This window comes from Pezoporus occidentalis, unplaced genomic scaffold (assembly GCF_034315485.1).
Source record: "Pezoporus occidentalis ecotype Australia unplaced genomic scaffold, CSIRO_AGI_Poc_V1 ctg1, whole genome shotgun sequence".
Taxonomy (NCBI): domain Eukaryota; kingdom Metazoa; phylum Chordata; class Aves; order Psittaciformes; family Psittacidae; genus Pezoporus; species Pezoporus occidentalis.
In genome coordinates, this window is record NW_026912778.1 from 16,498,303 (window position 1) to 16,570,391 (window position 72,089).

At 40.0% G+C, this 72,089-nt stretch overlaps 1 protein-coding gene across 1 annotated transcript; it reads left to right on the forward strand.

The window, feature by feature from the left end:
* The first annotated feature begins 6,455 nt into the window (after positions 1-6,455).
* Positions 6,456-33,049, forward strand: CHIC2 (cysteine rich hydrophobic domain 2). Its single transcript, XM_062604340.1, has 6 exons — positions 6,456-6,779; positions 14,029-14,083; positions 14,231-14,386; positions 29,276-29,332; positions 29,499-29,558; positions 32,325-33,049. The coding sequence occupies exons 1-6, from the start codon at positions 6,661-6,663 to the stop codon at positions 32,373-32,375; spliced, it is 498 nt and encodes a 165-aa protein (XP_062460324.1). The 5' UTR covers positions 6,456-6,660; the 3' UTR covers positions 32,376-33,049.
* The last annotated feature ends 39,040 nt before the right edge of the window (positions 33,050-72,089 follow it).

The window sequence follows — 72,089 nt, forward strand, 5'->3', positions numbered from 1 at the left end:
AAGCATGAAAACGGATCTCTAAGACCTGTGACTGGAAGCAGCCCTTTTACAATTTAATCCTTTTATATGTATTTGTATCCTCAATTTAAAATAAAGCCAAAAGTTTCTGGAAGCAGAGTCTCAGCGAAGTACAGGCTAGAGGTACCCTACCTTTCACTTTGCTGGGAAGAAAATCACATATTTAAGAAGCACACAATATGAGCAATGCAATCAAAGTGAAGATTTTTATTAAAGCAATAAAGTTTTGCATAGCCTGCTGCTTATTATTTTTAATTAATACATTGTTCAAGCTTGTATTCGAAGCTTTCTCGTTGAAAAAAATCATAGAAATTAAATAATTTCATGTTTTACAATCTTCCGTAAGTATATTAGTTCAAAGATGATTTAGTCTGCTATAGCATTAAGGCTTGTCAAAAACTATGAAAAAGAATGACAGGAGTCCTGAAAATTAGTTTTTAAGGTTCAGAGCACTATTCTAGTGAAATGTAAAGACACTAAAATGGAAAAAAAAACCACTACAGTATGAAGCTTCTGAAGAAGGAAGTATTAGAACCTAAACAGCTAGAAGATGTAACCGGGAAGGTATAACTCACAATTTTAAAGTGCAGACAAAACATAATTACTATCATACACTGACCAGATGGAAAATCATCAGCCAGGAAGGAGTAAGAGCAGTTCAGACTCAAGTATCTCCACTTTAGCAGCCTGGGTTCTCTCTGTTACACTGCAGCTGAGCCAAAGACCAATATTCCTATTAAATCACCTATACCTATAGAATACAGTTAACATTACAGTGTATAAAAGGCATGACTGTCTGTACGACACAGTTGTTAGAAGTCAGAAATTGGAAAGGTTTGGGTAAAATTCTACTCTCATCCAGAGCTATAAGAGAGAGTTACTCCACAGCTATTCTGAATGGTGCAGTGGGAATAGAATTTGGCCTGGTGTTTTCAAAGGTTAGTTAAACAAAATATGACCCCTTTCAGTCTAGGGGAATAAAAGAGGTCAGCTCATTCTCCTGTGCTACAAAAGGTCTTTCAAGGGTATCAAAGAAATAAAAATAAAAGCCAAGATCACACTTCCTAGATGCACACATAGAAACAACACTTGTATGTTAAGGTATCACCCAATGGGAAAAACCCTGGGAGCGTCCCAGTGAGAGTCTGGCCAGAAACTGACCCACTATGGGAAAGGTGTATAGGTCCAAACAATCAATTTCGTCCAAGGTTCTAGAACAAGATAGTTGTGGAAATGGGATTTGACCCGAAGTCTTCTGTCTTTCAGCATCAGTAAATAACAGTGCTTCATAAGAGATCTTGCAGAATTGCAAAGAACCTGCTTAATCTGAATCTACTTTAATAACTCCTTGGGCAAAGGAAGCTTAATGCAGCTTCCCTGTCCCTTTGTGGGTAAGAGTTTATACAGGTTATTCTCCTGCTTGCAAGGACATTCTGGTACAAGCAGTCCATTGTGTACAAACAGATCAGTTACTGAAACATCACTGATTTCATTTATTGTTACTCTAGTCCCTTGGAGGAGAGAAAACAACTCTACACCAATGTCTTAACCAAGCTGCAATAAGATTTACAAATGTGATCACAAAGCGCCTTTGAATCATGCGTGCAATACTTTTCCTCTCCTGCTTCCTCACACAGGCACCAACTGTAGCATTCATATGGTGATAGGATAAAGCACAGATTTTCACTCTGTTACATCACAAGACAAGGTAGGACAAGGCTACCATAAATGAACTCAAAAGGGGGAACTGGATCCTGAAGAGAGGCCGCTCCTTTCCAGCATCTTGCTTTGGAAGGGAATCAAGTTTCTTTTCAGGTTGCAGATTATTACCATCTCTCATGCTTTACCACAGAGGCTGGAACTGTTACTTGTTCTTTACTTTCCTTGAGGACCTCATGCTCTAGGAGTGTAGTATGTTCCACTATAAGTTCTTTTGTCAAATTGAAACAACTTCTAGAACAAAAGCATCTATATTTTTTTCATGCTTTGTGGACCATGTCTCATGCTATCAGAGAGAAAAAATATCTCTTTGAAAGCAGAAAAGATGCTATTTTAAAGATGTTCAAAAGCAAATAAAATTGTCATATCTGAAAAAGACAGGTGCTAGAAGTCTCTCTCTGCTTATATGCAATAGGAATGAACATGTTAGCATGTCCAAATATCAATGACTGTTCAAGTGTTCAGAGGAAATCTCAGTTGTTCATGTTTTGATGATTTTAAATGAAAGACATCCTTCCCTGTTCTCTTTAGATCAACATTTGTCACAGTAATTAGTGAGGAAGTAATTATAATGTAATTTGTCAGAATAATCTGACAGGCAAAGAATTATGTTCTCAAACCTAAAGGAATACATAGTTCTAGTTTTCCAACAGATTGGGTACATGTGGGTGGCACAGCAGAGGGTATTTGCTTTTAAGCAGGATAAAAACTTTGGCACTTTCTATTCTCAAGAAAAAATGGACAGAGACATTGTCTAATTCTCTAGAATATGTTAGATGAAGGCGTTTTATCTTAAGAACAGAGTAGTAAATCTGATTTTAGCACTTTCTTAATTAAAAACTACATCTTTAATAGTGACTTAGAGATTTGTAGTTCAGTTGCAGTAGTTAAGTAGCTACTGTTTTTTAAAGACAGTGAGTAAACAACTTGGTCATTCGGTCATATTTACCAAGAGAAAAATAACTGTCTTCAAAATAAATATAAACTATGAGATGGGGCATTAAAAGATGGAGAAACAAAGAAACAAGAAAAAATAAAGACATTAAATTAAAATCCTTGCTGAGGTGGTATGACTGCTCTCTCCAACAGCAGCTACAAGAGCCTCATCTCCTTTATCATCAGCTTTTTTGTTTGGTTTGGGTTCTTTTGTTTGTTTGCTTGTTTTTTTTTTAGGGAAGAAATTGACTACAGCTTTACCCAACAAACAGTATCTTCTATCAGATCTCTATCAGATACAGCACAGGCTTCAGCCTACAGTATTCCTTGAGACTCCTTTTCAGCACTTCCAACAGATACTGTGATCTTCTGAAGAAAGGCTCAATATTGGCCATTTGCCATTTTCAGAATGCCTTAAACCCCTAGAATTGGCTGTTCCATTTGTCTGTTTATATGACTTTGTTTATGTTTCATTTTAGTGGACTTCATGCTTTTGTACTTGTGGCATTGAAAACCCTCATTGATTTCATTGCTACATCTGTCTCAAATAAAATGAAAACCAGAGATGTTTTGTGTGTTTCTGTTTAATTGATGTGATTATGGAACAAATAAACAACAAACCAGCAATGATTCTGCTGCATTAGATTTTCATATTGATGAGAAAGGAACAAACTAGTGACTATACATATTTCCTATGTCAATGAGTCCTATGAGAAAAAAAATCTCAAGGTCATGCCTAAAAACAGCCAAGAGTTTATTTTGCCTGTAGGTTATGTGGGACACAAGTATGTCTATAAGTTGAGTATATCACAAATTCTTTTTGGATTAGGAGATTCTGCCTTCCGTAACTTGTTGTCATGTGGTCTTTGAAAGAGCAGGAGTATCCAAGTGCATCCATCCACAGTTTCAGCAGACTTGAAACTGTAAGGACTCTATTCTTCTCTATATTCTTCTTTTGCAGGTGCAAAATAGAAAGAGAGGGAACTGGAATAAAGAGCTACAGAAAAAGAAATGTGACAATGATTTAATGTCCCCTTTAGATTACAGCATACAGTCCTTACAAAGCAACTCAGAGGACAGTGAATACATCAGTCAAACCTGTGCACGGCACCAGTTCTCCACAGAACCGCTTGCTACAGCAAGCAAATTCACTGGGAAGGGCACTCCCACGTGTAATAACAGCACAGTGCTCCTCAAGCTGGACTTCAGGCCTATCCTCTTTTATTTAAAGAGAGTAAGGGGTTTAAAAACAGCCAGCATGAGTCTGGCATTACTCTCACTGTTCCCAGAGAAAGGACAACGCACTATAGAGAGGTGTGCCACCATTTCGGGTCAGAACACGCACCAAAACAGTCACAAGCTGCAATGTGAAGGCATGGATTCAGGAGTGCATGGCTGATGGGGAGTCTGGCACACAACTGAGGTGACAGCAGTGGAGAAGGAACAGCTAGTCATGTGGTACTCCTTGAAACACAAGAGAGGCCCATGCCAAGACCTTCTTCACTGTGAGGTAGGATGCCAGCTGCATGAAACTTAGTGCCTTTGAGGGTGACCTTCAGTACCGCTGGCACCAGTACTGAAGATGTTAGTGCCAACGACACAGACACAGCATACTCGAGATTAAGGCAGTTAATTTCTGACTGCAAAACAAGATTCTAACAGTGCCATGTGAGATGATGGAAAAGTTACTTAAATTGAATTTTTCATGGGCGGCTGCTGGCTGCATGTACTTCAGTTTTGGTGCCTGTCCCAAAAGCCCAATATGCTGAAGTACCTGCTGAAGTACCTTGCACTCCCCACTGCACAGGTGCTACAGAACATGTACTAAAACATCATGGGCATCTCAGCCTAGAAGCTGAGCACTTTGCTTCCTGTCTGTCACAGCTGTTTGTTAAAGACTACCACACACTGAACAGCAGACCATGGAGCAGGCATTTGTTAGGCAAGTGACATACACCTAATGCAATGAACTAGCTGAGGGACTCTCTTTCTCCTTGTCTTATCTCAAAGCCATAAAGTGAGCTACCCAAGCTTGTCATGCTGTGCAGCGCAGGGACCTCAGATCTCAAATAGGATAGCTGGCCCTGCAGCACTGCTACAAGGGCTGAGTGTGATGTAGGTAAGCTCACCCTTTCAATGCTACTGTGAAACAGCCAGCTGAAAACAGGTTACCAAATTCACCCTATAAGGTGAGCTAGCATAAGGAGGCATAGCTTCACTGAAATGGGTGTGCTTCCTCTTGCTTTTTTCCAGTATTAAATGTGATCCATTTTCTCAATTTCAGGATGGTAGACAGAAGCAATGAGTTATCAGTCCTGCTAAATCAAATTTCTACGTGTGAGACACATGCAAAACCAGTAACTAGGTAAAAAAGCCCCATGCGTAAGTATACTAGTATGAGAGCAAACTATTACTCAAAGGAATTCTGTGTTATTCTGTAGAATTGTTATTTGAGAAATGAAACCTGTTGCAAGTAGCTCATGGCAGAAATACTGTCACACTTTTCCAGTGTGACAGTAAAAGATACTGCTTTTTTCCTTTACGGCAAAGACAGTGTCATGGACAGTCTCACAACAACACTGCTTCTACCCTGGTTTTGCATAGAGCAGTAAGCACCATCACATCTTTGTGTACATTTTATTCCTGAGAAATACACCACAAGCCTCTTTATGAGTAACAGAGATTAAGCAGCAACATAGTCTTTCAGAAAATAAGCTGATCAGTATATATACTGTCATAAGACAAGAAAAAAAAACCCTGCAGGTTTCAGAGGAAAAATGATCTAATATGAAAAAGGGGCTGTTGTAATTAAGATACACATATTAAAGTACTGGGAAAGAAAAAGGGAATGTAGAGTTCTCTTCACACTCATGAAAAGAAGTTTCAGCACCAAAGTTTCTTGACTGTTTGGGGCTGAACTTCGTAACTGACATTATCTATGTATTAAACACTGCTGCAACTACAGGATCCACTAGCCCACCATGTCAAACAAAAAAGATCTGTTCTTCCTTTTTAAAATGACAGCCTGCTGCTTCTAAATCTTATGGTGGTGCTGCCTTCCACTGTTGTCACAACAGGAGACAGCCTATCTGTAGCTAAGGCCATTATGCTCATCGTTATTTTCCAGCCTCTGCTTTAGGTTTTGGTTATTACAAATACCAAAACTTCAGAGAGAGAACAAGACTCCCGTTCATTTTCAGGGTTTTCTAGTTAGGTTTCATATATATATATATATGCATATACATATATATCCCTAAATGGGGCTGCTCTTCTGCAATTTTTCTGCTCTGCACTCCATGAAAACCAGAGCCTTGGTGTAGCGCTTTCCATAGAGGGCTCAAAAGCTACCAGAAAGATGGCAAACCCAGACCCTAAGAGCACCACGGGTCATGCCAACACTTGGCACCAGCCTTCATCAGAACAGGCTGCCCTTGTATGAGGGCTGCTTCCCTCACATCCTGCTGAGCTAAGCCAGAGGGCCCAACGTACGCCCCCTCAACTAACGGAAACCTCCAAACCCCTCGGCTGTTTCCACAGGAGCCCAAAACGCGGCTAAAACTAGGGATAAGCGCACACCCTGCCCACACAAACCAGCACCCACCCGCCCCTACCAGCGCATCACTGAGGGGCACAGCCGCTCCGGACCCTCAGGGTGTCACCGCGGGGCCCACCGCCCACCCCCCCTTCCCGCCTCTCGCTGAGGCGGCCCCGCCCAACTCCGCCTCCCGCCACGAGGGCAGGGCCCGCGGCCGGATGTTGTTGTTGTTGTTCCTGCCCCGCCCCTCGCCCCCTCCCCCCGCGGAGGGTGACGGGCGCTTCCTCGCCCGGAGCCGGTGCTGCTGCCGCTGTTGCTGCCTTGCTGGGGTTCCGCTGCCGCCCGCCCCGGCATCGGGGTGTCCCTGCCGGCCGCCTCCTGCCGGCCTCCGCGGCTGGCCCTGTCGCGGCGCCCCGGCTCCTCTCTCTTTCAGCGGACTCCTGGGCCTGGCTATGGCGGACTTTGACGAGATCTACGAGGAGGAGGAGGACGAGGAACGGGCGCTAGAGGAGCAGCTCCTCAAGTACTCTCCTGACCCGGTGGTGGTGCGCGGCTCCGGCCATGTCACCGTGTAAGGGCCGCGCCGGGGCCTGCGCGGCCGGGGCGGGCGGTGGAGGCCTGGGCGGCGGGACAGGGGCCCCTGGGTGCCGGGCCTGGGGGTGGTGGCGACGGCGGTTCCAGGTCGGGGAGGCGGGTGAGGGGGATGCTGGGCCTTTACTGCTTCTATGGGACTGCGGAAGGGCGTCTCGGTCCCGCCGGGCAGCTGTGGGCTGCCTGGGTCTCGCAAGCGGGTGCAAAACTCAAACGAGGCGCTGAGGAAGCAAGGCTGACTTGAGCTATGACTAGCAGAGGAATGTGAAGTATTTGTCCAAAACGATGAGCTGTCAGGAAGTAAGGTTCCTGTGTATAACAGGTATATGCAGGCACCTGACCGTCTGGGCTATTGCTTAGGGTTGTTTATGTATCTGTTACCCACTCCCATCTGACATGTGGTCGCTAATACAGTTCTTGAGAACTTTTAAGAAAGAAAATGTATCCGTGAGTCAGATAGGTATGTGTAAAATCATGTTAAGTTGTGATTGATGTGTTGTTTCTTTGTGTTTAATCTGGGAGTGACTGAGTTCTGTTTTGTCAGTGTTTAGTATCTCTGATGATCTAGCAGCAAGTGTCCGTGAGTTAGTGTAGAGCTTATCAATAATGCAACAGATGAGAGTGTCTTTCCTTCAGTCAGTTCTGTTAGGCACACTCTACCGAAATGCAGTGGTTGTCAGTTACGATGTACAGCTGCAGAAACTGAAACACCGACCTGGAGGCAAAACACGGCAGTGTGAACTTTTTTTTGTTTTCCATTGTTCACTGTTCAGCAAGACTAGACTTACAATAGAAGCATAAAGGTTGAAGGTATTGTGATCTATGTCAGAGTTCCATGAACTCTACTGATTTGCAGATATTGACCTTTCCAGAAGACCAGGCTTAAATTTGGAGTGGTTTTGTGGCGCATTAGTACATTATTGCTATGTTTGGTTGGCATTAAGTAATACTAACAGCTGGGCAGTGCAGTTTACTGTCTGGTTAACAACAGGAAGTAAGACACGATAGACTGAGAGAAGTTGGGAGGATGAAATGGGCAGGAGGCTGAGGAGGCCCCATAAAGGGACAGAAGCATGTAGCCAAACTGTTCAGTGTGTGACTGTTTATTGTGAAAAAAAAAATTAAAAAATGCTACCCATCCAATGACTTCTCTGAAAATAAGCTGGTAGCCTCAGCCTGTTTCTGGTAAACATCAAAACCACGGTTTTCATATTAGCAAATGCAAAAGTATAAAGAACTGAAATAGAGGCAAACACTGGTTTCTTCTCCAATACTGGAAAGTAAGTTGTGTGAGACAAGGTCATGGCCTGTTAGTGGAGTCGTAGGAAGCTTGTGTAGCATGTCTGTGACTAGTTAAGGGTATTGTGGTTGAAGAAGGATGGTTACCTCATTAATTGTTTATTAATGGTCACTAGCTCATTATTACATTAAGGTCTTTCTTAAAATATTTGCACTTTAGGCTTTGGATGAGCAATGAAATGCAAACACATACCTCAAAAATTAGGCGATTCATCTTCGCCTGCTTTCTTAATTGCACCAGGTGTGAACAGTTCAGCAAATAGCATCAGGCACTTTTACCTTTGTACAGCCTATAACTTCTTTTGTCATTGACAGAGATGCTTATTATTAGTTAGATCACTGTCAGAACATTCACTTGGTGGGTTTCAGGAGTAGGTCAAGCCTTATGTATGTAATGAATTAGTCTGGCCTGGTATAAAAACATGTATGAGTTTGGAATGTCTGACAAAAACTATCTGCAATTAAGCAAATACTGGATTGATCTGTCCCCGGCTCTGCTGTTTAAAGAGTGACTGACACTCTTCTGCAGGGTGTGAATTTAAACAGAAGTTTTCTTTTCACAGTCTGTCCTCTCTAATTTTACATAACGTTGAGTTTGAAATATGGCATTTCCATGCCTACAGATTAATGTCAGAAAGACATTTACTACCACTCGGTTTCATCCAGCAGACAACGGAAGTGTGTGAGAGATCTTTCTAAGCTGAGCAGTTAAAAGCAAATTAAGGACAGCGGGTAAATACTATCCAAATCAAACATACAAAGGCCTTGCCTTTCCAGAGTGTGGGTTTTTTTGTTAGCTCTAAGTTTTCTTCTGAAATTCAGTGTTGGGACCATGTGGCACACAATTACAAAACTTTTTTTCTTTGACATTGTTTTTTTAATATTCATTTAAACTGTTTTCACACCAGCAAAGTTTAGATAATTCAGTAGTCTGGAGTAATACTTGACTTGTTTTTTGATAACTTGAGGTGATCTCTTTTAATGGCAAGAAACCTGAAAGCTGAGAAAATAACAGGATTTAGAACTGGATTGAAAGTCCAAGGTATTTCATACTTGCTTTCAGGGTGGAAAGAGGGGTACGTGATGAGTTTGAAATTGCAAGAGAATATTTGTATTTGGTGTCTGATTGTGTTTTTCAGTGGCTGTTTTCCTGTGCTTTCCTCTTCCTTTACTAGCTGAGACATATGTGCCTTTTTTATACCAGACTGTATTAGCTAGTCTGTAGCAAACTGTATTTTGTAGTGGTAATACTGGATTCATTAGCCTTTTGCAGTGCTGGAATGCTGGAAAGCCATTGTGATGTGCTAATGAATGCCTTTCTGTGCTATTTGTCATCTTAGCATATTCTGTGTTGATGCAATATAACTGTTTGGAGAGAAAAAAAACCCTCATAAAATATATTTTTACCCAAGTCAGTTTCTTTAAACTTAATTCTGCTGATAGATTTTTTTGAACCTTACTCTGTATCAAGGACATATGAGTGAAAACAGGGCTATGTGGAAATTATGGATAGACTGTGTTAAGTTTTGTGGAATACATATTTATTTTGTAAGGGCTGTGAACATGTGAAACTAAATAGTATGGTTAAGAGCAATGAAAAAATGGTTTAGTGTCCCCATAAGAGAGTGCAAAGGTGAAGAGAGTAGTGTGTCAGTTTTATATGTTGTGAATATTTGAGTTGCAAGCTGAGAAAAGGTTGCAGGTTGGCTGTGTCCTATACTGTAAGCTTCTGTACTTTGACGTTTCTACCTCTCAGCTTTTCTTTCTAAACTGTATACAAGGGCAGTAACTGAGCTGAACCTTTCAAGCAGAGTCATGTTCAGGAGACACTTTTCCAGGTTCCAGGAAGGTTAAAGAAAGCAGTCATCTGGGAGGTGAATGTGGATCTGTTGAAGACATGATGTAGAATGCAGAAAGCATAGAGCAAGCAGGGAAGGGTACTTGTCACTGAAGATGCAGTATTGTAGAAAAGAAATCTACTGTTACATGAGGACAGCTGGCTGAGGAAATACATTTCCAGAATACTGATTTTCAGAATATTGATTTTAAGACATCTTTTGCTGCTTTTTGTCAGAGCTTTTATGTCTTTATAGTGAACATGTCATGGTGCTCTGTGAAGTTTCTAGTATTTTAATTTCCAAATTGCAGATTACAATCAAGATTGGTAATACTGAGATCATATAATTGCTTATCAAAGCTTTTAGTGTATGGAGTCACTGTTTTTTTCTACTTGCATGTGGTGACAAAACTGTAACACAGAAGTCTCAGAATGCTGTTGGTAGCTGTTTGAGTTAGCTTTGATGTTTCAGTTTTGCTACCCCACCATAAACACTTGTAAATGTTGCCACAAGCTTCAAGTATGGAGTCTTGGTCTCATTTACTTACAACTTCACTAAAGTGTAACTGGTGAAGAAACTCAGAAGTTTCTGTGCCTCACTCTGCCTCAGCCTGTTTGTAAATTCAGATACCTCTAGAGCTTTTCCAGTAGGGTTGTCTTTGTTGACATGGCTTTTGCGATCTCCATAAATATTTGCTTGTGTTTGAGGCTTTCAGTATGTGAATATTTTTGGATCATGCATTCACAAAAAAGCCTTGTGTGTGTCCTGCTGATTTCCTAGCCAGTCTTCAAGATGAGACTTGAACAGGGCTTTCCTGCAATTACATCTTTTCGTTACTTAACTGAAAGCAGGGAGACTTTTGTATGCCTTTGACTTACCTGCTCGCACCTCAGCGTAAAGGGCTTCCTTCCTTCTTATTTTGGGTAGAGGGACAGCTGAAATTCTGTCTTGTGTTGTATAGGAGCTCAGCTGTTGTTCTTGCAACAAGAGCTGCTTTGGACTGAATCATCCTATCCTTGTAGTTGGCCCATCCCTTATTGCTCAAAATTATATTTAATTCCATTATTCATGGAAAATTTCTTCTGGATGTTGAAGCATCAAGTACATGAAGATCATTCTTTGAAGGGACATCTCTTCAGACATCTGTCTGATTTGATGAATTACTTATATAGTAAAGAGATGTTACCTTTTAGTTTGAGACTTCTGATGCCTGCTGTGTATCTTGAACTTGGAGTCCTTCTTATGCTCCTGGCTGCTTATGAAGTGTATACAGATCCAAGGGATTTTTTTCAGGCTTTGGTTCCACTGGTAATTACTGGTAATTTTAAGTAGCTTAACTGACAGGGCATGGCACTTCTTTCTGAAGCTTACGTAACTTTTGCCTCAGCACTTGGTTTGACTCAGGATTGTAGGGAAAGGGTGGATGGTCCTCCTGTCATGGAGTATTCAACAGGATTTTCAGTGATGGAAGTATCTTTCCAGTAAGTCTTGGTTTTCTTTTGTGTTGAAGTGGTAAACTTGCCATATATTTCTCTGGTGAACAATGTTAATTTGTAACTTCACCAGTTTTAAGGGATTTATAGGGGTTACAGAGCTACTATTCTAACTGCAAATACTCATATACGCTTAGGTAACTTGTGTGTAACTAAGGTCTCTGGGGAGACCTTATTGTGGCCTTTGAAGAGGCTTATAAGAATGCTGAAGAGGGACTTTTACCAGGGCCTCTAGTAAGTAACTGGACAAGGGCAATGTTTTTAAACAGGATGTGTAGATTTGGTTTGGATATAAGGAAGACATTTCTTATGGTGCTGGTAGTGAGACACTGAAACAGGTTTCCCAGAGAAGTTGTGGATGCCCCATTGTTGGAAATGTTCAAGGGCAGGTTGGACAGAGCTTTGAGCAATCTGGTCTAGTGGCAATGGGGTTGGACTAGATAATCTTTGATAGTCCTAAATAATTATGCTTCTACTGCCTGCAGTCAGTGATAGGGAGATAACTTGTTTACCTTTCCTTGAGACCATCCATAAAAATTGCCTACAGAGTCAAATTCACAAAATACATAGCCCAGTGTGCTGGTGCAGACTGAGGCAACAGGCGTTGCTGTTTGTGGGCTGGCTGCATGCAAGTCTAGCTGCTCTTGGTGTCCATTCTTATACTCTCTGTCATCTGCAGTTGTGGGAGGTGATATATACTTCAACATCGTCTTTCCCTTAGTGTCTGTTTGCCAGGGAACTTGTGTAGTCTGTCTTCAAATCTGTTGTCACAGTCTTCATCATTAATCTCAAGTGGAAGACCACAGAATTTTGCTACTTGCAGCTTAAAGAAGCACTTTTTTATGTTTTAAACCAATATCTGACTAGTTTCAGTGAGTGCCCTCTGTTGTGGCATTTGGTGATTAGCAGTCAGTCATTCAGCTTGTCCACTGCCTTCCTGAATCTTTGCACTTTGATCATATACCCTCTCAGCCTTCTCTTTCCCAGATTAGTGTCAGCCTTGTCAGTCTCCTAAAGCAGCTGTTTTATTCCCTTATTATATTAGTTTTCCTTCTTTCTGCTTTCTCTTAACTCCACCAAGTCCTCAATGAAATGTGGATGCAAGAACCTCACCTAGTACTGAATGCATGGGTACATGAGGGTTTTGTGGAGAGTCAAAATGATGGCCTCTGTGGGCTTCTTAATCCTGTTATTCCTAGTGGTGTCCAATATTTCTGGCAGCTGCTGCTTGCATTGAGCAGATATTTAAGAGAATCATGACTGGTGATAAAAGATCTGTCTTGTGAGCTGTAGCTACCAAGCTTCAGTTGAGTATCATGTAAGCATAGTTCAGCTTTTCCAAGATTCACCACCTTTATATATGCAGAAGCTCATCTGTCACCTTTTGTCCACTGGGTTTTGTGAGGCCCTTCCACAGTAGCTCAACTGTGGTATGGCACTTAACTGCCCATTTGATTACTTGGATAAGGTTCTCTGTTAGCATGCAGATCATTTGGTTCAGTAAGAAAAAAAACTGAAATAAACCCCAAGAAACATCTAGCTGCTCAGTAAACATACTGCCAAAACAAATCAGGTCTTTTCAACTATCAAAGTTCAGGTAAGCTTTTCTGCCTGCAACTGAGCACTGTGTGTTAGGTTTTGCTGCCTGTATTCAAGTCTTGAGCAGTTTAATTTCTGATTTGTGGTGTTTGTAGTATCTGATAGTAAGACTGCTTTGGTTTATCTTCAGGTGGTTATTAATTACAACTTAAGTTTTACAGTAACTGCTGTTTCCTGAATTAGTAGCCAGTCATCCAGTTTTACTAATTACTTTGTTAAACTGTATAGTCCCTATTAGAAGTTATTGCCCAGGCTAGATGCCAGAAGATATTAAAATACTCTTTGAGGTTTATCTGTTCATTCTGTTCATTAACTCAACCAGCCAACTTTAAGATAGAAACCTCCTTTTTTTTTTTTTAAACAGATTATATGAAACTTCTCTACTATTTAGATCTTCTGAAATCTAGAATAGTCAGTGACTCCAGCTCATCTCAGACTCCTTCATAGCTTTACATTTGTAATCAGTATGTTTCTTTCAAATTAGTTACTATTTAAATACTTATTTTAATGATTTAAATAATTATTTAAATAATGCTTTGTTAGGTAGTATTTTTGTGTTCTGAAACTTACTAATATTTTTTTTCTGAATAAGGAAGCTGGTATTGATTCAGTTTTAATACATAGAACAGTTATTTAGCACAGCCTAGGTGAGCTTTCCTTTAAGATACATCTGCACTGGTGATGGAAGAGATAATTCAAACTGTGACAAGTACTTCACTTTTCATGCATATTGCTTATAAAGATTTTGCTGAGTTTGGGGAAGAGTCAGCAGTATCAACAAAACTTTAAGAAGAAGGCTATAGGCAAGATGGATTTCAGACTGTGTACTAAGGGTACTTTTGTTGGTTAAGATAATTTTAGGAATTACTTTTAACAACTTCTTCCCTGAAATTAATGCTATTGTGATACAAACCCAGAGGGTATTATGAGGTGCTTATAACTTCATTCCATGCCACAAGTTATTTCTAATTTTGGTATGATCTTATTTTTGCTTTTGCAGGTTTGGACTAAGCAACAAATTCGAAGCAGAATTTCCTTCATCTTTAACTGGAAAGGCGAGTATCTGTGAATAGGAATTTGAAATCATAGTTAAGATTTTATTACAAAACAAGAGTTCCAGGTGTAGACCATTGCAAAAGTAATAAAAAGCACTGCTGTAGTACTAGCTTATTTTTTGGTTTGTTTTGTTTTTTCCTTTGTAGGTTGCACCTGAAGAATTTAAAGCCAGCATCAGTAGAGTTAACAGCTGTCTTAAGAAGAACCTTCCAGTTAATGTACGATGGCTACTATGTGGATGCCTTTGCTGCTGCTGCACTTTAGGTTGTAGTATGTGGCCAGTTATCTGCCTCAGTAAAAGAGTAAGTCAAACTATTCATGTAAGTTTTAATATAGAATTGTGCAGGATTTGTTCTTATTTTGTGGTGGTGTTTAGTTTTAGTTCTCTGTTTTGTTTGTGGGTTTTGGTTTGTTTGTTTTTTTTTTCCCCTCCCCCAGCTTTAGAAACAGTGTGCTAGAGCTCACTTAAATCGGTTTGCTTTCATGTTTTGGTATCAGTTGTCTAATACTAGTTAAAACAGACACCTGTCAGAACTTTGAGCTTATAACTCAGTGAGTGGTAGCATAGCTGAATGTTTCCACTAGAACTGTGTACTGTACAACAGTTATTGAAGTAGCTTTCAACATACTATTTTAATAGCTGCATCTTCTGTCATACAGTGTTTGGGCTTATCAGAATTTGTCAGTGATTGAGTAGCAGTTTGCTTTAAGGAGCTTCTGCTTACACTGGTTCAAATAACCATAACTTGTTTAAAAAGGCAATTAAAAAAAGATAATAATTGATTTTTCTTTTGAGATTTTGTTTCCAAGCTGTAGATGAGTAAATTGATTTTTTTTTTTTCTTTTTTGTTGTTGTTTGTTTGTTTTGTTTTTTGTTATTTTTTTTGTTTGTTTGGTTTGGTTGGTTTTTTTTGTGATTTTTTTTTTTTTGTTGTGTGTGTGTTGTTTTTTTTTTTGTGGTGTGTTTTTTTGTTGTTTTTTGGTTTTTACATTAAAACCTGGAAAACAGTGTTTTGTCTCTGTGTACACTTGGCACTTAATATATTGTTCATAGCAGAAGCTCATTGCATGTGCCTGTTTTTCACTTTCTTTCCCTCAGTGCAGTTAATTAGGCTACCCTCAGTCTCTTCAATTTTCATGCGCATAAAAATTTTCTTGGGCTAGTACTCTTTCACTTCTTTGTGAGAAGTCTCTGTGCCTCCCCATCCTGTTCTCGCTATTAGCGTTGTTCATCTTTCCAATTCATGGCAAGGTTTGTGTATGCTCCTTCTCTCTTCTGTAAACCTCTTAATGTTACAAGTTGTGTACAATTAAGTACACTGAATGTCATCATGACTATCAAAGTCCTAGAACCCTACCTTTATTGATCTAGGCCTAGCTCTGTTCATTGCAGACACAAGAGAAGCTTGCATTTCTGCTGTCTACAGGAGAAAGCATCTGGTGCTCTGTAGTTGGACCCATTTTTCTTATATGATGTGCTGTTGTAGCAGGAAGTGATAGCAGATGTTACATGGTAGGGGCTGATGCCACAAGCCCTCATCATCTAAACTGGGGTCTCTTAACCTATTACCAGAGGTCACAAATAATCAACATCTTATACATTGTTAAACAAAGTCAGAAAAAAGGAGGGGGCTAGAAAATAGAATTTGAAGCTGTGAGATATTATCAAGGACCTATTGCAAATTCTAATATAGGAAACAAGCAAAGGATTTGTAGATTCTGGTCAGGGCTACTGCTCACAGAAAAGCAGTGAAAAGTTACTGCCACTTGAGTTGCTTGAATAGGTATGAGTGGGTTCAACTTTATTTCTTGGTAGACCCAGATCAGGAAAGTAGAAAGTGATTTAAATCCTTTAAATCTCTCTTACCTGGAATTACAGGTTTTCTAACCCTTAAGATCTCAATACTGAATTGGATCCACAAGCTTATAAGATTTTTCTTTTATGCAGGCCTTTCCATCAGCTTATGTCAAAGTGCTATGACAATTGCAGGAAATTAATTGTATGTATTTTCCTACAAGTGGCAAAAATGAGAGACAGTGCGTGATGTGAATTACCTGGAGCTGCCCTACAAACTGACAGCAGTTGTAAATACAACCTGTTTCATCTAGGTTCCAATCTGTAATTTGCTCAGTAGATTCCAGTGGAATTGTGACAGGAAACAACTTCATGTTCTTCCACTGGAGAAAAAAAAAACAACAAACAAACCCCAATGATCTATTGACTATTTTGATTTGCTGCTAGTGCTACAGCTTTGCTGATACATGGCAAACTAACGTGTTCAATGCAAAGTAATCACTTACATTTGAACCTTTGTACTGCTTGTCTGTGACTTCACAGTGTTTTGAATCACTTTGATCAAGTGATCTTCCATGCTCTGACTTCTTCACATCTTGTTTCACCAGCCAGACTCCAGCCATAGGTATAGTTGCAATAGCCAGGATTCACCTTTTGAGGAAGCAGGGATCCGGGATGACGTGTGGCTGTTTCTTCTCCTTAGCTTTTAGATACAATGGATTCTTTCTCACTGACACTCACAATGTAAAACTATTATATTAAAGCAACAATAAACAAAAGGTTACTGCATTTTGTCTGAAAAGTGTTGCCCAGAGAGCTTGTCTAATTCAGCCCTGTCCTAAAATGAAAGGACAGTTACTTGGAACTGGTGTGTTACATCCTGCAATGATCACACAAGACTTCCAAGATCATACAATTGGAGAGTTTGATTGCTGAAAGCAGGATGGAAGTGTTTCATGTAGAACTGAAATTTGTGTAGAATGTGTTTTAATCACACAATGAAAACATTCCAGCCTTCATCTTTGCCCTTTCCTACTGAAATAGAACACTAACAAATTTGTTTTGAATTGCATATACAGTGAGCTGAGAAGTGGGAGTGTTTCTGAAGTTAAGGCTTTTATTAAATAAGTTTCATCTATGCAATTACTTTTAATGTAGAAAAGTAGCTTTTCTCAGAATGACTGATTAAGAAATGCCTGTTTTAATAAGACCATGTTCTTAAATTGCTGCTGTACTTTGCAACTCATTTTCAGAGAAACTTTTTTTAAAGGTTTATGTAGACAAAATGAAAGCCGCAGCTTTGGAGCTTGTGAAGTTACAGTAATTCTCTTAATCTTTCTTTGTATTCTATGTTTTTACAGCCATTCATTGACTTCTGAAATTCTAACATGGCAGTGTTATCACAAATGTAAATATGGTTTTTGAAATTACAGACAATTATTGAAAGCTTGTGTGTAGTGGGAATATACGCTTGTTGTTGTGGAGTGAATAAGAAGTTTTGGGTTTGTCTCCTTAAATCAGCAGGTGCTTCAAACTAAGAATTTAAGTCTCAGGCATTTGTAAGCTTAATTGTTAATTATATCACTTTAATGCATTTCCATGCAATGAAAGCGTTCCCTTCACTGCATTTTTCCTTTCAGTGTTTTGTTCAGTGCTAGTTTTGGAAGTCTTTGTACAGTATTGTTTCCTTTCTTCTTTTGCACTGGGGTATTTGAGAAAAAGCCTGCTAGTCTTCACCAGTAGAATAAATGTTCAATTTGATTCAATATCTTATTGCCTCTCTCCTTTTATGTGGTCTTGATTCAATTTTAATGAATAAAAGCTTTCAAGAGAGTTACAGGAAATACAGGCCTTCATTTGCAGGTCTGGATCATCAATGATCTTCAGCAGTTTTGCTCACAGATTATACTATCCTTCCTGGGACAAGTTCCAGATTGTAGAAATGAGCATTAAGTCTTTAAGTTATTGTTCTTTAAATAAAAGGAATGACATGGTGAATTATAATTTCGAAAAGCACTACAGGCTGAGGTGCCCATTTAGAGCCACTTTTTCAAATGAATTGGCACTCATTTTCAGTATTAACTAAATACTGTAGTTCCTGGTGTGTAAATAGGATAAATAATTTCAACAGAAACAGTAACAATGAAAGCTAGGATAGAATTGCAGTATTGCTAGATTTCTTAAAAGCTGGTATTGTACATGTAAATTGCATGTTTCAGAAGGTTCATGGGCAATCTCTTAAAATGAATAGAATGAGATATTTAATAGCGGTCTGTATTAATACTTTCAAGAGCTACTTGTTTGTTTGTGAATTCACACAAAGCTGATGAATGCTTCTTAAGCCTCATCATTAGTTGTCACTTACATAGCAGTTTACATCTTCAGAGTGCTATATAAACATAAGCCAATTACAAATTCCCAAGTATTGATTAAATATGTCAGGGAGGAGCTGGAGTGAATTTTCTTAAATACAGTAGTCTTGCTTGTCAGTGGATGGTACTGACATTAAAATAGCTCAGTTTATTGAAGCTATGAATATATTACGTTAATTTTCAAAACTGAAAAGAATTTATTTTTTTCTCCTCTCCCTGTTGCCAAGGACTTGGCACTGGAGATACTCTAATACCATAATGCATTTCCAAGTAGTTCCTCAAGGCGATTACATAAGATGGAAGGTGCCTTGTTTTTGAAGTCTCTTTAATTCAGTTTGGCAGAATCTGTAAAATTGTAATGTATTTATTCTGTTTATCCTAACCAGAAGATATGTGCTCTCTATATTGGCTTTAGTCAGCTTAGTAAAACTTTTCAAATAGAGCTTGTATGAATCAAATATGCATTCTTGACCGTTGTCTTCCTTCAGAGGTCTTTAAAATTGGCTCTTTTTTTTTTAGTGTTAGCTATGAAATGAAAGCTTTAAAAGAATTTGAAGATTCAGATATGGTATATTTTTCTTTAAAGATTGTTCACTATAATTTTGGACAGGAGAGTCACTAAGTCCTCCATGTACTGCACTTAAAGTGGCAATGCTTGTAGAAAACTATAAATGTCAAACCATCAGTGTATAGCTCTGTGGTTATTTTTTTTTTTTTTTTCCCCTACCTCTGAACTCAGATTTTTATTTCATTGAGAGCACTCTGTAAGGGTTTATCAGATTTTCATGTGCTTTCCTGAAGGGTATTGAGTCGGTGCATAATATGGTGTGGGAGCAAATAGTTCTGCTGTGTCTTTTAGTTTGCCAGCCTGCTGGGGCAGGGCAATTATATTAGCATGAAAAATACTTATATTTATAATTAAATAAAAAATAGTAGTTTATTTCTCTATAGAATCATAGAGTAGTTAGGGTTGGAAAGGACCTTAAGACCATCTAATTCCAGCCCCCCTGCCATGGGGTGCAGGGCACCTCACACTAAGCCATGCCAGCCAAGGCGCTGTCCAACCTGACCTTGAACACCCCCAGGGATGAAGCATTCACAGCTTCCCTGGGCAACCCATTCCAGTGCCTCACCACCCTTACAGGAAAGAACTTCCTCCTCACATCCAATCTAAACTTCCCCTGTTTAAATTTGAACTCATTACCCCTTGTCCTGTCACTACAGTCCCTAATGAGTAGTCCCTCTCCAGCATCCTTGTAGGCCCCCTTCAGATACTGGAAGGCTGCTATGAGGTCTCCACACAGCCTTCTCTTCTCCAGGCTGAACAGCCCCAACTTCCTTAGCCTATCATCATACGGGAGGTGCTCCATTCCCCTGATCATCCTCGTGGCCCTCCTCTGGACCTGTTCCAACAGTTCCATGTCCTTTTTATGTTGAGGACACCAGAACTGCATACAGTACTCCAGGTGAGGTCTCAGGAGAGCAGAGTAGAGGGGCAGGATCACCTCCTTCGGAATGCAGATCCTTTAGTATTAAAAATATGTATCCTAAAGTTAAATTTGTAATTTCATGTATTCTTAATAGGTTTTATATTAATCGTAAATGCAGCATGTATCTTTGGTTTCTGTAAATGCTAGTGCATTTGTTATTAGAATGATATCTCTGAAGATACCAATATGAACTGTAATAATACATGCAGGATTAACATTTTCCTATTATAGTGCCTTTTACATTGTGCCTCCCTCTCTATACCTTATACATCATAGATCATGCAGTGGTTTGGGTTTAATATTGCTTTTTGTATTGCTTTTCATGCCCAGTTTGACATGTTTCTGAAACAAATGTAAGCTTGTTGAAATTTGCATAGAGCTATTTTGAAAGAGCACGCTAAAAATGGTCTAGCTAATTGTCAGATTTGGAAATTTTTAGGATTCTGTCTTTAGCAACTTGTAGAGAATGCCAAATAGAGAGCATATGCAAACACTCTTGAGGAAAGAACTAGAATGCAAAATTATCTGAAATTCATATGATAACATTAAGTAGAAAGCACTTCACTGAACAATAACTTGTTAGAGTCTGTGTTACAGTAGCATATGACTAGAGTGGTCTGCTGGGAAGTGTGAGGTGACCTGTGCCTCTTGCCTTTTTTCAAAATAGTCTTGCTCTGGGATATATTCACTTTCTCACTTTATTAAACAAACCAGGGTAAGGCATTATTTTCTGCACAAGTGAAGCGCTTTCAGTAACTTGAGTACTATGTATAAATAAAGTAGGCTGTTATTTAACCACTGGAACAACAAAAAGAAAAGGTATTTTAAGAAACATGACTGCTGACAAAACAGTTGGGAGGGTGAGAGGCACAGCTGTTCTACAAAAGTGAAGACTGACTGAAGGAGTTGATAAGTCTTCTACCACACCAAGCATACACTGAAGTGAAAAATTGATAAGGTACTTCTCTTTTTGTTCCACATAAAAGTTATTTTTGCTGAATTTTGGAATTAATTGCTGAATTTGGAGCACTAATGATGATGGTGATAAAAAATATTTTTAAGTAGCTAGCTTTTTTTTCCCTAAATTGGTTAATTGCTACAGGATCAACTTATTTGGGATTCTGGGATTCTGTAATTTTCTGTTCAGCCCTAGATGGGCAAGGCACTTTGGAGGCTGTCTCATTCAGAGGGACTGTTCTCTTCAACATGCGCACTAGTAAAGTGCTCTATTTTACAGAGGACTGTAGAGTTATTTTGTTAGGTTGTGCTGCCTTTCAGTCTTTCTGGCTATGTAGCTTCTCTTCCATTCTTGGTGCTTACCCTTAAATGTTCCTAACAGCTGAAGCCAAAGGCTTCCTATATACTGATAAGTTAAAACTGACAGTGTTCCTAGGAATGGGTGCTTTATAATTTCTAGTCTTCAAGAGGTCCCTGGCAGGCTCTGGGTCTGTATTGTGTAGCAATTCCTAGGCATTACCGGAATGCTCCAGGCTCTCTGAGTTGTTCAGAGATTATGAAAACTTACTGGTACAGATGTAAGTTGTTCCCTGCCAGCTGGCTTCAAGTGAATGGGAATGTTTCTGGGCACAGTTTCATTTTCTAATAGAAATGTAACCTGAGATTAGTTTCTCCACCTGCACTGTCTTTGAACTATGTTCCATAGCATACTAGTGGGTATTTTGGAAATAAGTGATGGGGACCCAAACTAACATCTCTGTAACTTTAAAAGAAAAGATGGAGGTGGAATTTTCACTCATGTTCAGTTTAGAATTTCCCACAGTGGATGACAACATATGAGTTATTTGATGGAGATTCAGTCCTGTTTTGATTGCTGTTACGGTCCATTCCATTTTATGTGTTAATTTTCTGTTGCCCTTTCTACGAGAATGTCCTTCAGCAGGAGGTGAATGCTTTAGGTTGTTATGGCCAGATGTGAATAATTTCATAGGAGGGAACAGAGATTAATTTTCCTTTTTCTTTGTAATGGCAAAGAGTCAGAGCTAGAATTTAATTTTAGAAGAAAAGAGTTGAAAATAACAGCACTAGTTACAATCTCGATGCTTCATGGATCAGTTCAACATCTGCTTGTGAAGTGTGTTTTACCACACCTCAATCAGGCCTTCTCAAGGGAAGTGAGTTAATTTTGTCAGGGTCAAGACTATTTCTTCTACAGGTCTTCTCCATAGTATGAAGGCCCCACAATAGTTGACTCTAGTCACTGTCACGTCATTACAGGAAGTAACTAGCTATGCTTACTTTGGTAACTTAGCTCTTACAGGAGCGCTAAAATATCCAGTGGCTAAAATACAAAGTTAGCACCTTGAGTCGTAGAATAGAATCATAGAATAGTTAGGGTTGGAAAGAACCTTAAGATCATCTAGTTCCAACACCCCTGCCGTGGGCAGGGACACCTTACGCTAAATCATATCACCCAAGGCCTCGTCCAGCCTGTTCTTGAACACTGCCAGGGATGGAGCATTCACAACCTCCCTGGGCAACCTATTCCAGTGCCTTACCACCCTAACAGGAAAGAATTTCCTCCTTATATCTAACCTAATCTTCCCCTGTTTAAGTTTTAACCCGTTACCCCTTGTCCTTTCACTACAGTCTCTAATGAAGAGTCCCTCCCCAGCATCCCTATAGGCCCCCTTCAGATACTGGAAGGCTGCTATGAGGTCTCCACGCAGCCTTCTCTTCTCCAGGCTGAACAGCCCCAACTTCCTCAGCCTGTCTTCACACGGGAGGTGCTCCAGTCGCCTGATCATCCTCGTGGCCCTTCTCTGGACTTGTTCCAACAGTTCCATGTCCTTTTTATGTTGAGGACACCAGAACTGCACACAATACTCCAGGTGAGGTCTCAGGAGAGCAGAGTAGAGGGGCAGGATCACCTCCTTCGACCTGCTGGTCATGCTCCTTTTGATGCAGCCCAGGATACAGTTGGCTTTCTGGGCTGCAAGCGCACACTGAAGCCAGCTCATGTTCATTTTCTCATCGACCAACACCGCCAGGTCCTTCTCGGCAGGGCTGCTCTGAATCTCTTCTCTGCCCAACCTGTAGCTGTGCCTGGGATTGCTCCGTCCCAGGTGTAGGACCTTGCACTTGGCATGGTTAAACTTCATGAGGTTGGCATCAGCCCACCTCACAAGCGTGGCCAGGTCCCTCTGGATGGCATTCCTTCCCTCCAGCATATCAACCGAACCACACAGCTTGGTATCATCGGCAAACTTGCTGAGGGCGCACTCAATCCCACTGTCCATGTCAGCGACGAAGATGTTAAACAAGAGCGGTCCCAACACCGATCCCTGAGGGACACCACTCGTTACTGGTCTGCAGCTGAACATTGAGCCATTGACCAGAACTCTTTGTGTGCGGCCATGCAGCCAGTACTTTATCCACCGACTGGTCCACCTATCAAATTGATGTCTCTCCAATTTAGAGACAAGGATGTCGTGTGGGACAGTGTTGAATGCTTTACACAAGTCCAGGTAGATGACATCAGCTGCTCTACCCCTGTCCATCAGTTCTGTAGCCCCATCATAGTAGGCCACCAAATTGGTCATGCAGGATTTCCCCTTAGTGAAGCCATGCTGGCTGTCACCAAGCACCTTGTTGATTTTCATGTGCCTTAGCATGCCTTCCAGGAGAATCTGCTCCAAGATTTTGCCAGGCACAGAGGTGAGACTGGTCTGTAATTCCCCGGGTTATCCATTTTCCCCTTCTTGAAAATGGGGGTTATATTTCCCTTTTTCCAGTCATCGGGAACTTCACCTGACTGCCATGATTTCTCAAATATGATGGCCAGCAGCTTCACAACTTCATTCGCCAGCTCTTTTAGGACCTGTGGATGGTTCTCATCAGGACCCATGGACTTGTGCACATTCAGATTATTAAGATGGTCTGGAACCAGATCCGCTCCTACAGTGGGCCCAAGATCTTCATTCTCACAGTCCCTGCACCTGCCTTCCAAGACTTGGGTGGTTTGGTCAGAGCCTTTGCCAGTGAAGACTGAGGTAAAGAAGTCATTCAGAACCTCAGCCTTCTCCAAATCCTGTGTAGCCAGTTCTCCTGAGAGCTTCTTGAGGGAGCCTACATTCTCCCTAGTCTGTTTTTTATTTGCTATGTACTTGTATAATCCCTTCCTGTTATCTTTAATACCTCTAGCTAAGTTTAATTCTAACTGGGCCTTATCTTTCCTAACCTGGTCCCTAGCTTCCTGGACAACATCCCTGTACTCTTCCCATGCCACCTGTCCTTGCTTCCACTTATTAGAAGCCTCTTTTTTCATTTGAAAGTTTTGTATTTTCTATATTTGAGAGTATATTTATATGAGAATTTTGTAATCATCTTTTAGGGATTTTCCTTGATAATTGCTCTTGGCCACACATTTCTGCTCCAGACCAAAGTGACTTTGGAGTCATCCAGTATCTATCAGTTAGTCTGATGGTGATAATACTACAAGATGTTCTCTATTGTACTCCTGAATAATGTACATGGGGTGTATGTTTCTGATACCTTCTCCATTCTCCACATACTTCATTGCTTTAGTGATTTCTTAAACAGTCTAGGAGTTTGACAATTAAGGTAACCAGAGTCTCAGAAATCGTCTTTGGCTTAAACATTAAAACCTGTTACATGCAGTAATGTCAAATAATGCTGCTCTTCTCTTTATATCAGCAGTGTGGTGGAAGAGACCTTTCCAGAAAGTAGTTGATCTGATTTGATTAATGAAGCTTTAAATTAATTTCTCCTGATTTACTAATCCGGGATTGAGACCCATACAAATTAGTATAAAGATTGTGTGAGAAAATGGGATAATATCCTCAGGGCTATCTTTTAGAACAGCAAGTCTCCTGAAGGGAACTTGATGTTGTCAGTTCTTCCACTCCAGAATTCTGATTATATTTCTTTTTGCCTGATCAAGAGCTTTGATCTGCTTTTGTCTGGGCTTGCTTTCTGCCCAGAATCATCTGTAAGGTATGACAAGATACAGCAATAGTAATCCTGTTGGAGAAGGCAAGATTGTACAAAAAGCACCAGAATGCTACACTTATTTCCAAATATTCTTCAATCCTTGATGTATGGGCTTCATTCATTTTCTTGCATGGATGCTGCAGTGGGTTCTGGGATGAGCACCTAGTAGTCTCTAGTAAGAAATATCCAAGCTATTCATGGGTGTATCTTGCATCACCTTTCTTATGTGGTTGATCATACACCTTTTAAAGTTACTGTACATGCTGAAGCAGGTATTCCAGGATGTCAGGGTCTGGACTTAACTCAGGCTTCACCTTTGTTATCTTTGCCCTTCACAAATAGAGAATTCCTCAGTAAGATTGGAATATTACAAATTTACAGTTTCTAAAGGGTCTATTTGTGACACAGTGTTAAAGGTGGGGACTTGCTCAGCACAGGTAAAGATGTATGTAATTCAGGTATGTGTGTTCCAAGTACAGCTTTAACATTTTTGTGGTACCAATGTGGGTTTCAAAATTGACTTGGGGGATGTTCTGGCATGTTGAAAATGAGTGTGCAGTTGTGTGATTCAGTTGAAAGATTACTTTTTATTTTGTTTGTGCTGATAAATTACATGACTATGAATTCTATAGTTGGTTTATCTTTGGAGAATGAATAGAAATTCTGACATCCATAATTTTTCTCTTTGACATCTTAAAAGTTCAGACCTCTGATATACTCCTTCTGCTTTCTTTTCTGGTATATAATACAAAATCTGACCCTATAAGAATCAACAAAAATCTGCTTAAATTGGTCTCTTTGTATTTTGAAATTTGAGCATAAAGGGTATTTTTTTCAGGACAATATTCAGAATTACTAATACTTTACTTTGGTAAAGTTTTATATGAAGGAATTTTAAAATCTCTATTTATTAGACTAATGTTGCACTACATTTGCATATGTTTTGCAGTTTTCAGGTGAGAAGTCAGAGATCAAATACATTTAGCTGGAGATTCTTCTGTTGTTCCCAGACAACTACAAATAAAATCAGTAGTGGAGTTGTTACTATCCAGGTTATTTCCCCACTTAAAAGACAAAGGGAGGTACTCAAATTACCACTGTTTTGAGAGTCATGTATAAGATCCTTTTGTTTAATATTGTACCAGTCATTCATTGATTTACAGCCGGAGCTGAGGGGGCTTTGGCCCCTTCAGTAGTATGGTTTAGTATAACGTGCATGTTCCAGGTCATGCACTGCAAGAGGGACCCTGTGGCTGCGCAGCATCCCAGTCCAGATCATAACTGTGTCTGGAATTGTAAGCTAACTTCAGTAGACACTGGTAGGTCTTGTAGTTGGTAATGCAGGTAATGTAGTATTTGTATTCAATGCTGCTTTGTTTCTGCATGAAAAGTTCATAGCCTTCCTATTTATTTTTTTTTTCTTCCATGTTTAAGGGCAAAACTTTATTTTACTTAATTGGGAGCAATAAGCATTGGTGACAATGTATTCTGAGTTGGGTTTTTTTCAGTAGCCTGATTTTTCAAAGACGCTGTCAAACATTAATATCTTTAAAGAATCAGTTATTTTACAGGAGTGTTTCGTTAAACATTGCATCTAGATTGTTGATTGAAGAGCTCTGTTTCACAAAATTTGGTGAACATTAAAGGCTATCTGCTTTTTCTTCACAAAATATGTTACAAAGCATACTTTCTTATCATTGGCATGCTAAAATGTGTACTTGAATTGTAGTTTTAGTTTGCTCAAATATTACACTGCGGTTTTAAATTAGAAGCTGGATAGTATTAAATCTTCCTAATAAGTAAGTCTCTCTTCCACTTAATTTGTGCTTTTGTTGCGGCTAACAAATAATTTGCTGTATGGGTTTTTCTGTACACCATTGATAGAATATATAAGCTTGTCATCCTAGTGTGCTGGAAATGCTACACTCAAATCAAGTGTTCCTTTCTGGTTTTGTATATCCTCACCTGCTCCTCACTGTAAATCATTGAGATGTCAAGAGCAGTGATTAATTAAGCTGCACGTGCAAGTGCTTTTTTTTCACCTGTCAAGTAGGAAGAAAACTTACTATAGTGAATTGTGTGATGCTGTTTGATTCATTTCTTTTTATCCCAAGCTCTGAGGTTCGCAGAAATATTTTATAGTCTAATTTTCGTTAACGTTTATTTCTGTATTGGTAATGTGACATGATTTGGGAGCTATGACTGTCCCAAATTATACCTCAGGAAGGATTCTATTTAAAGCTCTGGGAACCTAAATAATTGTATTCTTGAAGCTGCATGTGCTTTTATCTCACACTATTCAAATTACTTTAAACTGGCTTCTTATTTAAACAAACCAATTAATAGTACATAACTACCTATCAATTTCTTATTTATGTGTATGTATTGTAATATATATGTAATTTTATTGGAATCTGAAAAGCTTGGATGTTTTTCACACTCTTTGGGGCAAACAATGAAATTAAATTATATAGTGATCTTAATCTATTATTAAAAGGTTCTGGAAAGGAAGATTACAAGGTAGATTCAGGTTTTGAATCAGTTTTGCCATTGGTTTAGCAGCGGGTGGGCAGGCAGATGCCTGCTCAGAGTAGAACCTATTGCCATTTTTCACCATTGATAGAGTAGCCTTTCAGAGTCAATGAGCTCTGTCAATGTGAGCTTGTCAAGGCTACAACTTCATAGACCTGAGAGGCGGTTTGAGAGGTCAGCCCTTTTCAGGTTTGCTGTGATGCAAATGAACTTTAATGCTTAAACAACTATTGGAATTTTTATGTCTGCTCCTTGTTCTTTTTTCTTCACAAAGTCATTGACGAGACATTCAGTGCTTTTTAAATTGGAAGTTGCATTGTGCTAAAGACCTAGTACAGATTTACGGAGGGCTGAAAGCAGTTAGATCATGTTCTTTTCATGGTGCGATTAGAATCAAATCGATTTCCCTACAGCCTTCAGCATTCAGATGGCAATTTTAACAAAGCTTGGGGGCTAGACAAGGGACAAAACGACTGAACTGAATGTTAATTACACTCTGCAGCCTTATTTTCTTTTGATTTGGAGCTGACTGGCAACTAAATTAACAAAAGTGTGACCATAACTGCTGCCCTATTTTCATTTAAAAGGAGAGCAGACTCTAAAAGGCTATCTTTACAAAGAAACAAGTGAGGTCTACTGATTATTGTTAAAGGGCACTGTCTTTAAAAACATAATAATAACAATAACCCCCAAAATACTCAATCCCCAATTGATGTGATGAATTAGTCACTAGCACATCCACCTTGTGATAATTCCTTGACTTGTGCTTTTTAAAATAAAACATAATAAAAATTCAGTGTAATGATTACTCATAGGTAGCAATGATCTAATTTTGAATCATGTGACCACAGTACATGCTTAGATATGCTTCCCCACAATGCTTTGGTATTAAACCTAGAGAGAAACTGATGTTTGAGAACCAAGGTGCTAATATTTAGTGGGAAATGAGTAATTTGTTGTCTGAGTTTTATTTTACCCAGACATCCTTGTTTCTCATGACAGCATTTAGTTTGATTTGTTAAGGTTCATTTACAGTACTTGTATTTTGTACTAATAACAGCAAGATGCTTTCTCATCCCTTCCCCTCACCCCTCTCTGCCTTGTAAGGAAGCTGCAGCTGCACTAAGTTGTATTTGATCCTTGTCATTGCTCTGTCCTTTTGCACCTGCAGCTCTGTTGGTCTCATCTTAACACCTGGCACCATGAATTATCCTCTTTTTATTCATAGCCAGTAGCAAATCCCATTTAGAGCTAAGCAGTATATATTCTGGCAGTCAAATGACCATAAATGTCAGTATGTATTTCTTAAATGTAAATATAACTGAATAATTATATTCAAAATACTGTGAAACTTTGCAGCACAGAATGTCCTTTTGATACTGCATAATCTTAAAAAGCTCTGCAAACAGCTTTAAGGATTCTTTATACGAAGTGTCAAGTGTGGGCAACATAAGCAGTAAAACTTTGCTTTAGAATCCTAAATACTGGGTTCACTCTTTATACAACGCACAGATATAGTTATAGTTGTTTGTGTAATTTACTGGAACTTTCTGCATTTGGTTTTCAGTCTCTAAAATCTGGATATAAAAGTCACAAAAAAATCTCTTTTGTTTAGGGTATTGCATGTTTGTACTTGACCTACAGCATTGCAAAATAGTTGGCAACATTTGTCAGTTTAGATACCAACCTTCTCAAAAGCGGTGCATTTAGACCACTGATACTAGGGGAGCAGTGTTCCTGCTTTTATACTTACATCACTTCATAATTTCTGTGATTTTAAAGTTTTAACTGCTGTAAGAACCAGAAAGCATATACATATGAACAGCTGTTCTAAAATATTTGAAGATAGTTATTTGGGTGTTGTAAAAAGTTGTTCTAGTTACTGTTTAATACCAGAGAAGTTTTGATAGTACTACAGACCACCCTGTACTCAGTCACTGTCCTGTACCTCTCTTTCACACAAAAGCAGCTGCATAACAAAGTTTTTCTAAAACCAGTCAAGAGTAAAATTCTTTCTCATTTGTCTTCCAGACACGAAGATCGATTGAGAAGTTATTAGAATGGGAAAACAATAGGTTATACCACAAGGTGAGTGCCGCAGGGAGCAGCTTCGTACTGTTGGAGTTTGAATTGCACAGTATGGAAACAGATGCTTTTGTTGAACGAAAAATATGAAAGGTGGACAAATGGGCTAGTCTGTGTGCTGCAATAAAATACAGCTCATTTTTCTTCTTTTTCTTTCCTCCTTGTCTAGCTGTGCTTGCATTGGAGACTAAGCAAAAGGAAATGTGAAACGAATAACATGATGGAATATGTAAGTTAAAGGGCTGTTTTGTGAGTTTCTCTATTAAATGATCATTTATTTTGCTTCTGATCTTATTCTTTTCGTGATTATTAATCAGTAAAGGTGTCAGGAGCTTAATCGCCTGAGTGCAAGGATTTTCTACGGTTCACAGATGCATGGTTTCATGTGCAGGACTGATTTATAAAGTTATGAATGACTTGAAAACAAGGCTTCACTGTGTTCTGAAAAATAATAAATTAATTGCCAAGATAAAATAGCTTGAACATGTGCTGATGGAGTGTGAAATTTTAGATGCTGTATAAAGAATAACCACAACTTTGGTTACGCAGCAAGTCAGATATGGCTGTTTTATATAATGCTAATCAAGTCTAAAAGTATGGAAGAAGACCTTTCAACTAAGCTGTTGGAGCTTAAGAAACTTTTAGCCTTTTTAAATTTTAACTGCCCCTTACCTCAACTGTCTTGAAAGTATCTTTATCTCTAAGCTGTGTCACTAAAATATTTTTAAATCAGTCTCTGGAGGTTTAATTTACTCCAATCTTTGGCTGAAACTCCATAAGCACATCTTGGAAATATACAGTGAGAATATACTGTTTAAAATGAATGATGTCCAATGTGGGATTTCAGTTTGTTTAGCTTGCAACCTTCTTTCTCTTTTTTGGTGCTGCTTTTATTTCAGTTTTCAGAATATCTTGGCGGTACATAGAATAAGATGAAATTAAGCTGCTAAAATATGAGAAGCATCAGAATTTGCATACTTTTTTAATGCTCTAGGAAGCAGGTGATAGGAAGGGTTAACCTGTTAAAAAGAAAGATTATTATTTGAGAAATGTCTACTGTATTAGTTCTGACGTATCTGTGGTCTTTATCATGCATATAAAAATTTTAAAAGTGATTAAGCAGTTGGAAAAGGTATTAAAAGAATAATTTTCTTTTAGTATTCCTCCTTTTCCTGTTTGTAAATTAGATCTTATTTCTAGCCTGTAACATAAGATCTTTAAAGTGCTTTCTCACAGAATGACTCTATAAGTAGATTTTTTTTGTACCATCTATTCTACAATTCTGTTGTTGTTTAGATCTAAGAGACATGGCTGAAAATGGAATAAGGCAAATTTCAGAAAGTATATTTGAACTTTACCTAAATGAAGTGTTTCAATTTTTTTTTTTTTTTTATTTCACTGAAAATTTCATTTTCCTGCAGGAAGACATTGTCACATCCAATGTTTTGCAGATTCAATTGAAAAAGACATGTACAGTGCTAATTTGTAAACGCTATAGCCCAGCAACCTTTACGGATGAATATTAATTCTGTTAAATACAATTTAAAATAAGTTTTGCATGACCTGTTTACATTAATATGTAGTCATAAGCATGTAGTTTCACAGGCTAAAGATGAAGATTTTATTTTCAATTTGGGAAATGTTTATCTCCAGACATATATAACGAGAGAATTTTTACAAAACCTCTCTACCATTTTTTCATTTTCAGGGAACTGATTTGCTGGTCTCTTGTCCCTAATGTTGTGTTTATGATTTAATTTTAAATAATATATATCCTTTTTTCTAAAGCAGATTATTTAAATTAGATTCTTGTACCCAAAACTTGGTGCTTTTCCAGCTTGAAGTTCAAAATCCACTGCTGAAGATGCTAAATTAAATAAATAATTAAATAGACAGAACCACAATAGCCTTACATCTTTGGCATAAACACAGAGTTCCAGCTTTGGGTCTTTGCTTCCTTTTTGAAACCCTGTCTGAATATCAGTAGCCCTGGAATTCGAAGCATTCACTGGTTGACTCGTGTCAGGGCTCAGTGGATTTTGAGCAGTTTACATCACTTCTGAATATAAGTCACTTCTGAATATCTCTTGAAAGCTAAATTTATACATCTGATTTTGATATTATTTTGAATCTGTTTGCCTTAGACATAAAATCAGAGACTTCTGATGTTCAACATGCTATCAGAGATAAAGTGGTTACTCTCTAAGCAGCCAAGTTGTGTTCTCATTTACAATCAAAAACGTTTAGAATTATTTTTTTTAACTTCTTAGAAAGGCAAGCTCCCCTAAAAGTAAATAAAATCCTTAGTTATGTTACTGGGTGTGTTTATTTGTTTATGAATACAATCATGCTGCTGTGTAATGACTGTTATTTCTGAAGAAAGTGCACAAGTGAGTATTTCCCTTAAGCTTTCTGTTTAAAGTAGGATGAATGCTTGGATTGTATTCTGGAGTGTACAGTACCATGTGTTCGTAGCTCAGAAACACCTGGTTTAAATTTAAATAGGGGCCATAAGAATAATCATGCAAAAGCATTAGTCAGGTTTCTTGTTAACTACTTGCAGATTCGTTAGATATGGGAACTTTGCAAAGGTTGATACACCTTTCTATCTGTACAAGTTTTGAATGTTAAATATAATTCAGAATACTCAAGTGGAAAAAAAAATAAGTAAAGGGAATTGAATATGTAATTTAAAAATAACTTTGCATACATTGCACCTTCTGATTTCTTTAATAAATGTTTATCTCTTTCATAATTTTTTCCTAATAAAGTAAATGAATTATAACAAAGAATAATTATGTAATAGCGTATTTCAGTTTGTTTAGACGTTAGGCGTTGGTAGGCAAACCTTTCCAGTTGAATTTAAGTGATCTCTGATCATCATTATAACTTGATGTACTTGGGGAAAAAAAAGGCTTATGAATTATCATTATGATAGATAATCAGATTGCTGCCATCTTCCATCTAATACATATTTTTTTTTCTTTTTATACAGGTCATCCTTATAGAATTTTTACCAAAGACACCGATTTTTCGACCAGATTAACATTTGATTTATTTATAGAGACTTATTCAAGTATGTTGTTTTTCCAATGGTGCCTTGCTTGGTGCTCTCCTGGTGGTAACATAGATTGGTTCTACAGAATCTTGTGGTGTTGTCATTCTTTTTTGTTTGTTTTGTTGGGTTTATTTTTTTCAGTAAGAGCATGTTCCAAGTGCGTTTGGTCAAACTGCAAAGGAATTTCACACAAATGTTAACTGCTACTTAAGTTATTGTTACTTTTACTACTTCTGTTTATTAGTATATCTTGATTTTCAAAGAGTCTTTTATATGTGTGCGCGTGCGTGTGTACATATATATATATATAACTAAATACACAGCTGAAAATGGTATACAAGCGAGCAGGTATTTTTTTATCCCAAAATGACACAACTGATTGACTGTACATTATGTAAGTCCTTTTAATCATTCATTCACATGCTGAAATACCTTCCGAGATCTTCCTAAGCTTTTGTCAGGGACTAGTCAATTGTAAATATTTTTATTTCTTTTTGGGATATTGGCTACCCTCTTCCAACAAAAGGAGATAAAGTTCTTTTTGAAACTGTGCTTTTTGGAACCCAGATGTCATTGCATTAGTAGAAATCTCTGTGCTTTTCATGAAGAAGTCTAGTCAGCTGGTTCTGAAAAAGTTCTAATTTAAAGGTTTTTTGGTTTTTGTTTTTTTTTTTAAAAAAAACCCAACAAACTAGAATTATTTCACTCAGACTAGAAGAATTGCTGAGAGACTTGCATGCATCTGGTTAGTAGAACTCAAGATCACAAAAGCATATTGGTATTACAATTTATAATGTAGCTGTTTTAATTCAAGATAATGCCATGTATCAGCTTTGTTCTGTTTACCAGATCCTGTGCACAGAGGTGGAGGATGACTTGTTTTACTAGAAAATATTGTCCAAGAGGACCTTTCAGGATTTTTATTTTTGTTTGTTTTGAAGCCACATAAATGGAAAAGATTATTGAAGAAATCTTGAATACTGTTCCAGATGCAAATGCAGATGCCATGTATTAAAAATAATCAAAGCAGGGTACACTGGGCAACAGTGAAAAGTTTAAATGTGTTAGATAATTATTTATTGCACCCTTGCTTCTGCTTATTTTGGTTTACAAGTATTATTTTCTGCATAAGTGTAAGACTTTTTTTTTAACTGGATATATGATGTATGCTTGGGTCAGGCCAGTTGTATTTTCATTTCTTGTATCTTAGTTGTACATATCTTCACATATAGTTTTTTTTTTAATTGCAACTCAATCATGTTTTTTAATTTCCTTTAGGTATCTAAAATTACTGTATGTGAACATTAATGTAAGTTAAGATGTTCCTTGTACAGTTGTGGTAGCAAGCAATAATGTGAATATACGAAAAAAACAAATATACCCTGCATAATATTTGTATGAATGAAAAGTTGATACCACTACAAGAATAGTCTTCTCTTTTTAATCTTTTAAATACAAGTTTTATTTCAAGGTAATATATTACAAATACCTTGATGCTGTGAACTATTTTTCTATGTCTTCAAAATATTTATTCTCTGTAAAATATTATCTTGTGAGTATTATATTCCTGAATTGTTGATAGTGGGAGTGGTCTAGAAAGTTACAAGTTTCCTTAAATCTAAATCTTCTGTATCTGTTCCCAAACCTCATCCTTTGCTCAGCTTTTGTCTGTGGATTCCTACTGTTTACTTTGAAAATAGCTCAGCTATGCTTTTCATACAAGCCTACACAAGTGTGTTTGACTTGATGGAATATGATTTTTAATTAACAGATTGCAGTTTTGTGCTGCCTCAGTCTTCTGCATCCCACAACAGTTTCTCTCCAAAGTAACTGGTTATAGTGTTTTAAAACTCAATTTCAGCCTCTTCTTTAGTACAAATCTAGGTCTGCATCACTCCTCCTCTCACTCAGAAATAATAGGTACAATCTCAGACCAGTTTCAGCCTGCAACAAGGGCCAGAAGCCTGACACTGATGGCTGTGCAGGTTGGAGGTGCAGGGGAGAGGTTGGAATTGAACAGAAATGGTAACTGGTGATAAATACTGATGACCAGAAATACATGTTGATTTCTTCAAGTATCAGTTTTCAATAAAGTAAATATTGAATTATACAAGGCCTAGATTTTATTATGAAAGTTCTCAGTTGGCTGTATAGAAAGGTTTGTGTCATGGATGCAGTTTTCCACTGATAGTTCATTGGTGTGGAGGGATATGGCTTGTGCTATGCTCATACCAGCGCTGTATTCAGTGTGAGCTATTCGCCTGTTTACTACTCAAGTTTGCCATAATACATTCTGTGACACCACCACTACCTTTCCAGCAGTATCCCAAAATGACCTACAGTAAAGCTAATTTGAGTGTGATGTGTACTGAAACCCCAGCAGTGAACAGCGTGCGGCTTTCTGGTTTACAAAGTGTTTCCTTTGTAAAGCTCCTACATGAGCAGTAGTGCTGGTTAAGATCTTGTCTACTTTTGGGTGCATCTGCAGTCATCTACTCGGTTACCAGGCATGTCTGTATTTTAACTATGACTGTCTCTAAGAATTCTAATACAGTGGGCCAGAGTAGAGCTCTGAGCAAGTAAAGTTAAATCCCTTAGTAAGGAGGCCAGAGTGATTGCCTCTTACAGCATTTCTGATATTTTATTAAGACAATGTCTCTGACTTAAAATACAATCAGGAAACTTGAGAAACTGCGAGCATATACAGATGAGTTTTGTTCTAAAGTGTTAACTCTCCTGATGAGAAAGTACACTCACCTAGTAAGAATGTTAGAGAACATTTTCATACAGTCCCTTTCTATTAATTAATTACAGTGATGGAAATTAAACTGGCAGGAATTTAAATCAACTATTTAATTCCTGCAGCAGTCATCAGGATTTTTCTTTGATGTTGTTTCTAAAATACTGTATGGGTTTTGTGTGCGATGGAGAAGAAATGTGTTACCTCTTTTTTGTCCAATTGGCAAAGAATAAAGTTGCAACAGTTTGAGCAGACAGAAGCTATTAGGATTTCCGGGACATAGCCTGTAACATAACATTGTAAGAACTTGCTCAGCTTCTTGCAATTTGTTAATTCCTACAAATAATCTTATTTCCAGTTTCCCTGAATAGTAAGAGTTAGGTACCCACTTGGTATTAATTGTTTAACAGATTATGCTAATTATGTCTGTTTCACCTTTATCCTGAAAAACTAATGGTAAAGGTGTCAGTGACTCCCTGTGAAAGCTAATTATTATTTTTAGGTATGATGGCTTTTAACTGGCCAATAAAGATTTCTTTCTTACTGTAATATAATAGAACTAAATTATTTTTTATCTTTCAGTGATAGGTAGGAACAAGTCCTGAGGGAGAAAGGCTTTCTGTCTGACCCTACATGAAGAATTCTTTAGAGCTCATCTATTGTTAAATAGCTATGATTTGAAGTTTGGGATTGGCAAACTTCACCAGAAATTAAGATGTTTATGGAGATAAGTTACATGAAGTAAGTACATTTTTTGTAATAGCTCAGTAAGAGTCATCTTAATAAACTATGTATGCAAATCCAAAACTTCCTGCAGTACTCCAAATCAGGTAGATTGTAAAAACTTTTTACAGTACTTAGATATAGATTGTAATATTTAAATCAATTTGTTAAATGATACCTTTTTGTAAATCTCAAGACAACAATGTTTAAATGTAATGCTCTATGTCGGAGATAATATAAATAATTTAGCCCTGAAGATTGTAGGGAAGAGCTTTAAAATATAATCTGCAACTGCTCAGAAGCCAGAAGGCAAAAATAAAAAAAAACTTGTCTTTATTCCCTTCCCTCCACCCCCCACCCCAAAGTCTCTATTTTAAATCAGTCCCCTTGTTTTGGGAGCCCTAGCTTATGGTTTTTGAGCAGTTGGCAATAATACAAATTGTTCACCAAAAAAAACCTGTTTGAATTCTGAACAATTTAAAGAGATCACTTTAATTGAAAAGGCAAAATACTTGTTAGGCAAAGAAAATCGCTGGTTCTTTTGAGTTCTCCCAGCACTGCTGTTGAGTAATTAAAAAGAAGGATCGTGATGATCCTACATTAGGTCAAAATCCAGATGATTTAATGTAAAGGAAATGCTCAGTTAAAGAGGTCTTGGGGCCCAAATGGCTTGAATTCATAGTAGCAACTTATTAAGGGTAAGTGGCCCTGGCTAGTTTTGTATCTGTGACTAAATTCATTTATGTTACTCTTCAGCAACCTTGCTTATGAAAAGAAAACATTTTAGAAGTAAGATATGTATTCAATACCACTTGTTTGCTGTAATTTCTGTGCTGCTTCTCCCTGAAGCCAAGTTGCATTTCCATCGCAAACAGTTAAGTGTATGATCGTTATAATGTCTTTAATAGCCATATTGTAGGTAGAAATACTAACTTCTCAGGGACTAATAGGAAATAGGAAAATGGAGAAATAGGAGTTAATGAGCTGAATGCCTATCTGCATGAAGGCTTACTTTGCAAACAGCACCCTAGAAACCTTCTGATTGTAATATGCATGACCATTATGAATGTTATCAATATAAAGCTATGAAAGCTCCCTTTACCCTGTATTATTAGGCTGCTGTATATCAAAGTATGTTGGATAAGGATAAATGAAGTTTTTCTTTTTTTCATGATTTGGATAGAGTGATTATTTCTGACGGTGCTACCTTCTTAATTCCTGTGTTTATTCTTTATAAAGTTCTCTCTGTAGGCTGGGTGAATCAGGGAATAATGGTGTAATGAGAAAACAGCATCATTCCTTTTCTTAAGGAGTTGGAAAAACTTCAAGGGGACAAGTATCTTAGAAGCAAAAAAAAATTCTCTACTGAAAATACCATGCATTTATTCTCCATTAGTTACAGAAATCCTTTTGGGTTGTTTTGTTGGTAACAGTATTTTGCAATTCATTCATTTTTGAACTTGATCTTTTTGCACATTGACGTTTCAGTCAGCGTGCCCTGAGTTAGAGACTGCGTTTGAAAACTGAGAAAAATCCCAACCCTGAATCTTTACAGGAAACTTCATGTATTGACACTTGTGCTGGTGTGTGTATGTCCACCACATGACACCCGAGTGATACATCTTTTATAAACTCCATTTCATTGTTTCATGGAAGACATCCTTTTAAAAATTCTTCTGCTTAGTTTACCTTGTTAATACTAAGATTTATTTTCTTGGAAAAAGAAAATGCTTGACTCCTCAGAATACAACAGACCATTAGTGAGGTAAAAGATGAAACAGGAATTAGGAGAAGCAATACCCAAAAGATTGAGTTTGGAGGTTACGTTTGGAATTCTCTGAGTGTGATGGAAAATAATTTTGAACTGACCAAAATGGTTTTGAATAATGAAAGTTAAATAAAAGCTAGCAATCTGTGTAGGCTGTCTTAATTTCTAGTACTTTAACAAGTGTATTATTGATTCATTTTGTTTATGCCCTGATGGATCAACAGTTCTGCTATTATGCACATTTTGAAGTAAGCTTTCTTCTAAACTTGGCATTTCTTAGTTTAAAATGCCCAGACCAAAACAGAATCGCTGCTGAGAGCTGCACAGCGAGTACAGCACAGTCTCTGCCTAAGCTGGAGCCTGTAATGCATGGCTAATTGTTTCCAAAGAAAATTCTTGCCTTGTCCAGACAGCTCCTGTCATGTGACAGTGTATCTAAAGCCTGGGAGTAGGGTCCAGTTAAGACAATTTAAGGTCAGGTAAGGAAGTGAGTCTTTTGTAGTTAGGTGTAGCTTTTATGGAGAAGGGAACCATTAACATGGTCACTTTTGGAGGGCAGATGATTGATTTTTATAATGTTTATTGAAACATACTCCCTCCTCCTTTATAATTTCATCATTGAAAGTTACTTTACCTAGACTGGGTAGTTAGCTGAAGATTTATTTTTTTCTGTTGCAGTGTTTTTGGTTTGTGAATCCATTGTTAAAGTCATGTATGGAAATCCAAAAGTCTGTATCCTGGTGCAATATAACCGAAATTTTTAGGGGCTTTATGTTTAAATTGATTTAATTGTACCTATATAAATATCTCATTCATCCACTCAAAATGTTTATCCCTGATCCTTCTGTGCTTGCAACAGACTTTCTGACTTGTTAGGTTATGCTCTGTACTTACTTGTTAATACTGTCAGTGGGCAGTTTGGTTCAGTGAGATAACAAGGAATGCAGAGTAGTCCCTGGTTTGAAAAGTGTAACTCAGATACTTGTTTCTGTAAAGGAGCAAGTTTGGCAATCAGAATACAAAACTAATTCCAAATGAAAAAAAAACTAAAGAGAACAGTAAACTGCAAACCAGTGCCTAAATGTTGTGTGCTAAATTAGTCCTATGTAATTCATGTTACTTTAAAAGAATTTGCAGAGAATTGCATTGTATTGTACATGCTTAGGAAAAAATCTGTTAAATGTACAAAGCAGGAATGGCAAATAAGTGACTGAAAGGATGCTGTCTTTCAGGAAGGCAAACTTAAAACCCAGTATTTTTTACTATATTAAAAACCCATTTCAGGCAGAAAATGCATAAGCAATAATTTAACCTGGAACTGGATATTAAGGAAGCTGCTATTTATAGAGAGACTTGATGGTAATTTTGCCTGTTGGGCATCTCCTCTCATCAAAAGTTTAGAAAGATAGGGTTGCTGTGATTTCCACTATTGTAACATTCCTCTTCAGATATTTGAAGTCCAGGTGAGAGACTGAAGGATTAGAGGCCAGTACTGTGTTCACAGGGTGCATGGCTTTGGGAGGAGAAGTCAGGAAGAAAAGGACTTTTTTTTTTTTTTTTCTTAAGGCTGCACAATTGTATATATATGCATATTTAAGAGTATTTAACCATGTCTGCTAAATTACTGAAGTCAATCTATTGTTGAAATATAGAATATTATTTAATACATCAACATTGTTTTTCCTGACCTGACCCAGAATTGGAATGGACTCCAATATAAGTTTTTTTTTAAAGCATTTCTCAAGTTGTATGTATTATAAACTAATAAAATAATTGTTAACCTATCTGTTAAGCCTTACTGGTTTTCATCTATCCAGTATTGGGGTGGGGGGAGGGAAAGGGGGAGACAAAAAGAAAGGAAAAGCCCAAAACTTCTGCTTTACTGTACAATGGTCTTTTCTAACTTCCAGTTGGTACTTTTAGTCTGAACGAGGAGAAAAGGGGGGGGTTTGGCTTGGTGTAATTTAGGTGGCTCTAGGACTAGAGTTAAAATTTAGAGGCGTTGCTTCCCTTAAGTGTTTCAAACTGGCTTTCATTAAGTCCGCGTTTTGACTTCTTTAAACTTGTCAAGCCCTGATGGTAGTAGGATTTATTATATGTATTACTGTTATGGTTGAATAGTAATGTTGAAGCTGTTGGTATGCTTTTTTTTATACACTAGTGCTCTTAAGCTACGCTTTCTGTCCAGTTAAGGCAGACACCATTTATTAAAAAGGAATCATTCCCAGCTATTGTAATTCACACATTTTTGAGGGGGATCAGATGTGAAACGCTAGTTAACCTAAACTTTGCGAACAGAAACTAATCCTGTGTGCTGTGATGTGCTGAGGCCCATCTGGATTCTTGCCGGGCAGCTGCTTTTTCTTTGCACGGGACATTTTACAGCTCTTTGGTTACTGTAGTATGAAAATCTAAACAGCCTCTCTGCTGTGTGTATATTCTATGTAGAATTCAATGATTCTATAATATATACGTGTGTGTTCTATATGCCCATGCATAAGGAGTGTGGGTGGGGAGGGGTGCTGCTGCTGCTGTGAAGCATTCCGGGTGTTGTAATTTGGGCTTGCAAAGCGGTATGATACAATGTTGCTGAGCAGAAAAGCGCACGATAGATTTAATGTAGCCAATTGTGTACTTTTGAAAAAAAGAGTAACTGTTCAGTGTGAGTTAATTTTGGATTTTTTCAGCATCTCTCTTTTAGGCTTTGTGCCGCATTCTTCTAGACAAATGCGTATTCCATGTGGGCCACTGTTCTGCTAAATGCTCTCAGTTCTCCCTTTGCAATCAAGATTATGTTGCTAAGGAGATTTTGCTTTTATTGGTGCCATTGATTTGTGTTAATACGTTTTGAATACCTCTCGGTATTCTTCCGTAGACAAGGCCAAAAGAAAAACTTCCCCGAGTTTCCCGATTTACATCACAAATGGAGCGGTGGTGTAATGAAGCCGATATAAAGTGGGCAGTTGAAAGGGAACTAAAGAAGGGCACTCAAGTGAGAAATGAAGAACTGCTCCGAGAGCGGCCTGCGGGCCGTCTCCGGCCCAGCTGCAGGAGCGGGTCCGGCCCGGCCCGGCTCGGGGCAGCAGCACAGCCCGCGCCTCCGTCCCACGGACCACCCACTCACCGCTGCCCCGCGCCGCCTGTCGCTCCGACCCACCGACTGACCGCCGCCGGGTCCCCCCAGCCCTGCTCCGCTGTCGGGGCTCCCTCAGGGCTATCGCGGTTCTCCGGGCAGTCCCTTCCAGCGAAAGGCTCGGCGGAAGCAGGAGGAAAGCTCTCTGGAGCTGGCGAAACGGGCCGGTGACCAGGGTGCCTGTGGTGCTCTGGGCGTCGTCGCCCTCCTTCCCCGGGCAAGGGCCCCCTTGCACAGTGCCCGAGCTCTCCACGGCTCTCGGATGGGGCTCGCACACACAGCGTGAACTGCTTTATCCATGCTCTGGCACGGTCAGGTTGTGCTGAGAGCCTGCCCTTGGCCACTCTGCTTCATGGTGTCCTGCTGCCTGGGCAGTGCCCAGTCCCTCCAAGTCTGCCTTGCACTTTGCAACTAACCAACCCCCCTTCCAAAAAACACCCACCAAACAAAAAAGAAAAAACGCTTAAAAAAAATATGTTAAAAATTTATGAACACCCAATGCCTCTTTTAACGTTGTGTTCATAGATGCCTCCACTGAAGCCAAGCCCCAAGGAGGCCATCAGGCCTCTTGATCTCATGTATGGGGATAGGGAGTTCCTTTGGCTGGTCTCACTCTTCTGCATTACATAGGTGAGCTCCTGAAGGACAAAGATCTGGCAGATGGGGTTTTTTATATATAGAATCATAGAATGCGTTGTGTTGGAAAGGACCTTAAGATCACTTAGTTCCAACACTCCTGCCATGGGCAGGGGGCCCTTTCCACTAGACCAGGTTGCTCAAGACCATGTCCAACTTGGCTTCGAACACTGCCAGAAATGAAGCATAAATGAAATCTGAAGGGGTTATTCAGAGAACATTCACACGAAAAATCCAAAGATTATTCCTGTCTTCCAGGATTTGCCATCACAGAAATCTGCCTGTGACAGTTTAAACTCCTGCCCCATGCTTGACATTGGGGTGGCATGAGGAAGGCCTGGGTTTATGTCTAGAAACAAGTTAAAGGAGCTTTTGCTGAGTGATGAGTTGCAAAGCACCTTGATGTTTTGCACTGCAGCTATTCAGAGATACATGCTTATCTTACACAACCCTTGTGTCACAGGGAAGCGGCGTGAACATGCTAGTGAACAAGCTGGGATGGTAACTGACTTTAGGCACCTTGCTTAAGGTTTTGTTTTTCCCCTGTCATGGGAAGATGACCCAAAATTGCAGGGTCATCTCAGTTCTGATCCAAATGAGCAAGCATGTTTTGAAATAGATAGGGCTGTTCTACTGTTTGCATCGGGACCAGCATTCTGCTTTATGTTGCATATTGTGAGAGTGTCCTGTTGCATTTCTGTAGGCTTGGCTTGCTTCTTCACCTTGCTCCGTGTTGTTCAAACCAGAGGTCTTTTTTAGGCTAATAAGCACATATGTGGCATAAGCTTTCCTTCTTGCACCCTCAATCTCTGCAGTATTAAGCCCCTGCCAGTAGGATGGGAACTCTGGCTTGCTGAATAGGTGGGAAGAGTAGAAAAGCTCAGCCCCTTTACTAGCTCTCTACTTGATCTTTTGGGGACTCAGGTATTATGTGACTTGTTCCTCTTTGTGTGCCTTTGAAGATCTGGATCTTGAGTAAAAAAATGAGAAAAATGCACAAGGATAGCTATTCTATCCAAACTATGTAAAGATAATTTTTAGCAGTGGATCTTATTTAGGATTTTGTGCTATTCTCTATTAATTCCACAGGTCTCAGTGGAGTCCTTCATAATGTTTCAAGAGCGTGTGTCCAAAGACATTATCTTTAATAACCTTTTTCATACCTTTTCCAACACACTCTACGGAAAGGGCCTGTTTTTAGATGAGATAATGAGTTTTTAGGTTACTGAGGATAGGGCCCAGAATTCCTACTGAATTGTGTGCCATTGAGTATACAGTAGAAATAAATTAAGAGAGGCAGACAATGTTTTAAAATCCTCTTTCGCTTTGTTTAGCATTCAGAACAGAGCCACATTACATGATTAGCTGATTTTAATGAGTGTCCTCTAATCAGTTAAATGAAAACTTGTGGAAAACCCAAAAAGATTACTTTATATTTGCAGAGATTTACATTGTTACAGCTCGGCTAAGAGGATACTTGGCATGTGTCATGCATCTAAGGGAAAAATGTGGAAGGCCAAAGAAACCTTGAAGACAATTGGATCCAGCCCATTCTCTCTTTCTCCACAGTGTAAGCTCTGATGACTTAGTATTTTAATTAATGTCAACCCTTACCATCAGTGCTCATGGGAACAATCATTAAACCAACACAAAAACATTTTAAATGGCTGGCAACCTACCAGATACTGAGCTAAGCATTCCCATGGTAGAGTGGACTGTTTCATAGCCAGTTCCGTACTGGAGTAAATACGTTCTCTAATAGTACTGGCTCGAAAGGCTATTATTTTCATACTAAACAATGCAGTATGGTTTCTAAGTTCTTCCATTTTAAAATGTTTTTATATTTACTTCCCAACGCTAGTATCAATGTTATTTATATGGATGTGTTTGGATTTTACTCTTTGTTGTTACTAAAACTTGTCTTTCTTCCTCTTCCCCCCTTCTTTGGTTTCCTTGCTGCTAAACCAGAAAAAATGATTTTTTCTCTCAGACAATTCACATGCTCAGACAGAGCCTAAACCAACAGTCGGTTTCCTATGTGGCTCTAAAAATTGCTGGCTGAGTGAATTTTAAAGTTGGACAACTTACATATTTTTGGCCTCTTATTGTGTTATTTTTGCATGGTAGGAACTGGGTCACGTCTCTAACTACCTAATAGGTACTCTGCTATCCTTACCACTACGATATTTGCTTGCCAAGTGTACTAAGTAGCCGGATCTTTCTTATTCCTCGAAGGCCTTTTTCCCTCTTCCCATCTTCTGTGTTTGCTGTTTGCTCAAATTGTTTAAACATGGAGCTCAATGACAGGCTATTAGCGCCGACTGGAGCCACACATAATGTGGCCACATGTTGTGTAAGCCTCACAACTTGTCTGCTAATTCGCCTCAGGCCTGACCTGAAATACCCTTGCTATTCTAGCTCTTAGCCCTTCCCCAGCAGACAGACACTCATGCTAACTCATATGACACATCCACGAGGCCTGTGATTTGGGATCAAATTCTGACGTGTTTTCTTGCCGGATGTAGTGCCATGGCAGTTGGTGAATCATCCTGAGGAGAAGAAAACAGAGCCAGCCATGTTGTAAGGATGAGGATGAGAATTCTTCTCTCTTCTGGCACAACCTGTCAGGAGTGAAAGTTTGTGGTTGCAGCACATCCGTCAGTCAGTGTGAGAGACACTGCTATGTCCCCAGCTGATGGCTCCCTAGGGAAAACGTGGTTTCCATTGAAAGTCCACAGGCTATGAGGAAGGGACATGGTGTCATGGTTTAAGCCCAGGCGGCAACTCAGAGCCACACAGCTGCTTGCTCACTTACTCCCCCCCACCCCGCCCTTCTTCCCCCTGTTCCCGGAGGGATGGGGAGGAGAACTGAAAGAACGTAACTCCCACGGGTTGAGATAAGAACAGTCCAGTAACTAAGGTATAACACAAACCACTGCTGCTACCACCAATAATAATAATGATAAGGGAAATAACAAGGGAAGAGAATACAACTGCTCACCACCCGCCAACCAATACCAAGCCCCACCTGAGCAGCGATCCAGCCCTTCTGGGTATCTGCCCCCGGTTTATATACTGGGCATGACGTGCTGTGGTATGGAATACGTCTTTGGTTAGTTTGAGTCAGGTGTCCTGTTGCTGCTTCCTCCCGGCTTCGCCTCCTCACTGGCAGAGCATGAGGCTCAGAAAGTCTTTGGTCAGACTAAACATTACTGAGCAGCAACTAAAAACATCGGTGTTATCAGCACTGTTCCCAGGCTGAAAGTCAAAAACACAGCACTGCACCAGCTACTAAGAAGGAGAAAAATGACTGCTACTGCTTAACCCCAGGACACATGGCCAGGGAAGCCCATGCCTGCAAATGAATGTTTTCTGTTTCATTCTTCACATAGGGTTCTCTGATGCTACAGTGATGACAACAGAAAGGAGGGGCATTTTGGTCAAGAAGGCAAAAAAGGAGCAGCACATTCAGGAAGAAGATGAGGACAATGAAATACATACTGAGATGCTCAGAGAATTTACTCATTAGAAGACGTGCTTATTGGACAGAAAATAAATGAATTTGGAAGGATCTGAGCAGTGAAAAGTGCAAAGGTCAATGCAGATGTGTAGCACTGGTATCCAAGAAAGAAATTAGTTGGAGAAATGGATTTCAGATGATGAAGTAGATTGATCAGGGAGAAGAGTGCATAGTAGATCAGGCTGTAGGTTTGATGGCTTGATATGATCATCAGATAATGGAAATAAATAAAGGAAACTTTAAAAAGGCCATGGAAGCCCCAGCAACAGTGTATAAAGTGTTAAAGCAGACCATACAGTGAAGAACAAACTAGAAAAAGGGAATAAGAAAGTTTTAGGAGTGTGGAATTTTGGAGAACATAGATAAGTAAAGTTTGGTGAACACTAGTGAATTACAAGCAGGGGAAGACAAACTGAACAGAAAGAAAAAGAGGAAATTCCAAAGACCAGGAGGGAAAGGATTTAGAGGTGAAAAGGGGAGAGTTATGCTAATTAAAGCCATGGGGGAAAAAGCAAGGTGGTCACAGAGAAAAGGGAAAAAAAGGAGCAGGAGCAGTATATACACAATGTACAGTCTGTGTACCGTCTCTTTAGGGACACATTTAAACCCTCTAAACTGTGGATAGCTTGGAAACAGCAAGCCTCATGATCACCAGCTCTGTTTTAGTGTATCTGTCTTCATCCAGTAGGATGAAAAATTGGGAAGCTGCTTACCATTTCCATTTAATGAATGCACTTTCCCACTCACGTGGTTTTTAAGTTACAGGAAGAACTCTTGCTCCTTTTTATTCTTCTTTCTGTATCCTGTCACCCTGAAACACTTCCAATATTCAGTCCCTGGTATATCTCAGAGAGAGAGACTCAGAACATGCTCTTCTCCTGTGCTTTCAGATATTTGTCGAGCTTTTCCTCATTCACAACCTGAATTCCTTGACACAGGGAGATGCGAGTAGCAGAGGAGGCTGCATTTTACTTTTAATAAGCTGCTGCAAACATGTTTCCCCACTGTGATTTTTTTCCCTGAAGATGAAGGGTTGTTTTCAAAAGCACTGTAATGATTTCCCCCTTCCCAAATTCAGTTTATGACCCATATTACAAATGTAGGCTATAAACCCTTCAGTTCTTACAATGTCCAGAAAAATCTCTGGCAAAGTCATCATCTGTTTCATAAAGGTGAAATTTGCTGCAGACAGATGAGTAGAGTTTCTCTAGCTAAGGCATATAATTAGACCAGCAGAATTTTCATGCAAGTTCCTCCCCTGGGAATAATGAACAGAATTTAGTATGCCATATCAGGCCATGGGCTATGGACAGATGTTCAAAGGATCTATAGAAAATATTGAAGCCAGGCAGCTAAAAACAATCTAAAGTTGATGTAACTGAGCCTGTGATGAAAAGATCCTGTCTTTTCTTGAAATGTGTGGTGCTCTTAATTTACATAGCAAATAGGTGTTCTTATTTATATAGCAAAACTTTAAAGTTCGCATTAGGATAGTCAGCTTGTTTTCCTATGTGCTGTACAAATATGTGTGCTAGAGATGGACCTTGTTTCAAAGAGCATGCAAGTAGTTAAACAAGTGAGGCAAACAGAAAAGCTGAATACAAGCAAAATATCTTGTTAGTTTCCTTAGAAATAATGGTACTTCTTCATTATTTCCCCCTACTCATTTCAACCGTGCCAAAGCTAGCCCTGCCTGTCACTGCTAATGCATACCAAGCATCTCTGTCACCCCCGCAGCCAGGATTTAGTTTGGAGGGGGAGGTGTGTGTTAATCAACAGGATTCTTTTTTTCCTTCTCCTTCTGAGAAGTGATTGTCTTTCTCAGGTCTGGTCTGAATAAAAAGAAAGAGGAAAACCAGCACAGCTGACACAAAAACCTCAAGACAATTTGGTTTTCTTCCCAAAATGCAAGGCATCTCACCCCTGAAAAGTTTTGCTTCTGTCTCACAGCATATAGATATCTTGCTTTCCCCCATTCAGGTTAGTTGAATGTTAAAACTGATTTTCAAAGATTCCTTTTCTTTCACCCTAGTCAGCAGAGAACTGACTCAGCATCCCAACAACAATGCATTTAGAGCAGGAATTAGTTTTGAAAATGTTGTTTCAACTCTGTGAGAGACCATGACAACAAAGATAGGATGAAGACCTTTGAAGAAACCTTTGAATACTGTTTAGAAGAAGGAGAATGGATAGGAAAACAGAGGGAAAGAGAGTAGGATTCATTTGCTTCTTAGTGATGCTACCATTTTAAGGGGCAGTACTAATTCCTATAATAGATTTCACTCCTAGCAAAGAATGCTACCGAAGAGCCCCGAATGAGTGCCACTTCCCATTGAGATAATGTCTAGGGTTGTACTGAGGGTTTTTTCCCCCCGTGTTTGTTTTGACAAGTAGATTCTTTTGCTTTATCTCTCTTAAACAAGAGAAGTTTTAAGGCTTAAAGATTTGAGCCCTCTGAGAAATCAAAACTTCAGTCTTTGAGATTGCGCTAAGTATATTTACTCAAGATTTATGACAAATCCCAGAGAAGTAAGGAGAATGCTTAATACAATTCAAATAGGCTGGAACTTACCATCTAAATAAGGACTAATCTACTGCTTGCCTGTGCTTCCCTAGGAAGAGACACCACCACTCCCAGTGTAAAACAAAAGAGGACTTTAGGGAAATAGAAAGTCTGAAAATCCTCATAGTCTATTCATGGGTTGCCTCCTTTTAACTGACATTTCAAAAGTTATGCCCGCCCGGGACAAATGCACTTTTCAGGTTTTGCAAGTTTCATTCTTTTTATGATTTTCAGTCCGTGCTAAGAAAATCCTATAATACTTTATCTTGCTCTAGCCATAAACATGGAAGAATTCTGCTCAAAGGAGACTATTTTAACAGCTGTCTTTCAGGGCAACATATGCAGCTCTCTTGGCAGCTTCAGCTAGTAAGGTTTGAAGAAAACAGAAGTCTTTGCAAAGTCTTTGCATGTTTGAGGTGTCAGAAATATTGAATATATTGCCTTTGCTTAGTGCTTTCTGGGATCTCAAAGCCATGGTCAGGCAATAAAAAAGCCCTGTGACAGGAACCCTTAATTCAGTTCAAAGAGATCAGAATGATTGCTTTTGTGGTGGTTTGGTTGGTTTTGTTTTTTTTTTTAGTATTCATAATCTGCCTTATCCAGATATTTGTCAGCAGAAATCAAATTATATTTTCTTGGAAAAATATGGTCTGGGATTATTTACAGGAGAAAAGGAGGGACTGTTGCTCTTTTTGCCAAAACAGAGAAGAGGGACTCCGCTCCTATTACCTTTTCACAGCCAAAGAAATGAACACTGCCATTATGCTGGACAATGAGGAGCAGAAGTAGCAGGTGGTGACTGCTGCTAATCAGGAAGTTAAGTAATAGCTGTACTTGAGCACTTTCTAAAGGATTACTGTTTATGGGAAGATTTGTCCCCTATCTGGGCACCACTGGAAAGAAAACAGTAAGAAAGATGAAAAGATGCCTATTAGTTACAGATTTTCCATCCCCTCCCCAGCTCCACACATGTACACACACTGCCTGCTGCCCTCCCTTTACTGCCCCAACCCATTCAAATGACTCCAGCAGACAACTGGTAAACCCATAAGAATAGGTCCTTTACTTAATCCTGTCCCTGCCTACTTTCCTGCTTAGAAAAAGGCCAGCCTTTGCCTCAGCAAACTGGCTGGTGCCCCTGAGAGCTGTCACTTGGCTGATCAAAAGGAACATTGATTCTTCTGCGGTAGGCTTACGTACTGGTAGCAGCATTTCTACGCAGGGAAGGGAAAGGAAGCTATTATTGCCATTTTTACTCTGAGAATACTCATGTATTATCTGACAGATACCGATAAAGAGACCTCGATTTGCCGAAGAGATGTAACCGTACGTCCCAAACCCTTCTCCATAAGGTACCACAATGCTAATTCTCCAACATGAAAAGAATCAAAGAATGGTTTGGGTTAGAAAGGACCATCAAATAGCCTATAATCCACCCCTTCTGCCATGGGCAGGGACATCTTTCACTAGACCAGGCTGCTTATAGCCCCATCCAACTTGATTTTGAACACGTCCAATTGATGGGGCATCTACGTCTTCTTTGGTCTACCTGTTCCAGTACCTCACCACCCTTATTGGTAAGAATTTCATCCTTATATCCAATCTAAATCTACCTTCTTTCAAGCTGGTCTCACCACCAAATTTTGTTGGCTTCGTTGTTGAAGACAGGAAGAGTTTTCCAAATCCTCAGGTAGGTCACAGTTTGAGTAACACTGTTACAGACCTTAAGTTTTTCTGTTTCTCTCAATTCTCTCTGATCTTGAGTCAACAATGAGGTTACCCAGACATACAGATGGAAAAGTGGATCAAATTCAATGCAGAAATCTGAGCTCCAGAGCCGCTTAAGTCATGAGCCTCATCAGTCTCCTAACATCCCTCAGGCTGCCCTTGGGATCTAGGGGAGGGCATTAGGTACTTGGCTGAGCCATCATGCAGGGAGCAGAGTAGGTGACAGACACAACTGACACAGCACTGCCCTGCATCTTGCTGAGTTGAGGCTAGCTTGCATATATTTTGTATGTCTTCTTGAATTTGTCCTCAGGTCAAAGCTACCTCAACAGTAGTATAGTTCTGTTTGTTTGTTTGCTGTTACCGTTTTAGACTGTGCTATGTTAGGGCTGGCATTTAAAACTTTTGGGATCAATACAGGGCATGTCATTCCTTCATGCTATGGACTGCAGTTTTTCAGGTCTTCCCTCTGAACTAATGCAATTAATACAAATTAGGTATGACCCCTAGCCCTTGCTATACTGCCAGTGTGTCCTCAAAGCATAAAAGAATATCCTAAAGCTCACCAAGTACAGAGCCCTCTGAATTTGCCACAACTCCTCTGGGACAAAACCTTCTTTTAAATACTGTTTGCTCCAGCCATTTCAGTACCACTATTTGCTTTCTTATCTGTTGACATGGTGGCTTAGCTTCCTCAGAACATTTTTGTCTGAAAGATCATTATTTTCTTTTCCAAGTGTCCCATGAACAGACCAATTGTACTTCATCAATTTTAAATTTTGACCATCTGCCAGTTGCTTTCACATCTAAAGCCAATCAAAATTTAAGGATATTCAGAAAACAGTGAAAGAGGAGCACATCCACTTCAAAAGGTTACCCAACTGTTTGCTGTTGTTGTTTCACTTTGTCTCGGGCTTTATAATGATGGCTTTCAGCATCTTGGCTCTGTTTATGTGTCCTCCTTTAAAAGTCAGGGCTGTGCCTGCCCTTCCCCAGGCTACAGGCATACAAGTAGGCTGCTGTGTAGTTCATCATTCGCATTCGAGCCTCTGCTGACTTCGGAGTCCATCTGATGAATAATTGCCAAGAAAGATGCCTTCCGCATTTATGCGGAGAGACTTCACTTTCACAGCTGCTGATTATCATAAATAATGTGGCTTGGAAACACCATATAAAGTCTGTGGGGTTTTATGGATGTCTAATTTTGCTTGTTTTAACAGACTTCAGATAAGACTGGTAGTCGGTTACAGATATTTTATGACTAAGACTCTAAACTAGCTGCATGCCAGGGAACTAATAAATGCTGTTAGTACCTAGAATAACTAAGGCCCAATACTACCTAGCCTCTCAGGACTGAAATAACTCTTGCTATAACACCTCTGACATCAATATGTTCCTAGAAAGATGAGGTTGCTTTTGAAAATTGGAAACCTCAATAGAAATCATAGGAAACGATCATAAGAAGTGCTGTATCTCAGGTTTTCAGGCAGTGCTGCTTTACTGACTGCAAGGTCTGTATTGTTTGAGGCCACTGCCTGCATGAGCAGACCTGCCCACCTCCATGATCATCAAAACCTTGTACCAGTAGGAGGAGGGAGCACCCTGATTTTTCTGCTCTCCCACATTGGCAGCCTACTGAAAATCTGAAAAAATGAGTGCTTCAGAGCAGACTTGTGGCTGGTTTTCATTATCCAAAGAAAGACAAAACCACTTAATACAAACAGCTTTGCTTTTTTTCAAAGCTGCTTTTCTTTGTACTTGTGATTGTCTTGTTATACACCAAGTATTTCAGTGCTATTCACTTGAGACCATAAACTTTAGAAAATTAGTAGGGTTTGAAAATTTAAAAACTTGCTTTTCTCTTCCTATTAACAATAGGAATGGTTTAGAAGGTATTTTAGCTGTAGAGGAAAAGAAAACCCAGTAAAATGGAGTTGCTTCTTAATGTAAAACAGGCATTTGCTATATTCTTCATGTTGAATAAAAGAGTCTGGTAACAGACAAAAGACAAACATTACTAGCATTTTATTAAAGAGAAATACAGATATTGAATGCTGCTGTTACTGCAGTAGCTGAAGGTGACAAAACACACTTAATGGGGTTCCTTTTTGGGGCCATAGGAAATAAAAAGTGACCAAAGCAAACGGGTTTACTCATGGAACGCCCATGTGCTTGGGTAGTGCCAAGGCAAAAGGAGTGCTAGAAAACAGCCTCAGCTCTGGTGTGTCAAAGAAGGTGGGAATGCATGCTGAAAGAGCAGAATCAAAATGGAAAAGTACTCTTCAGAAATCGGCTTAAGCCATAAGACTGCATCTGTGTCCTTTGGGGAGGAAAGAGCCACATCCCACTGCTTTTCTTCTGCCAAACCTGAAATGAGAAATGTTGCCCATGTGCCAGTGTCTAGGGGAGGATTTCCAGACTTCTGAGCTGTCCAGGCTCAGAAGGAGGAGATGAACTCAAAGCTGCAAGGAAGAGCCTGTGTCTCAGAGAGGGCTGAATTGCAACCATACTTCTCTCTCTGGTGTTCCCAGTGTGTTCAGATTCTCTCCAGTCAGTGTGCTAGTGGTTGCACGTCCCATTCAGGTACTCCTAACTCTCCCTTTACAATGTGTTACATTACTTTCTGTAGGAACTATGGTGTCTAGCTCAGGAATTTAACTCTGGAAAACATAAGCTGGAAGTTCTGAGTGGCAATGAAAAATATAACCCTTGTGGTTCAGGGTATAAGCCTGATCTGCTGTGACTATACAAGGTATGTTTTCCTAGGAAATCAGTCTAAATGTCCTTATTTTTATTTAGTATTGACAAAGTTTTAAAGAGAAATAGTGAAAAAGTACAAAATACCTAGGAAGTGAAGGGTGTATGATTTTAGTTATAGCTTGATTTTTTGTACAATAGATGAAATATGAATGATTGCAAAGTACTCTGAAATATAGTGTTTCTATATTTAAATGGATAGTTTGTGGGATGCCATTTTGAAGTGCTAAGGTGAAAAGATGACGGAAGTCATAGTGTTTAAACGAGTGATATGTATAGGTCTAAAAACCATCCATAAGGAAGCAACTTTTTTTCATAGAAACAACTTTTTTTTCATAGAGTCATTGGACTTTTACTGGGAGTAAAGAAGGGCCATGTAATGTGAACAGACAAGGCAGGCTGCTGGAGGAACAGAGAGATTGGGTTTGTTTTCTTTGGAAGTGTCAGTTTTAGCCTGCCTCAGATTGAAACCAATCAGATTGCTAGGGCTCTTGTTCACTTATTTCACTGCTGGGGTTCTGTGCTCTTGTCCTCCCAGGAGAGCTCTTGTGTTCCCTTCTCTATTGCTGTCTCTCAAGCTGTTGATATGATCATTAAGCACAATAACATGATTAAGCAAAAATAGAGGTGAAGGACCAAAGAATCAGATATGAATCTTAATGTTCCAAGCAGTGCAGGGTTCCTGTCCAACTGCACTGCTCAGATAACATAAGATACAGCTTTTAGGTTTTAAATGCAGGGCTATTTTTAATCAATATTCAGTATATTCTTCTTAAGTAATTTTCGCAATACTGTCTAGGAAATTTTCTACCCTGTAAAGTGGAGTTATATTAATAATGACTATATGAGAAATCTTAGCCTGCTTTTACTTTCATCTGAAGTATAAATGATACTTTTAGAACTGGTTTAGGTAGTTATTTATGAGTATGCCATATCTGATGGTGATGTATGATGAGGCAAGCCGTCATTAGTATCCTCACTTTAATTGAAAACTGTGTGAATCCTACAACTACAACCTTAGTTGAAGTTTGCCAGCCTGCATGGACCACCAGCATCATCTAAAGAAGAAAAAAAACCAAACGTTTAAGCCATTGAGCATCCCACCCACACTTCCACTCATTAGTTCCACTCAGCCTGTACTAATACTGCAGTTGTGCATCAGTAGTGCACTATGACCATCTGGCTAACCCCAGAAAGACATGTGGGCAGCTTATCTTCAAAGATGAATACCGGCTTTTAGCAACAGCACTAACAGCTGTATCAGGCCAGAGAATGGAAAACAGATCTCCCTAAGTTCACCTTCTTCCATAAGAGACTGAATGACCTGGGTTTGAACAGTGCTGTTTTAGATGAAGACACTTGGTCAGATTTGCAAGTACTTCCTTGTGTCTTGGTAAAATGTGCTACACTGCTGATTATAGCTAAAGATCATCAGTTATGGCATGAATCTATAGGACATATTAGCAGATGAATATTTTTCCTAACCTAGTGGAAATGAGGAATACTCTATGGAGATAAAAAGATGGGAGAGTTACTTGTAACCATTCGTATGATCTTCAGCTTTCTCTTCCTAGTAAGCATTACATACTTGCTGTGAGCAGTTTGAAACTGTTTTTGGAGATGTCTTCTTTAACTCTTGCATGTGTACATCTATCACATCTTAGAAAGTAGTTTTGGACAGAGAAGTAGAATATTTTTATTTCAAATCAAGGCCATGTATCCTATCCAGCAATGAGAAGTGTTGCACTGCTTCCTGGATTACTCACTTCTTCACTTCTTGCTTACCTGTTGTGAAACTAATGTGTCCCAGAAAGGCCAGAGTTACTTGAGCATCTGAATTCCTACAGGGAGCATGAGGGTGAAGTACTTTTTAATGGTTTTGACTCACAAATGATGCAAAACCAAGTACATGGAGGAAAGACATATATAGGGAGGCATGCTGCTTCATTCATCACCCCAAGGACGAATCGTGAATCATTCATACAAACTGAGATTTGATTCTTTCTGCCTCTTGGCCATTATATGATATTATTTTTGTCTCTTCATTTTATGTTAAACAGGAAATGACTTTTCTTCTCTCTTAAGAGGGCACCTTTGTATCATCTGCTTTGTTAAATGATACCATAGGCTTAGTTCTCCTTGTGAAAGTGTAGCCATAATAAAAATGCTGAACGCATACTTACTGCCAGCAAAGAATATGGAACATGCATAATAGTCATATTTAAAGTAAAAATAAAAGGAAAAATGCTTTTCAATTTTTAAAGGCAAATCCCAGTGTTTTCTGCACACTGTGGTGTAATGGTCCTGAATGAACTGTAGTGCTGTGAGCTTGCAGTGGCTTTACAATTACCTAGTCAGCCACCCTACAGAAGTGTACATGCAAATATGTTGTTCTTTGTACAAATAATATTTCAAGTGACAGACTTGCAAACAGGCAAAGTCACTCCTTGCAAATAACCAAGAGAGGGGAAAACAGGACGATGAACATTCCTAATATTTTGCTGAGTGATTCTTTTCATCTCAACCCAGTCCCTTTATTCTAAGCTCCATTATTAGCTATACACATGGCAACTACAGCTATATGACTGTGTGCTAGGAAGATAAAGGGCAGGTAGGAAAAATTCCTCTGATCCTTTCTTATCCCCCCATCTGCAGAGTGCCCTGGAAGAGGCAGACAGAATAAATAAAAAGCACAGATCCACCTCTTGACTGGCCTTCTACAGTCATTACTATCACCAGGCTCTTGCTGGTGTTTTCCAAGGAAGCCATGCCTAGCTCACACATCCAAATCCAGTATCTTCTGCTGCAATAACGCTTTTTTTTTAACCAAAGATACTCTCCCTCAACCCTTCAGTCACTAACCACAGAACCTTTTAGACAAACTAACAACCTATTAACACCACACTCCCCTCCAACCCCACTTTATTCTGTAAGACCTTAAGAAGAACCTGAAACTGAACCCAGCTGCTTCTTGTTTCTGAGGTAATTGCCTATTTCTACAGCTGCTTCAGGGATGGGATCAGGTTTTACATGGCTCATGATAGGAGCAATTTTTCTTTTTTTCTCTGTACTCAGCTTCTGATCTTCACACACTGCTTTCTTGGTCCTAAGCACCACATCTTTCTCAGAAACCAAGAAGAGACTCACCACATCTATAGCAGAAAAGGTACAGGTTAAAAGCTGGGTTTTTGTATGAGGTGTGTACGTGAGCTTGTGATTGGAAATGCATGGCATACTCAGGAGACTAACTTGCAAGCGTTTTTATTGCTTCAACTTGCTTTAGCAAGTTTTTGGTCGCTATGTAGAAACATAAGAGGCAATTGAACTTTATCTGAGTAAAACTGGGTGGTTTAAGTTGCAAAAAACAGGAATTGAGAGAGCTACACCAAAACTGCCAAGGCATGCAGTCAAAAGATTGACTTAAAATTGCCTAATGTGGTTCCTGAGAGCATGCTTACTGTGATGCTCTCTAGTGATTTATCAGTGCATACTGTTTATTTTCTACTTTGTTGTTGCTCAGAATGCTTAAAAAAACCCAACCAAAGCAACTTTATTTTTTTGTAGTGTGCAATATTGTGTCAAATGTTGTCCGGACTTTAGAGTAGATAAATACAAAATCTGGTGTTCACAGCAATATTCAGTAGGTTTGACTGCATGGCTATAGCTATCTTTGCTATTGCATTTAGCTCACTTACAGAGCTATTTTAGCACGAGGTTCTGCTGCACTGCTAGAAAGTGCATCCCATGCACCGGAGGAAGGCCAAGATCCTGTGGATTGGCAATAAAGATTTTCAATATAGATTGAATGCAACAGGCACATTAAAGCTTCTAAATTATTCTGTAGCAGAAATGGCTTGTGCTTTGTTGATTTGGAATACGGACAAATCTGTTGTATGGCTCTGTAGCCTTGCTCAACAGAAATCTTCGTCAGGAAGCAGGGTGCTGCAGGGCTGGTTATGTGAAGAAGCTTTTCTTATCCTGTGTACATCTGCAGCTGCTGTCTTTGTCTGTTTAGCTTTGTAAAAACAAAGATAGGTTAACCTTCATATGCAGACAGGCTCCCGGAGTCTTTTATTCTTGAAGCCTAGATCCCAGGGAATCGTTGTATAAGGGCCACAGGCAGACCTTTTGGTGCAGGTCACAAAGTTCAGTTAGGGTGCTAATATACCTAGATGTAATCTGAATTGACTTGTTGTAGCCTCAGGTGTCTGCTTGCCTTGGTGGTGGGAAGTGGGACAATAGCAAAAAGTAATGCTCCTGTGGTTCACTGGGCTGATACAGGGGAGAATTACCTATGAACCTTTGAAATTTGACTTTTGGTTTTCTTCTGTACTTGTTATATTCTTTTTAGAAAAGCATGTTTGATTGTAGGAATTGCTGTTCCTAAGGAACGGTATTTGAGTGAATACAGCAGAGCTAAGTACGCCCTGAGAAATGGCTTTGAATTGAAGGAGTTACTGAATACCAAAATAAAGAGCTGCCACGGACAGTTTTGAGGAAGATACATGTACCATGTGCAATCAGAAATACCAAAGTGTCAGAGGAAGTCAGAAAGGTGCATTAAAGACATTGTTGCCCTCTTTTTTGTGTTAACCAAGGTGCATTAAAGACATTGTTGCCCTCTTTTTTGTGTTAACCAAAAGGTATTTAAAAGACACAGTTACCATGGCATTGACAGGATGGTGATGGACTGAGGGTAGTGAGACACTGGAACAAGTTGCCCAAAGAAGTGCTAAATGCTTCACCCTCGACAGTGTTCAGGGCTCTGTTCAGGGCAGAGCCTTGGGCCATATGAGGTGTCCCTGCCCACAGCAGGGTGATTGGAACTGGATGATCTTAAGGTCCTTTCCATCCCAAACCATTCTATGATGCTATGGACACGGGTTTAAATTCCGTAATAAGGTCAGCTGATGCTGATTCTACCAGTTTGAAAAATTAACCCCGATATTGAAGTGCAATGAGTTTACTGAGAAATTCTGATATGGGAAGAATCATTTATTTTCTTTTAAAATACCTAAGGGTCTTGTGGTCTTTTTTTCCTCCCTTGATACCTCTATTCATTGGCATGTCTACTCTGGAAAAGAGAAGGATAAAATGCATGCTTGTACAGGAAGTCACAAGATAGCTTATGCACAAGTATTTTATCTTAAATACTGAATAGTAAGAGATGCTTCTACTGACTTTGTGATTGCTACCAGTTTTCTGTGCATGGACTTATATGGCCTTAGAAAGAAATATTTTTCTGCAGTTACTGTAATTCTCAATGTCTTGCGGCTGTAATTTTGTCTTCACAATAGAACACAAAACAGGTGTTGACCTCCTTCCATTTGTTACACTGACTTACTGATACCTTTTCATACTCTAATCCCAGGAGCAGCACTTGTGTAAGCTGAAGTATTTCTGGAAATGATAGTAATTATCTGATTTTGTACATTCATCCAGAAATGGTCTGACTGGTGATGTGGGCAAGTGCCTTACTCCTCCCCCTTCTTCCCCACCCTCATCTCCTATTCCCTCTAATAAACGAGGGTATGTACTGACTGGTTTTAGTATAGCCTTCTTTTAGCTTTCATATCCCTTGGAGTATGCTTAATTTTCCCCAATAGTTTTGAGCATAGTCCAGTAGCATATTTAGCTGCTGTCTGTGAACTTGCCGTGTTGTGATAGTTTAACAGTTTGAATAGATAAAGGAAAAGGAATTCTTCAGTTGGTAAACGGGTGTTTCCTTTGAAGAAGGATCTGTGAAAATAAATTCAATTTTAGATAATTTAAAAATGGTCATGTATGTATTGAAGTTGGTGAGAAAACAATGGAAATTTCACTGCAGTTTACATATGTGCATCTGGGTCACAATATAATTTAGTGCTCAAGTTTCACTTCTAGTTGAGTCTTTTTAAAGACTCTAGTTTAAGATCCTAAGAGTTATTTTTAAAAATATGTTTTAACAGTCTTATTTTACGCTGTTTGAAAATTCACTCAGTGTGCCAGTACTGTGAAAAGTACTGATTACATATTAGTCTTACCTATAAGCACAGGGTAAAGTAAATCCGTAGGGATATCTAGTGCAACTTGTCACCTACTGTCTGTGTCAATCATATTGACTGAAGTAAAAAGCTTCCTTCCTCCAAACATATGCCTGTGTACGTGTTGGGCAAATTCACCACTGGGGAGAAAAGGGAATTAATCTCCAATATCAAAACATGAGTAATTGTGCTCTCAAGCATAGTGTGCATCTGACTAGTGAGTAATTATTAAGCTAATCCCTATTTGGGAATATTGCAGAAAAAAGCCCTTAGAAAAAAAAACCACAACAAACCCTGAACTGTGCAAATGGACTTGGATTCTCTTATTTTTGAAATAAATTGCTTCCATGTGTGTTAAGAGAATCATTTCTAGGTGGACCTCATGAAGTTATTCCAGTATAATTCACTTCCAACTTATATAATACATTAAAAATACCTCATCTTGTACTATATGCTCAAACTGACCCAGAATTGCGCATTCAGGACCACTTTATAAGGAAAACTTGGTTGAGCAAAGAGAAACAGATGTTTCCTGCCTAGTAGCATGAAGTGAGTTAGTGTTGGAAAGCCAGCTGAAGTTAGTGGAAGGACATCCAGGATTGCAGTTGCTATGATATTCTCTCCAAACAGCGTCAGGACTAAGTTTTTTGGGTTTAGCACCTTTAGAAGGGGGCCAGCATCTGCTGTAGACACAACTGCAAAAGCAGAATGAGAGAGGGGAGATGAGGATTACTAGATCAGGAATCGGCAACATTGTGACTCAAAGTACACGGAGGTTTTGGTCTTGATGAGTGTCAATCCTTACGGTTGCCCACCTCACCAGATGGCGGCATGGGCTCCTGGGTGGCACAGCAGCTTCAAAGCACAGTGGCTCAGGTACCTCAGGTACCTGTGCTGTCAGCAAGCTATTGTGATGGCTTGTCAGCTGCCAGTACGTGTGTCAGCTTACTTCAGGCTGCTTTGTGTACCTGTCCCTGAGAGCTCTTGAAAATCCAGAATGAAGTTTTATGGCCACAGAAACAATGTGAGAAGCCAAGGGGGGGGGGGACGACGACACGGGGACGACCATATGTGGAAGGCCATCTGTTTCGCCAAAATGCAAGGCATCTGTGGCCACTTTTCTGGCTGACATGTTTTCTGCATTATGTCCCCCCTTTATAGGCTACTATTTTTCCAAAGGCCACTTCTGCTGTTCCCGGACTGCTGTTAATATCCCACCTGTAGGATGCTTGAACAGCTTCATGACAGCTTTCCAATTTCATCTTACTGTCTAGAATGTCTGGAAACAATGGAGTCAACCCCTTGTGTATAGCACAGATTGAAATCTGTGTATCCCACTTGCACAGAGAATGCCACAGATACCTGTGTACAAGCCACGCCCAATACATTCAATCTCCAGCATCTCAGAATGCATGGGAGAATATTCAGAGTTCCTCAGTCAGTACAGGAAAAAATCATGGGGCAGCAAGATATGGAGCTCTATGTTTGTCCTGGAATGGCAGAAGACTCATTTTTCACACCTACTTTTACAATTGTTTCTGTATTTTATTGCATGAATAATTTCAGCAAGGTGATCCTTTATTTAGCCGGCTGATGCACTGCTAAAGAAGATCTCTACTGGTGCTGCTAGGAAAAAGCGTCGGGTCGTAGTACTAGGGGACTCTACACTGAAAGGGACAGAAGCACTCGTCTGCCAGCCAGACCCCATCTCAAGGGGGGTGTGTTGCCTACTGGGGGCACGGATCAGGGATGTGGCAGAGAGGCTGCCTGCTCTAGTAAGTCCCACGGACTATTACCCACTCCTGGTGATACATGTAGGTGCTAGGGATATAGATAGTAGTAGCCTGGGGAACATAAAGAAGGACTACAGAGCCCTGGGGGAGGTGGTTAGGGGCTCTGGAGCTCAGGTGGTCTTTTCATCAATTCTCCAGGGTACAGGGGAGGACCTAAAAAAAAGCTAGGAGGATTGGCCAGGTTAATAACTGGTTAAAAGGGTGGTGTCATAGTCAGGGGTTTGGGTGTCTTGAACACGGGACCCAAGCTTGTAGGCCAGGTCTAGTGGGGGCTGGTGGAGCTGGTCTGATAAAGAAGGGAAAGAGCAGTTTTGGTAGGAGGCTTGCCAGACTGGTCAAGGAGGCTTTAAACTAGATCTGCTGGGGGAGGGGGGCATCATTCCAACCCTAACACTCCCAGTCAGTTGCCAGCACCTGTAATAAATGCTCGGAGCAATGTAGAGATATCCCAGCTGCTCCAGCCAATGAGCCGGCTTCAGCTGGAGCTCGGCTCAGATGCCTCTATACAAATGCCCGTAGCATGGGAAACAAACAAGAGGAATTAGAGATGTGTGCACGTCTACAGGGGTATGATATCATAGGCATCACAGAAACATGGTGGGATGGCTCCTATGACTGGAGTGTTGGAATGGAAGGTTACAGGCTCTTTAGGAAGGACAGGCCTGGCAGGTGGGGAGGGGGAGTTGCCCTTTATGTTAGGGATAGGCTGGAGAGTATGGAACTCTGTCTGGGGACAGGTGAGCAGTTAACAGGGAGTTTGTGGGTCAGGGTTAAAGGGAATATAGCTATGGGAGACATTACTGTGGGGATCTGTTACAGGCCGCCTGATCAAGGAGAACCTGTGGATGAAGCACTCTATAGACAGACAGGAAAAGCCTCACACTCACAGGCCCTTGTTCTCATGGGTGACTTCAACCACCCTGACATCTGTTGGAAGGACGGTACGGCCCGGCACAAGCAATCCAGGAGGTTCCTTGATTGTGTGGAAGACAACTTCCTTCTGCAAGTAATAGAGGAGCCGACAAGGAGAGGCGCCATGCTTGACCTCGTGCTCACCAACAGGGAAGGGCTCGTTGGAAATGTGACTCTCCAGGGCAGCCTTGGATGCAGTGATCACGAGATGGTCAAATTTGAGATCCTCAGGACAGTGAGAAGAGTGTGCAGCAAGCTCACTGCCCTGGACTTCAAAAGAGCACACTTTGGCCTCTTCAGGAACCTGCGTAGGAAGGTTCCATGGGATACAGCCCTAGAGGGCAGGGGGGCCCAAGACTGTTGGTTGATATTCATGGATCACCTGCTGCAAGCTCAGGAGTGCTGCATCCCAACCAGAAGGAAGTGCAGCAGGAGGGCCAGGAGACCTCCTTGGATGGATAAGGAGCTGCTGAGGAAAATTCAATTGAAAAAAGAGGCTTATAATAAGTGGAAGCAAGGACAGGTTGCATGGGAAGAGTACAGAGACGTTGTCTGAGAAGCTAGGGACCAGGTTAGGAAAGCTAAGGCCCAGTTAGAATTAAACTTAGCTAGAGGTATTAAAGATAACAGGAAGGGATTCTACAAGCACAAGCAAATAAAAGTACAAGATACAAGTACATAGCAAATAAAAAACAGACTAGGGAAAACACAGGCCCCCTCAGGAAGCTCCCGGGAGAACTGGCTACACAGGACTGGGAGAAGGCTGAGGTTCTGAATGACTTCTTTGCCTCGGTCTTCACTGGCAAAGGCTCTGGTGACCACACCACCCAAGTCTTGGAAGGCAGATGCAGGGACTGTGAGAATGAAGATCTTGTGCCCACTGTAGGAGAGGAACTGGTTCGAGACCATCTTAAAAGTCTGAATGTGCACAAGTCCATGGGTCCTGATGAGATCCATCCACGGGTCCTAAAAGAGCTGGCGAATGAAGTTGCAAAGCAGCTGGCCATCATATTTGAGAAATCATGGCAGTCAGGTGAAGTTCCCGATGACTGGAAAAAGGGAAATATAACCCCCATTTTCAAGACGGGGAAAATGGATGACCCAGGGAATTACAGAGCAGTCAGTCTCACCTCTGTGCCTGGCAAAATCTTGGAGCAGATTCTCCTGGAAGGCATGCTAAGGCACATGAAAATCAACAAGGTGCTTGGTGACAGCCAGCATGGCTTCACTAAGGGGAAATCCTGCATGACCAATTTGGTGGCCTTCTGTGATGGGGCTACAGAACTGATGGACAGGGGTAGAGCAGCTGATGTCATCTACCTGGACTTGTGTAAAGCATTCAACACTGTCCCACACGACATCCTTGTCTCTAAATTGGAGAGACATCAATTTGATAGGTGGACCAGTCGGTGGATAAAGAACTGGCTGCATGGCCGCACACAAAGAGTTGTGGTCAATGGCTCAATGTCCGGCTGGAGACCAGTAAGGAGTGGTGTCCCTCAGGGATTGGTGTTGGGACCGGTCTTGTTTAACATCTTCGTCGCTGACATGGACAGTGGGATTGAGTGCGCCCTCAGCAAGTTTGCCGATGACACCAAGCTGTGTGGTTTGGTTGATATGCTGGAGGGAAGGAATGCCATCCAGAGGGACCTTGACACGCTTGTGAGGTGGGCTGATGCCAACCTCATGAGGTTTAACCATGCCAAGTGCAAGGTCCTACACCTGGGATGGAGCAATCCCAGGCACAGCTACAGGTTGGGCAGAGAAGAGATTCAGAGCAGCCCTGCGGAGAAGGACTTGGGGGTGCTGGCTGATGAGAAAATGAACATGAGCCGGCTTCAGTGTGCGCTTGCAGCCCAGAAAGCCAACCGTATCCTGGGCTGCATCAAAAGGAGCGTGACCAGCAGGTCGAAGGAGGTGATCCTGCCCCTCTACTCTGCTCTCCTGAGACCTCACTTAGAGTATTGTGTGCAGTTCTGGTGTCCTCAACATAAAAAGGACATGGAACTGTTGGAACAAGTCCAGAGCAGGGCCATGAGGATGATCAGGGGACTGAAGCACCTCCCATATGAAGACAGGCTGAGGAAGTTGGGGCTGTTCAGCCTGGAGAAGAGAAAGCTGCTTGGAGACCTCATAGCAGCCTTCCAGTATCTGAAGGGGGCCTATAGGGATGCTGGGGAGGGACTCTTCATTAGGGACTGTAATGACAGGACAAGGGGTAACGGGTTAAAACTTAAACAGAGGAAGTTTAGATTGGATATAAGGAGGAAATTCTTTCCTGTTAGGGTGGTGAGGCACTGGAATGGGTTGCCCAGGGAGGTTGTGAATGCTCCATCCCTGGCAGTGTTCAAGACCAGGCTGGACAAAGCCTTGGGTGATATGATTTAGCGTAAGGTGTCCCTGCCCACGGCAGGGGGGTTGGAACTTGATGATTTTAAGGTCCTTTCCAACCCTAACTATTCCATGATTCTATGATTCTATTTAGCATTGAATGCTTAACTTAAAGAAGCCTATGCAGCTTTTGGGTTGGTTGGAATTTTGTGTGTTTTTTTTTTTGTTTTTATGCCCCAGAGGGAGATTTTGTTCCAGATTATTTCTGTGATAGAATAGTGAAGAGGACTGATGGGTTCAGAAAAACTAAATCTTGGCTTCATCAGTGCTGTCTGCAATCAGATTGGCTGGTGCAGTCTGGAGCCCTTTTCCAAAGGCATCATGCAGGCAGCTGGTTGCTAGAAATGAAAAAATGAATGGAAAGATAGTAGGCAGATCAGCACTCTATAATCACTGCTTGAGTCTGGGATTCTCTGTCAATCTTCTGGTCCCACAAAGCTTCCTGAGAGAAAGCAAGGGAGGGGAGAAAAAAGTTACTGAAAGCCTATGTGTACGAGTGCTTTACTCTAGTGATTAATAGTATGGTTTGTGATTATACTTTGAAAAGGGTGACAAGAAAAACTGATACAGTAGTTTTGTTGTACTGTGTCCATAAAGAATTATTTACTTTGATTTTCTGGTATTTTATTGGAAAAAAATATAAAAGATATTCAGGCAACTATTTCTTTGATTTATGGACATTTCTGGTTTCAAGAGCTGAGCAATAGGTACATGGGGAAAATTGTACATTGCAACTGTGTTGAAACTAGGTCTGACTTAAAACAAACAAAAACCACCCCTTTTTTATTTCTATTTGAACACTGGAGTGCATTTGCTTTAGTCACACTATACTGCATAAGGAAGAAGAGGCTACAGTTGGGAAATTGCTTAGTGAGATTAAGAGACTGGGAAACAGCTATTTTTAGACTCAAGTTTTCTGTTTTTTCAATATTTTGTCTGGGCAAGAAAACTGGAAATAAATTGAACACTAGGGATTCCTGAAGAGAGGAGACTGCTTGCAACATCCCCATGGGACTGATGAAGCTTCTTTGAATTGCTACCACTCATTTTACTTGTTTGAGTTTACAGGAAAGGTCAATAGATGTGAATTCAATTTTAATGGGCTGCAGCTCTCCACTGCTGTAACCCCCTATGTGCATGTGACCTTGAGGTCTCTCTCCCCCATAGCAGGGAGCTGGTTGCCTCTGAGTTAGATGATCCATGGAACTCCAGAACTGTGTTCTCTGGCAGATTTCAAGTATTGTATAAAATAGGTGGGAGCAGAGGAGGCATCTTTCAGGTTATGGAGTAAGAAGGGTGGTGAGGAAGCAGATGGCAGGATAGGAAAATACAGGCCTTTATTTCTAACCCTGGCTTTTCAGTAGTGCAGCAAGCAACAGGATCCAGTAGAACAGCAGGTCTTAATTTATGACAAACGTAAGCTTAAAATGATGCAAATATAATAAAACTACCTTAGAGCTAACTTGTACTTATGAAAAATAGAGGAAAGAGCACTGTCTGTTAACTTCCATTTCCAAACCTTGAGCTGTTATTGTGATTGCACACCCACTTTTTGTCTTAATCTTGTGTATTGTTATTGTAGATCCATCACAGTCTGGTTTTTGTTTCTGATTTTCAAGTCATTTATTGAATTCTTAAATATGCCGGTGACTCTTGTACTAACTTGTTTACCTAGACATGATAAGTATATATATAAACTATCAGGAAAAAGTTCTCAGCTGAACTCTCCTGGACTGTCTAATCCCCAGTGGACACTGAGACTTGTACATTACTACTCAGTGGGCTGTTAGAAGTCCATTGCTTCTGGGTGGGATATGCAACATCTATCTGTGATGACAAGAAAAGAAACCTTAGGCTGTTAATATTGCTGCTGGTATTCTTGTGAGGTAGGGATACAAGCCTCACGCCACTTAAAACTGGTGGCAATGGGCATGGAGTCTATGGGAATGGGCTGAGGGAATTGTGAGGAGTGGCTCAGCTCCCTGTGGCTGTTGCTGTCCAGTCCTTCCTGTGCAGGCTGGGGTGTGAAGGGATGACACCAGGCATCACCCCGCACACTGACTCAGGAGCAGAGAAACTCTTTGAGCAGCTCATGAGAGCATGCCTGTGAAGGACAAATGCAGTGGTGGGAGGAGCGTCTGCTGTCCAGCAGAAACTTTGCTCTACTAAAGGTATCAGTGAAGGAAATCAATGTTTTGTATCACACAGGACACATAAAATCATTAAGTCATATGCACCTTCTGCATTATACACCTCTACAGCTTTGAGGGTTCTTGTCTCTTAACGTATTATTCAGCCTGCTATTTAGGAATAGTTTAAATGTGCAATAGGAAGTATTATGTTTATGACAGTTTTATAAGTCCTTCAACAAATTACTGCAATTAAATGAAAACTACTGCCACTTAATCTAGTCACAAAACTGCAAAATTATTCCAATACTTATCATAATTACAATATTAAGTCATTAGTTTTTTTTTGTTTCTTTGCAAATGAAGTTTCATTGAAGATGCACATCCTACGAAGGTGGCACATCTAGCTGTGTGACTCCCAGGTGCATGAATTCTGTTTGCTGATAATCCCTTGCTGGCTCTGGGCTCTTTGGCAGCTAAGTATTTCCTGGGGTGTGCTGTAATAACAGGCAGCTGTCCTGTCAGCTCCACTGAAAAAGGAGATATGGCAGACAACATTGATTCAAGTAACTGCTCTTAGCTGATGATGTTGTTTGTGTAGAACAGGATGGATTTTTAAGGAACAAACTTGCAAATTATTTCCTGAAGAGGAGGCAGCATGCAGTAGTTTGCAATCAAAACACTGGTAAGGAGTCAACACGTTTGCATGGAAAAATAGCTATTTGTTTCAATATAGCTGAATTTTCCTGCTGTTTTTTTTATCTGCATGAAGGCTCTGTGCAATGATGAACATGCCCTTCTGGATTCTTTTCATCTCTGCCTTAGTCATTTTGTCACCCTGGGGTTTGAAATGAGCATATCTAAGGAGGTGTTGAGTTTTCTGGGTATCATTTGGCTTAGTGTCTCACTGGAGTTTTTGATATCTCCTCTGGGAGGCTGAACACCCTCAGCAACCCCTGAGAGAACCCAGCTTTTTTGTCCATAATGAAAGTTAACATTAATGCCCACATTAGCACAGAGCACTCAGTGCTGGGACATACTTCACCTGCCATCATGCTGTCTTAACTTCTTTTCTTGAACCACCCATTTGAAATAGGAGGTGCCCAAGGTTAATTAGAGTTGTTTAATGCTTTGATATGTCTAGATGTTAAGTGTTATGAAGTAAGGTAATGTTGCATTGTTTTCCTGGTTAGTACCTACTGATTTTTGTGAAGTTAAATCCAAGTCCAGCTCATCAATAGGGCTGTCCAGGCTGTAACATCTGACTATTTAGGAATGCACATGGTCAAACTGCTTTAAGTACCCTTGGATCATCAGGATGAAAACCATCCGATGACCTGTTGCTTAGTGTTTATCATTTCATCAACTTTTGTTGCTTGCACTTTTATCAATTCAATGTTCTTTAAGTGTAATGTGTAGGATGATGCTCAGTATCCTGGTAACCTATAGTTGTGTGACACTTGAAGTCTGTAAAGCAATGATTCTAGCCCTGTAACTATTCATCAGGAAAGCAGTTCCCTTTGAAAATGAAGGCCTATCTTGATATAGAATTAACTTGTCTTTCCCTAACATGGACTTAATTTTGTCCTGGAAAGTTAAGGAAAAATTAAGCAATGTGGGATTTCTTTATCTAAATGTTTAGGGTTACTTCTTCCTTTACATTGTTCCATGCAAAATAAGTTAACTAGTGCTCAAGGTTTAAAAAAATGGGCACCTTGTAAGCATACCTGTGGGCAGGATATAATTTATAAGGGGAAGAGGGTGGGATTTCAGCCAGATCTGACAAACTGGTGAAGAAGGGAAGCACAGCTGACTTGCCAGCTACTGAAGTCCTTGAAGTTGATTTAATCCTGATGTCAGGCACTCTTTCCAACGTGGGCAAACAGCCCATAACATAAACTCTGGGGATGAAACTGAAATTGGTGGTCACTTGCATGTCTTGCGGCATGAAAGCTAATTTGTGGTTAAAGCATCTGTCAGGGGATTAGGAAGGTCTAAAGTTGAAAGCAATGACCTTCTAGGAAAAAATAACAAGCATGCTTTTACTAAAAAAACATGTATAGCTGCTCTGCTGAGCAGTGGCAGTATACAGAATCACTTTAACGAATGGGCTGACCCTTGGGAGGTATAATGTGACTCTCTTGGGTCATATGCAGCAATACCAATTTACACCACCTGAAGGCACAGTCTATTGTGTAATTATAAATGTGGGTCTGGTGTTGGCTGGGGGGTAGGATTTATCTTTCTAGTAGCCCTGTAAAAGTACCCTCTCTAATAGTCTAATCTTGTCTGATCAGAGAGTGCAAGACAGTGTAATTTTTGGGTAGGAAAGATGTCCGATATAGGCTCACTGGTTCCCACAGAACACAGTGATGGGGTAACAAAGTCTTGTTGTCCTTGAAACCTGGGGTATATCGCTGCCTCTCCTCATACGGACAGCCTTTGGACTCTGCTTGTAACTCTGCCCATGGTTCCAACATGAAGTTTCAACTCACTTTTTTTGAGAGTTTATTTCTATTTTGTTTTGTCAAGCTCTTGGAGGAGCTGACAAACCACTTAGGAAAAAACGTACCTGAAGCTGTCTGGACTTCTGTCTTGGTATGAAATGAGACCAAGCACATCCTAGGCACCTTGAAGTTGCATGCTTACCTTGAGTCAATATGAAACCTGTTTAATAACATGGGCTGAAACCTCTGTGCTTCAGTCTTGCTCTTGTGTGAAATGGAGACATCTTGTACTCAGTTTTGCACTTTAATGTTTACTGGGGACCTTGCAATTAAATATGTGATGCTGTTGTTACTGGTTCCAGTACTTTGCAGGACAAGCAGGGAGCAGCTCAGATAGGATTTCTTCTTGGCATTTCTCCTTAGTAGAGGAACTGACAGCAGTGGTGACAGTGGGTTTGAGACTCAAACATAGAATAAAGATTTCCTTGCTTTTTAACTTCTTGCAGCTATTAATGCATACCTATTGGTCAAAATCCACCTTTGGTTTTTATTATGCTCTCCAACCACCCAGCAAGACTACATATGCTTGTTAATTTGTTGATGCTGTGTTCTGTGGCTCTCACGAAATAGTAAGCACTTTTTTGCTTGCGTGCACAACTTCCAATGGAAAACTTGGATCTAAAGAAACTTTAATGCACTGAAGTGCATGGATCCTGTTTCAAATATCCTAGTCACGTTTTGTTAGAAGCAATTATCTTTTAGCCATCAGTTTTTCTAGATTATCCCTTTTGAGCATGATGTGTTATGCTGTTTCCTTGGTGCACTTTCCCCAGATGAAATTATAATATCCTTATGCCAGCTAAGTTTAACAGATGTAAGAGAAAAATACATTGCTACCTTCCATGAATTTGTTACAGAACAGATCTTTGTTGTGTATCAGATTATGTATTGTGAGCAGTTGTGATATTGCTAACATGAAATTTTCCCTTCCAAATCATACTACTGAAACTGAAATTCAGACAAAAAAGAAACTAGCCCAGCACCCCAATGACCAGAGTGTTACAGCCTTCAGCAATCAAAGGGTAACTCCTCAGTCCAAAGACAGCAGCTGTGATGGCAGTATCATCTGTCATTGCACTGGATGGCTTGGTGCTGGTGCAAAGGGAAGAGTTCTTATTTAAGGGAATCGCTGTGTTTTAGCAGTGCCCACAAACCTCTGGGGAATGTTTTATCCAGCAGCACCCTGTTTAGTTCGTGGCTGCTGAGATCACTACATCAAAACCCTGAAATTCTGGCAGGCAGCTCTTGCTGGTGGTCTCTCTTGAACTGGCTTGTCTGTGTGCTTCCAGCTGCTGACTGCATTAGAGACAGTTGAAAATTTATGGATGCTTTCCAAATATTACTTATCCATGTAAAACACTGTTGTGGTTGCCAAAAAGATGTACTGGGATCATGAATAAATAGAGATATGGGATGGGAGATTTACACAAACCAGGTTTTATTAAGGTGTTGTCTACACATCATATAATGTTGGGAAATACCCATGTTATAAACTGGGATATTTAATGGACTGTGCTGCAGGGGTGGTGATAATATAGAGTTGGCTGTCTGGCTGTTGAGACTTAAGGTTATTTGTTCTCCTTTGTTTTTTAACCCACTCTGTGGACTAGCCATTACAAGGATATTCTGTAGACTGTTTTTCCCTAACGCACATAGCGTTTTGCCTTCTTACAGTAAAGAAAAGAGCACTTGAATTTTTGTTTTCTTTCTTTTTGTCAAACCTGAAGGGTTCAATATGTTATGGAAGTTGCCAAATGGTTCTGTGTTTCGATTCCAGACCCCTAAAAAAAAATCAAGCACTTCTCTCCCCCCATCCTCCAATAAAAAAAAATAATTAACACCCCAAATAAGTAAAAAGCCTGGTCCTTGTAGGTTCTAGGAGGGTGCGGGCTTCTCACTTCCTAACAGGTTCAAGGGTCCCTTATTCCAGGCTTTAGATTTCTGCTTGTTAGAATCTGAGTCTGGGAGAGGACGTGCAGCCTTTAAAAGCTTTGACACATTAGTTCTGATGCAAGCACTCCACAGCTTTTTGGGATGGTGGCCATGGTCAATTCAAGTGCTCCATCTGAACTGCCACTTGCCAGCTGACGGAAGACACAACGCTTTACTGAGTGAAGTTGCTGGAGAAGTGTTCACAGAAGTAACTGCCTGATTCCACTTCTTCCTGTTATTCCTCCCCAGTTTAGCTTGCTTTAGCATCAAAAGCTGCATGAAACTGCTGAACCAAATTTGTCTGTCTGTGTGACTCCATACATACAGCAGTCTGGCATCTGGCACTGGGACCTGTAGGCCAGCAGTTTAAAAATGGCAGTAACAGAGAATGATGGAACTGCTAGCTGACTCGTAGTCCTTCAACTCTGCACCTTTCAGTAAGGATAAGGGAACACATGATAAGAAAGACTGGAGTGAAGCTGTGTGCAAAGATGAGATGTTTCCCTGGATCATTTAGTAGTTAACTCTCTAAATGCAGAACTACATAGGTTACGCTGATTTAAAGTGGTCCAAGCTGTTATCCTCCATCACCGAATAGCAAAATGACAAGCTAGCTCTGTGTAATACCATCTCTAATGCTGGCAAATGTTCAAAACAGACAAAGTAGGTTTTGTGCAAACTCGGGGAACTCTAAAGTAAGAAAATAGCACTAATTCATCTAAACTTCCCTGAATAGATAAGGCCTATGATCTGTTGCTGCAGCTCTGAAAGCCATCTGTTTTCAAATGCACGCACTGCAACCCATTTGGAGACATCTTGGGCTCTGGCTGATGTTGATGGAGCTCTCTGCAGAGAGCTGATAAGATGTGTCAGTCTCTTGTCTCCCTGCTTTACATTTGAAAGCATGTGATGAAGATTACTTGTAAGGCTATGGAGAGTATTTGATTTTCTCAGATGCTCAGCATCTTGCAGCAAGAGTAGAAGGGAGTAGAGGTGTATTGCTGCTGAAAGCCCCCAAGAGTTCATATCAGATGAACTCTTCTGAGGCAGGCCAGGATACAGCATTGAGGTAGGAGTCTTATGGACTTCCACCTATGTAGAAAAAAGCATCCAGTAGGTTTTTACAGGCTAGGACTAATGCTTTATATGAGTGTTCTGCACAGCTGTAATATTGCTGTACCCCACAATTACCTGGGAGGATCAGTGGGTCAATTGAAGAATATAAAAATCACATGAAGGATTTGAGATTATATCACTCCACCAAGTAGAAGCTGAGACCTGGATCTGAAAGTAGGAACTGTCGTGTTTCTGCTTTCATCATTAAGTTAGCTGAATTGCCAGCCTTATTAACTGTATGCTATATACAGTGTGTGTGCATATATACATCACTGAGGAGAAAGTGGAAAGAATGGACTGCATTTCCATCTCAGTTTTGCTGATAGGGCTGATATAATCTCCACAACTAAGAAACACTGAAGTTTGTATCAACATTTAGAGTAACGCGTAGTTTTGCGACTATATTGAAACCTGACTGTTGGAATAAAGTCTCAAACCCATACTAAACTATTTATTAAATAATATCTATCCACTAATGATGAATTCATTTTCAGTTAATAACAAGCCTTTGTGAAGTATAATGAAAAATACAGTGCCATGCCTAGTAAACCGGCCTCTGTTTTCATTGACAGCCTGCCAGTTCCTCAGCTGCGGTACTACTATACTATTCATCTCCATAAAGGGCTCTTTCGAAAGCATTATTAAACAGCAGGAAGGAGTGGTGTATGACAGCTTCATTAGTCACTGGGAGCCAAACCTAGCCACTTTCTCCTGGGAATTAGCATATCCCAAAACATCCTTGGTTTGATGGCATCCAAAACTTTTTTCCATATTTTTGGAGTGTAGCCAAATCTATTTGAAAATCCTGGAATGACAGTTGTAGGATTAAGTCCTCTCTGGGTGAGGTTAGGCTCTATTAGCAAGGAAAACATGGACTTCCCAGCCTTAGGGGTCCAGAAATATTTGCAGTAGATGATTTGATTTGAAATACCCCGACACTGGAATTTCTTCTAAGTGCAGAATGTGATCCTGCTGAAACTTCAAGTGTCCCAGCACCATCACTGCACTAGATGCAAAAGTTAGTTTGGGTTTGCTCTTTTTTCAGATTTCTGTGCAGCATTCACAAAAGGTGCATTCAGCAGGCAGGATACTCTGATATGTTAAAGATGCTCACAGTCCCACTGAGATGAGTAAATGCGAGGTTCTGAAACACTGTTCTGAGCTAACATAGTGTTTCAGTCTCTCTGTTAGCCTGAGATCAGCTGTACTTGGTGAGGTGCTTCTGATTCTTGCTCAAAGAGAGCATAAGCTACAGGGTAAACATGAGGTGCAGAAACAGGCTCTTGCATAAATCTGTTGCATGATTTACTGCTCTTTTGAAAATATCCCAG

What these genes read in the sequence shown, in the direction of transcription:
- CHIC2 (XM_062604340.1), top strand. Translation starts at nt 6,661, where the DNA reads ATGGCGGACTTTGACGAGATCTACGAGGAGGAGGAGGACGAGGAACGG. An exon ending in TTATCTGCCTCAGTAAAAGA is followed by an intron (nt 14,387 to 29,275) that starts GTAAGTCAAACT and finishes TTTGTCTTCCAG; the next exon opens with ACACGAAGATCGATTGAGAA. An exon ending in ACAATAGGTTATACCACAAG is followed by an intron (nt 29,333 to 29,498) that starts GTGAGTGCCGCA and finishes CTCCTTGTCTAG; the next exon opens with CTGTGCTTGCATTGGAGACT.